Here is a 67,600-nt window from a genome sequence, read left to right on the forward strand (position 1 = left end):
TAAGTTCTCTTTCTTAACTGCAGTATTTTGCAAAAGTTTGATTTGATCTTGTTGATTTTTGGACAGTTTGTCTAATCTGTCTTGCAGAGTGCTTGCCACCTCCTTTGGCTTGGAGTTGCTCTCATCTATTTCCTCCTCTGTTTGTATGGGATCTGGAAGATTCCCACTGGAAAGACTGTAYTCTCTTTTCCCCTACTGCCATTGCCCACAAAGATTCAGTGTATCTACCTGCCTTTCCTAAACAAATCGCACTCTTTCACGTCAGTATTGCAGGCCTACTGTTTTGCCTCATCAGGTTTCCATGGTGCCTGTTATAAATAATGCATTCAAGAATTTTTAACTCTCTCTGCTTGTATTTGCCCTATTTGTAGAAGCTGCATACACATATTGCAGACTCGGGCAGGTTCCGTATTCGTTYGTGCTTGCTCTGTCTTTGGTCTCTACTATTTTGCAGGGGATGGCTGTGTTTGGGCAAGGTTCAAATGYGTAGATATATGTTATGCTATGTTCCATTTATATGCATTTATCCTACAAAATCAAAGCCATGTAATTAAGAATTTTAATGTGTGTTTCAGCCATGGGAACAAAGAAGTATTTTCTTGTCGAGGAATAAAATTGGCAGTAGACTGGTTTTTGGAAAGAGGCCACAAGGATGTTACAGTGTTTGTGCCAGCATGGAGGAAAGAACAGTCAAGACCTGATGCTCTTATCACAGGTAAGCTTGGTTTTGCTATCACTGGTTTATTTTGTTCCTTGCACAGCRTGAGTGGTACTATTCAAATGAACACATCTTTAGAAATGAAAATATTTATAATAAAAAGTATTTTTGGTGTGTTAACTTCATTGCAGTCTTCAGGAAGGAGGAAGACAAAACAGTGCCCTGCTCAAAACCTCCTTTGCTGCTTGCCTCATAAGTTTTCCCTGAACATTACTGTTTGTTTCTTGAAGAATGTAATTGTTATTTTAAAAAACTGTTATACCTATGGTGTATTGGCAGGGAGGAGGTTTTGGTTTTTGATTCACTGACTAATCTTGTGGTGAGTAAGTTCTCCCAGACTTATTTGTCTGCTGGTCACCTGCAGCGAATCACTGTGCCATATACTTGGAATTAATAGAATTATCCCCACAGAAGGTTCTCCTTTCAATCATTACTTTTAACAAGTGAGGAAGTTTTGGGAATTTTATTTTAAATAYGTTTATCCAGGAAAAAAAATAGTGAGGTATCTATTTCTTTATCAAATTTCTTATATTTTTTTATGAAGGCTAGAGGGTCATCCTCCCTCCTACCCTAAAGTTTAGGCAGAGGACAATTCTGGAATAAAAAAAAATKAATTTAGTAGGTTTTGGAGAGGGGGGTTGTTTTATTTTGTTTTTTGAGGACATGGCTGCCTTTAATTAGGGAAAAAAGRTTTATGAGAATGGTAGCTATAACTTCTAAAAGAAAATGGAAGTATGTTTTGATCTTCACATGCATTTCCAAAGACCTGGGTAAGATCTTTACAATACTTCATTTCTTTCGCTTGATTGCTACTAGAACATACCTTGTTAATGCAAGAAAATATTTGGAAAGCTGTTGTCTCCTCCAATAAATCTTTACTATAGATTATTGCAAATGTAATAAATAAAACTATAACCCAAGAAACAAGAAGCTTTAGTTTAGCATWGACAAGTTCTCTAGCAATGAAAAATGAGTTTGCCAAGTGTCATTATGGACCTTGAAAATAGAGGGAAAACCAAGCTTAGTTATTGTACCCTCTGTAAAACAGAGGTTCTTCAGTTGTCGTATCAAGGTGGAGGGAGCCTGTTTGCTGCTAGTCTTGTGAAATAAATTGTGCTGACAGTCCATTTCCAAAGAATCGCACTTGAAGTCTGAGATGACTAAAATAAGGATGGTTCTAAACTGAATATTTGCAGAAAACCTTTTAGACTAAAGCATCTTTTTTATTGTTTACTACTCATCTAAACTTGGCAGGGTATTTTGTTCTTAGTGGGGAAAAAATAYCATCATCCATCAAATTCTTATTACAAAGGGGGAAAATGAATACAAAGTGACTGGATTTCAAATCTTACATTTTTGTAGTAAGCAGATAAATGTGTATATCAAATATATTGCTCACGTGTAACATTAATGCACTTCACGTTAGAGTCTTTTTTTAGATGGAAATGATGTTCCCTGTCAAGTTTCTTGTGCTACAAAACAGTTGAGTTACTTGAGATGTAAACCATTACTAAAATCCAGGAGTTGTATTCACTGTGCAGATATCTTCTGCAGTTTCAGATATTGCCTGTTTTTTAATTTATTTTCATTTTATAACTTGCCTGCTCTGCGGACAGGGACGGCTGGCAGAATTGACAGAAGGGCATATGTGCTCCAGCCCTTGGTRTGCTGCTGCTACATCCAGTATCTTGGTTCAAATCACCCTCACTAGTAATCTAAGCTCAGCTTTCCAAGCTCCTTGGGAACTTCTGATTTCATRTAGAGAAAGAGAGAATGCTGTAGAACAAGAAGGAACTATACAAAATGTTAAATACACTTATTTAGCAGATTTAGAGAGAAAAATGTTTGGATTTGGTGTGATTTTATATACAAAATTTTATATCCTTCAAGGAAAAATACRTTCTAAACTGTTACTATCACCAAAAAACCTGTTTGCTCTTGCTGTTTCTTTCTGTATTTTGGTTACAAGATGACGTTAGAAGTCTTTCTAGAGGAGGCTGTTAAACTTTATAAAGAGCCTGAGTGTTTTTACAGGATATAGGTTTTCTAGTCCTTGTGTGCAGTAGAGATGGGGAAAATTTATGAAGCAGCTCTGTTAATATGAGCAACTGGAACTATTTCAGAAGCTGCTTCTTGGTGAGCRTCACACAGGGATGGAAGAAGTCTGTCTTTACAAGGAGTTCAGTTACAGGAAACCCTTGACTGTAATTGGAGATAGCCTCCTACTCATTGAAATGTCCAATAAGAATAGCGGGATTTTTTTTTCTTTCTCACCCAAAGGAAGTTTTCATAGTTTTATGAAAACTATGCAAGTTTTCATTTTAATAAGTAATATTTCTTTTAACCACAGCAGAGTGAACAAAGTCCTCTGTGTTGTTCTAGAAATGGTGTAGAGGGGTTATGGGCTTGCAGGGAAGGGGGTTGTTGTTTGAGCTGTGTTTGTTTGTCTGTTTGCTTTGGAAAATATTACCAGTTGACTGCTGACTGTTAACTTCAAATATTGTACATCCAATGCTTTCTGCTGGACTGTAACTATTTCAGATGCATTTAATGCTAAATACTTGGGTTTTCTTCCTCAAATGTAACATRTTTGGAGATCAAACAAACGTATTCTTCTTTCTTTTTTTTTTTTAACTTCTGCTTCTTAATCCTTGTAGACCAAGAAATCTTGCGTAAATTAGAAAAGGAGAAGATTCTTGTGTTTACGCCATCCCGTCGAGTGCAAGGAAGAAGGGTGGTATGCTATGATGACCGATTTATAGTGAAGTTGGCTTTTGAGTCAGATGGCATCATTGTTTCTAATGATAACTACAGGGATCTAGCTAATGAAAAGCCAGAATGGAAGAAGTTCATAGATGAACGCTTGCTGATGTATTCATTTGTTAATGACAAGTAAGTCATTCTGTCTTTGTACATGCCACTAAAATAACTGAGAAAGGGACAATTTGAAGACTYGTAGGAATTTGTTTGCTTCTACCCAAATCATTAGTTATATTAGGAAAATAAAAGAATTAGTCAATCATAGATTTGGTGTTCTTATTAAAAGCATTTGAATTCTTTCTTGCCAGAGCTTTTCCGTAACAATCTCTTTATTTCTTTTTATTCTAAGATTTTTTTCTCTTTTGATGTATGTCAAAGTGTATGGTATATCTGATGTATTCTAAGGTATAGGATTCCTATTCTCTTGATATACTAGGCCAATATTTTTGAGTGCCATGTGGTTAGACTCCTAAATCGTAGAATCGTAGAACAACTCAGATGAAAGGACCCTCAGGAGGCTTTTACTCCAACCATCTGCTCAGATACCATGTATGGTATCTTCATACACTTGATGTAAATATCAACTGCAGTTACTACCAGTAGCTTCTTGTAGTGGGAGTGACTTAGTACTTTGCCAGGCACTTGTAATCATGTGCCTAAATATTGATGAAAGAGCCTATGRTACAGACAAACAGCATATTTTTGTAAGCAGTTTAAGAAGTTGTGGCAGTTTAAGAAGTTGATGCCTGTCTTGCTGCACCACTACTGGTTTAGGGATGGGTTGTGTGCAGTCCTGCTGTGCTGCAGAGCAGTCCGCTGGACTAGAATATAGGTGGCTGAAGCAGGCTTAGGGTGTTCATATGGTCTTTTCCTGGGATTCACCTCTGTGGGCGGTAGCTGCAGCAGAAATGTGGTCCTGCACAGCTGCAGTACAGTAGCATCAAGAGCTGCAGCTGTTTTCAGAATAACCTTCTGATTTATACCCTAAATCTCAAATAACCCAGGTTTAAAAATGTTAGTATATGAGGTTATGGTGTGGGGACTCTGTCATGAGATTCTGATGTTTGCATGMGGATTATTAAAAAGCCTGTTTATTTCCGTAACACTTTTTTGTCTTTTTTATAGATTTATGCCTCCTGATGATCCTCTTGGCCGCCATGGCCCAAGTCTGGACAATTTTCTTAGAAAGAAGCCTATTGTACCAGAACATAAGAAGCAACCGTGTCCGTATGGTAATTTAATTTGACTAATCAGTTTTCTTTACTGCTGGGACTGGGGACCATGATCCTGCTTTATTTTAACACTATCAAAAAATACCARCTTTTAAACAGGGGTTTTACATCATTGTCTTAGCTTCTGAACGTTCAAAATGCTGAGCACTGGAGTTGGTGGAAGCTGAAAAGATTTTCTTCAYATGCTGGTTAAGGAGCATGTTTTTACCTGCCTGTTGAACTAAAGGAGAAGCTTTTATTAATGGTTAGTAGGAGGAGATCCAAAGCAGCACCTAAATTCTGCAGGATCCAGAAAGACCTTCTCTAACATTCTCAGGCCATAAAATGTCTTAAGTTCTCTTCCACAAAATGGATTGAGCTGCCTGARGTTTAGTTGCTGAGCATTCTAGCAGGCACACCATCTTGAGTGAGCTGAATATCTTATGACTCTGTGGGACTTTTGCATTAAGTTTCCCACTTGTATATCTCCCTGGCACAATACAACAAATATGTTGCTGTACAGCATTGTGTTCATCTCAAAACGTGGCTGGCAGTAGTGGTCTGTCTGCCAGAGCACTACCACCTCTTTTTCCCATACTACAAAAAGTAGATCTTAGATCTCACGCCATGAGACACACAAACATTTGCAAGATCTTTCAGATCACCAGTAAAACTTTAAATTAAGGCCATTTCCATTGTGCAATGATTACAGATTTTGATATGTTTTTATTTCATTTTGTTTGTATTAATAGGGAAGAAATGTACCTATGGACACAAGTGCAAATACTATCATCCAGAAAGAGGAAATCAACCTCAGCGATCTGTAGCTGATGAACTTCGTGCCATGTCTAGAAGCACAGCTGCCAAAACTACAAATGAAGGAGGACTGGTAAAAAGCAATAGCGTTCCCTGTAGCACTAAGAATGATGGCACTTCTGAGCTGAAGCGTGCTGCTCCAAAGAGGCAATCAGATCCTAGTATAAGGACTCAAGCCTATCAGGACTTGGAGGAAAAGCTTCCCACCAAAAACAAATTGGAAACCAGGTCTGTACCTTCTTTAGTTAGTATACAAAGTTCCTCTGCTGCAAAACCCCAAAGTACTGCACCTTTAGTCAACGGCCTTCCATCTGCAGTTCACTTCCCACCTCAGGATCAAAGACCACAGGGACAGTATCCTACAGTGATGATGGCAACCAAAAATCACGGAACACCAATGCCTTATGATCAGTATCCAAAATGTGAGTCTCCTGTGGATGCAGGGTATTACTCTATGCTGAATGCATATTCAAATCTAAGTATATCTGGTCCACGTAGTCCTGAAAGGCGCTTCTCCTTGGACACAGATTACAGGATTAGCTCTGTAGCTTCTGACTGCAGTAGTGAAGGGAGTGTGAGCTGTGGTAGTAGTGATTCCTATGTGGGCTACAGCGATCGCTCTTATGTGAGTTCGCCTGATCCACAGCTAGAAGAGAACTTGAAGTGCCAACATATGCACCCCCATGGCCGCCTTAACTCTCAGCCCTTCTTACAGAGCTACCACGAGCCTCTAACACGAGTGCAAAGTTATAGTCATGAAGAACCAAAGCATCACCACAAACCTCCAATTCCATACATGGCTGTGCATCTACAGCATCCAACAGTTGGTGCTCGTTCTAGTTGTCCAAACGACTACTCTACATCTCAGAGTCCAGCGCATTCAAAGACCATGCATCTGGGGAGAGCCCTTTTGTCCACAAGAATAGACAGCATTTCAGATTCACGTTTATATGATAGTTCTCCATTAAGACATAGAAAGCCATATTCTGGCCAGGACGGGCTTGGAAGTTGGGATAGGCCAAATTACGGAATTGATGCGTACAGCTATCGTCAGACCTACTCTTTGCCTAGTAACCCCACGCAGCCATGTTATGAGCAATTTGCATTCCAAAGCTTACCTGAACAGCAGGACCAGACTTGGCGTGTACCTTACTGTGGAATCCCTCAAGACCCTCCAAGGCATCAAGACACCAGGGAGAAGATTTACATAAACCTGTGCAACATCTTCCCCCCTGATCTTGTGAGAATTGTTATGAAGAAAAACCCTCACGTGACGGATGCTCAGCAGCTTGCTGCAGCCATTTTAGTGGAAAAATCTCAGCTAGGTTATTGAAAGATGATGCATCTTTGTGGTGTCTAGTAGTTTTCAGTTCAGCTCTAATGCTGAGGGAGGTTTGCTACAATAGCATTTGGGATCTCCTTCTCAGCAAGGAGGTTATATAGTAATCCATTTATGTGAAATACTGTATCATGGAGTCTGTATGATTAGCCCCATGCATTGAAAGTAACTGATGAATTTTATGGTCTAATTTGAAAATTTTTAAATGGCTATATTCATGGCTGGAGAATGTTCCAGTTTAGATTTTTATATATATATATATATGTATATATATATATACACACACACCACACACGCACACATATATGTATAATATTGTGTATATATATATGTATGTGTAATATTTTTATATATATATACACACACACACACACACACACACACACACATATATATATATATATATATATATATAAACAATCTGTGGTCTCTGGCTATAATCTTTGGTGCATCAGGGGTTTATATGCAGCACTTTCGATATCCTTGTTACACATTGTTGGGATTTTGGGTTGTTTTTTTTAACTTGCTGGATGTTTGTCCTTGGGCTGTGCGGCATTAAAACAACCTGCAGAAAAAGGATTTTGCTACTTCTGACAGACAATTTTCAAGCCAATTTTTTGAACTTTTTACAACAGCATAAATATGTTTTTTGTTTATTTGTTTTGTGGACTTTTTTGTGCTATAATCATCTATTTATAGAAAACAAAGATTTACTACAGCACTGACTTTATTTTTTAAACAAATTAAGTTACCAGTTAATGGTGAAATGGGTAACAATATATTAGTAATTTATAGTATGGCACTTTTCATTGCTCGTTTTGTTTTGTTTGGATAGTTACATGTTTTGTTATGCAGTTGATTAGTAAGATCAGATGCAATCAGAGGAAAAAAAAATCTTTTTTGCTAATTTATGGATAAGGTGAGAGCCTTATTGCCTGATTTTCAAAGGTGCTGAGAATTTGCAGCTCCCATTGAACCTAACAAACTGCAAGTGCTCAGAGCTTCCTAAAAAGCAGGCCACCTTGTTTCAATTCCCGTATGTTGTTATTCAGCTGCGTGTATTTCTGGTCAGTAGAAATGGGCCTGAAAGCTTAGGCTGCCATTTAGTTGTTTATGTCTTTTTCTTTGTATTGCTGCACAAGTATACTGGATAAAATATGCTTTTCATAAAATATTTACCTGTTTTTAAATAATTTAATTATCTCAATGCAAGTTTTGTATTTAAGATACTGTTCGATTTTCTTGCTATTTATCAAGGCTGRCCTGAAAAGGTTGTGTGTGTTGAGGATATGCAACATTTATTAACTGCACTATGGTAATGATATTGTAGCTGAAAATAATAACTTAAACCTTTTTTTTTCTTTCTGTTTTGGTTGGGGATGGGGGAGGAAGGGATTGGGGGGGAGATAAAATATTGTATATGTTCCTGAAGTTAGTTTTTGGCCTGTTGTATTAAGTAGGCCTAATTCTTGCCACAAATATTGTAGTTTTAGAAACAGACAAACCAGTCTGTTTTAGTACTAGTAAGGGATATTTCTGGTTTTGAGTCATGGGTTTTACTAGCACCTCGTAAGCTTTTTTTATATAATAGAAATAGATTTTGCTATTGATGACAGATGTATTTATGTGACATAGTCAGTTGCCTACAGTTTTAGGTTTCCATGCATTGTAATGTTGTTCAGTGTTAAAAATCACTAGTTTACAATGTTACTGCTGATAATTTTGGTACACTTGCTGGAATTTAAAGTAAGGCCCTGAAGAACCAGAAAGTACCTTTTACTGTTGATACAAATTGTATCTTTTAAACTGAGAACTATTTGATTTGTAGATCTAGTAGAAACACAAATGTATAACTATAATTAGTCTTTTGGGCAACATTTTATCCCTTATTTAAAAATTATAGAATTCAGACATAGAATAAGAGTTAGGCAATTAAAAGTAGTTATTTATTTAGGTGTCTGTCTCAATTTTACATGCTAAAAAGAAAAAGGAACTATTGGCATCTTCTTCCATCTAAAATCTTTGTAGTATAAACTCACTAAAATAAAGGTAAAATGCTGCCTGAAAATTATGTCCAAGCACCTTTGAATAGGAAAACATTTTCACTACTTGTGCGACACCATGTGTTGCAACGAGTAGGATTTGGGTATACAGTAAATGCTTCTAAAAAGCATTGTGCTTATAGACATATCCAATAATCTGAACCATGTTCAGCAAACTAATTCAGGAAGTAGTGTTCTATACAGCTTTTACTGTTGAGTTGATGTGGGATCTGCATTCATCTGTCCCTGTGACAATACAGGAGGTGCTGTGAATAATCTGTCTTGTGTCCTCTGGTTAGGGAGAGGACCTGTTCACTTGTGACAATAGTTTTCCCTTGATTTGGTTGGTCACTATCTGTAGAGCGTATTTTAATGTAGAGGCTGATACAGCACTGACGCTGAGGCTTTGAATGATAAATGGATCTCATCTGAGTTGTATGCGAAGACTTTTTTTGATTGAATTACACTTAAGTACTACACCATAGTGTAGATGCAGCTGTTTTGATAATGCAATTATGTTTGTGTTTTTAAAAGATGAGTTTCTACATTTATTTTTTATGTAGGAATTTACTTCTGCCAAAAGTTGAATTCCTTTAAACCTGAACAGAAATATATGTATGTAATAGAGGCATTTTATTTTTTTCCCTATCACATTAGCATCAGAATGCTTCCTACTATATACATGTAGCAGTGTGGCTTAGAGTGTTCAATCAGCAGGCCTAGCTGATGCTGTTAAAACTGTGAGAGGAGACGCGTGGGACTGCGCGCCGAAGTGCCCCGTTCTGAGTAATCGGTATTGGTTGTCTCCCTGTACGTTTCGTGCAGTATTGAATCCCTGCAAGTGTGTCGATGGCTAGAGGATTCTTAAAATACGTTTAAGTTTTGTGCTTTGTACTAGAGCACTAAAAATGCTTTAGAAGTACCAGAACAGGAGTTATTTGGTGGTTTTAAATGTTGTGCAATGATGTGTTAGTTCCCCTTAAAATATGTTAGGTTGGGTAAAGCAAATTTACTGTGGACAAAATACTGATATTTCCTTTGTTGTTGTGAGTGATAGAGAGGATGATCAGTTGTTTGTGAGCTCTTCCAGGATGAAGAGATCAGTCTATGTATTTAACAGCCTATAAAGCAGACACCAGTAATGAACACAAAAGTGATAATACTGGTCAAATGTTAATTTGTTTTATGTAATTACATTGATGCAAATAACAGAACTATAACATTTTTCCTAAACAGAAGGTAATTCATTGATCTTGCCTTCGCTTCAATCGAGTGCCAGAATTCCAGTTAAGAGTAAAGTACCTTAAAGCACTTTCCCGTCTTTGGTACTTGAGAATTGTTTTGATACTTACCAGAAACTCCATATTTTCAAATACAAACCCAAGCTATGATTAGCTACGTGAGTAATAGTATGTAGATATACAGTATTTTGAATGCACATTTGTATTAGGCATCTACTCACACTGTTCTGTATAACAGTGTGTTACCAATATTTAGAGTTATTAAATATGCCCCATGAATAGTTACTTTAATGAGCTAAATGTGCCCAGGCAACCTTTTTTCCCTAATGATTTCATTCTTTTGAACTGAATTACCCAGAACTAAACTCTTATTTTAGAGCAAAGCTGTGACAGTGTTAATCACTATAGTTTATATATATATAAAAATATGTATGTGTGTGTATGTATGTATATATACATACACACACCATGAACAAGCAACTTGCCAACTACTACTGATAGTCTAAGGTAAGATCATATCTTTTCAGATATCCTGTTTTATTTGGTATGTCTGAATTGTAGCTCAGTCCTCCACTGCCAAATAGGTTTTGGGAGAGCCAAAAGTCTGATATATTTGTGTAATACTCCCAAGAGAAGTAGTGTCAATCTGGAGAAGCCTTTGATGGGGTCTTTTGCAGCCTTTGAGCAGTGGACTGTTGTTGAGTCATTGACGCTCTTCTGCTGTGAAGGTAATAKTGAATGGTAAATACTTTTCTAAAAAAGGCAAACCTGTTAGTATAAACCAGAGTACCTCACTTGGAACGGAAAGCTGGTGGCTTTTGCCCCAGCAAGGTGACAGATGGAGGAGTAAATGTCTTGCGTGAGAGATACCACAGTATCTTGCCACAGTAAGAGACTACCAAAACATGTATCAGTTTTATCAGTTGAAGGTTTAACCAAGATATTTTTGATGTGTAAAGCTTGAAAAAATGAGACACAATGCTTTCATGTTATCATCTAGAGCATTTAGAATGATACCCAACTGACTTTGCATTGCTACTGAAAAATAAAATACTGTGCAATTAAAGAGACCATTTTAATAAATATAATTTAGAAATTATTTATTTTGACTTACAATGTGACTCTTGCTTATTTATTCCTTCCATCATTAGGGTGTGGTGGAGTGTCATTTATATTTTTATTTAGTATAGGAATGAAAACCATCGATATAAAAAAAATAGACTAAAGCTTAAAACAAAACAAAACCCTATGACCTTGTTTTGTTTTTTATATAAGGGCTATGATTTTATAAATGTCAAATCATGCATTTTATATGCTTTGTAAATTATAGATAAGTTCAGAAGCTAGAGTGTAGTTTAAGAAATTTGTTTGGATTAAAAATATATGTGCACATTGTTTAGACTAAACATGTAACTAATCCTGAAATCATCTGTGTTAAATGATTGTTCCAGCTAACCTTTGGCTAGATAACACAGGGTATATTCAGATTTCATGTTTAGATGTTCTAAAATAATTTCATATATTTCATGTACCTCTTAAGAGTTCATCAGAAACTGATGATCTAATCATCTATTCACACGTAATATGTCTGTACACATGTGAATTATACTACTGTATGTTGGGTTTTCTTTGCAGTGCATTACAAGATAATACACGGGTATATGTGAAATATATAGTAGGTATTTATAAAGGCACTATCAAATACAGTGTGTTAATAGTTGTAAGTATGCTTTAAATCATCTTCTAACTTCCATTTTCAGTTTTTAAGGGGTTGTCRTAATTTTTGTTTGAATTATTTAACCTCTCGAGTTTAAATCACTGTAATAGTCTCTTTGCCCTGTGAGTTCAACCTTGAGACATTTGGTTCCTCTCTTAGGTTTAGAGATAGCCATCTGAGGGCCCCATCGCTCAAGTGCTTATACTTATGTCTGACGTTAGCACAAGTACTTAGTTTGACTGATTTTAGTGGAATTAGAGAAAACATGAAAAAGTAGGCACATGTGTAAGTATTGGAGGAATCAGGGCCTTGAGTCTGCCTATATTTGCAGCACAACGGGGTAACAGTCTGTCTCCATAGAGGGGTAACATTTCAGTGGTRCTGACAAATCGTTTGGCACAGATTGCAATTTGTGATCGTTTGGAAACAGTTTAGAAACCGTATTTATTTAGGACTTCAAGCACATTGGTGTTCAGTGTTTCAAAGGTGCGATAATCTACACTCATCTGGTGAGACAAAAACCTCCTTTGTAAGACAATGTTCTTTTGGGTGCGTCTCAGATGAAGTCTAATTTAACAAGTTAGGTTGGTTGGTTGATTATTTTTTACTTATCTGAATGCCAATCTTAACAGAATTGATATATGAAAGATGTTTTACCAACATATTACAGAACATCACGCAAGGAAATAGAAGTGCAGATACAGTAGCAATAATTGTGTTTTGTAGTTTTTCCCTTCATTACCTCTGTACCTTGTATTAAGTAAGTGAGATTTTAATGCTGTCCTGAAGTCCACTCTGGCAAAAACAGTATTTAAAAATCATGTTTGGACTCCTTGATGAAGTAATTGTCAAACTCGCTCTTGATTCCTTCACTGGTCGTTCTGTATAATTTCTGTGATGTGACTATTCACATCTTAAAACCGCCTCTTAAACCATACAAAAAACTTGTACATGGATTCTGCTTTTAGAGAAAAAAGAAAATAAAGATTCATTTTCCTCATTGATGGGCTGGTTTTGTTTCATCAAAAAAAAAAAAAACAACCTTGAGAGCAGCACAGTAGTTAGCTGCGATTTTATAGATAGCTTTGTGTTCGTGCCTGTGCAACAAAACTCACTGAGTCAATTTTATCAGCAGTACCAGAACCAAGGGCTTCAAATGTATGAAATTATTATAAACTATCAGTTCACTTTTAAATGCAGTAATTTGGCGTTAACTTGCTGCAGGATCTTTTTGGAGACCCACAAGTCTCATGCCTTTCTCCTGGCTCTCTGAAGGGCGCGTTTAGCCTGTGCTTATACGCTGCTTGCAGAGGGGCTGCAGCCCATCCTCGCGTTCGCTGCAGAGAGGCCAGGAGCTTCATGGCAGCCGGATTTTTTTTCTTCCTGTAAGCGYAGACGTAAAAGAATTGAAGCAACTCAGAGCAGAGGCGCAGCAGGCTCAAGCTGAGAGGGCTCGAGCCTCCCCGGCAAGAACTCTGCTAAGGAAAAAAGGCTGAAATTTCCGAATGTTTCTTTCATTTCACACCAAAATAAAGGAGATCTTTTGACAGTTATGTTCTGGTRTAACTAGTACTGCAATGAAAAAGCCTGTAGCAGAATGTTTCCTCCAGAGTTTCTCTCTTCTGCGCATCCCAGGCTCACAGCCCTAGGACTAGCTGCAGTCAGGTCACCCGTCAAAGCACCCACCAGCTTGAAATCATAGCACAGACCAAGAGTTAACGCCTAGTTGAGGTGAGATAAGCCCTTGCCCTGCTGCAGAGTTGATGCTTTTTTTCACCTCTTCTCCACAGTGTTTATTCAAAAAAAGAATGAAAGTTGATAGTTTTTTTCCTGTCTGCAGTTTTAATGACGAAATTCTGTTTCGCAGAGGAGGGGAAATGACCTTTGTGGATGTCCTAGCTTGCCAGCAACCTTCCCAAGGCTTTTGGGTTTTGCCCCCACACATACAAAAAATCCCACCTTCAGCTGGAATGGGGAAATTCCTACTTGACTGAGAACAGGGCCTAGAAGAAAGTTATTCCTGTTCTTCGGTGATTTCATTTCATATATATGCACTAATAGCGTTTTTGTGGGACTGAGATGAGTCAGACTTGATTCTCACACTGCTTTTGGGATGCACTTTCTCATTCTGCAGTTTCTCTCTCATACATACATGAAATCTTTAACCATTGGGGGGTTTTCGCTTTCATTTTTCTGATCTGCTGCTGGACTCTGTGAATGCCTTTCTTTAACAGCTGTCTGAAAAGCCTGGGATATGCTTGCGCTATTGCTAGCCAGGGAATATATGTCACCTCTGAGCAAGAGTTAATCATCTACTGTTCTTTGCCAGTCACAGCTAAAATGTGAGACTTTGCACTGATTGCAGTTAATAAGTCATTTTTTCTGAAGCGCTATTTGAATTGACATAGCTACTTTTCTCTAAATTAATGCTAGCAGCTTGAGCAAAGTGTGTGTATTTGAACAGCTGGATTGGGGTTGAATGATCATGTCTGCAGTGGGAAAAGATCAATTTATGACCTGCAGTAAGGTTTGACAGTTATCTTGATTTATTTGGTCAGTTGTTTAAAGTTTTTCTCCAAAGCATTTGCCCTGTGTATCCAAGATAGATCCAGAAATTTGTTTATTTGCAGTAGATGAGATAGTATCCTCTAGACACTTTCCCTTAYGCTTTTTGAAATAGTACTTCTACTGTATTTATCAGGCTGAACAAGACTTGTCTAAAAATAGGACAAACTTCTCCAAGGCCCTCATCCTGCTCTGTTCAACCTACAGCCCAAGGTGATTGCTATTTCCAACAAAACATTGCTCAATGAAGGCATTGCTTAAGTAAGGAAAAGCACGGTTCACTGCTTTCAGATGAAGAAACAAAGCAGAAGTGGGAGATACACTGGAGCTGAGCTGCTCTGAACTYGAGAGCCATAAAACTTGAGAGAGGAGTTGCAGAGGGCAGGGGGTGGCTTCGCCCTGCGCAGCGCCCGGGCACTGCTTTGCCAGCCCTGCTGTGGTGATGAGCTAGAGGTGATGCAGGTGATGAAGCCTGGAGCATGTCCTCGGTGGTTACCAGCCTTGGGCATTAAGAACAGTGCAAGGTCTGATTAGCAGCTTTTCACCGTTACACAGGCATTTATCCCACTGAGATGATTTTCATAAAATATTTGCAACCCTTGCTGCATTGCTCTCCTCTCTGTTTGACTCTCCATGGTGTAATTTTCCAGATCTTGCTCAGGAGCTGTGAGCAATGGTACCTGTCTAGGAGGACGGGCGCTACAGGGGGCTGGTGCACAAATATCACAGCTATTCTCCTCCATGAGGTTGCCAACCACACCAAGAGGGCAGTTTCCAGCCAACTGGCACGTGCTTAGAGAGCTGCTTAATTACTGAAGATGGGCATCTTCCAGGAATTTATTATGTATGCTTATGGCTGTAATCCTGTATTTAGCACACAGCAAAGATCCATCCGGTCTGTTATATTATGCTCATCAGTGATAGCTTCCAGACACTGAGGAAATTGTAGTAGAAGTGCTGCAGCTGATCTTAACCAATGTACTGCTTTAAAAATCAATTTTCAAAGAATTAAGTAACTTTCAATAATTTCTGTTCCCAGATGTAACTCTTCTCTTCAGTGAGCCCTGACAGCCCCTACCAGAATCATGCCTCATTTTTATTTTGAGGTCACATACCTGGTTTATACTGGATAATTCAGAAGAGCTGTAAAGTCATGAGCTATCATTTGGCGTGTCATTGAACATGCTGGTTTCCTCACAGGTGCTGTACTGAGACGTGCTGGACTTCGTTGTACACGACCATGCAGAGAATGCCAAATCTAGGCTTTCTGGCTTGAGCCTGGTGCTGGTGGAGTTTGGTGTCTTAGGATGGTGGTCGCAGCCCTCCTGAGGGCTCCTCTGCCACTCTGAAACCGTCACTGTGTGATCCAGGGAAAGTGGGTTGGTTTCCAGAGCTCAGGTGGGTCTTTGTTACATTCCCCAGTGCCATCAGGATCTGCTCATCTGCATCAGTCAAGGCAAGCTTGGAAAGCCTGAGGTGGGGCTGTGTTATCGAGGCAATGTATCTGGTGGCAGCTTTAGAAAGAGCGCGCTTGAGCTGGACAGACCTCAGGGCAGCTTTGGTACAGGTTGAAGTGTYGGAGATGAAGGGGATCTGCCACTCACCCTGAAGCTGAAACCCAAACTAGGCAGCCTGAGTGACTTTGTCAGTGGAGAGGCTGCTGTGGGATGACCCAGGGATCCTCTTCATGAGGCTGTCTAAGCAAGAGAAATTGATTTTGCAGCTGTGGAGAAGAACCCCTCCAGCCTCACAGGACTTTTGAGCTCATTTACCTCTGCAGAAATCAGTGCAATCTCTGTATCGTTTGCAGTTTGCTGTTACTGCAGAGAAAGACTTACAAGCAATTGGGCATGCCAGGACCTCCCGTTAAATGCCACCATCATCCTACTTCCTAGCATAACAGCAGTGAGAGAGCCCTCTTCATGAGGCTGTGTCTAAGTACGGCTGGGGTGCCAGGCTCTGTGCCCAAAACCCAGAATTGTATACAAACCCCAGAGGCTTCTCCAAGGAGAGCTTGGGAAAATCTCCAAGCCAGCATGTGGGAAACAGACAAAGCTCGGTACAGCTCCACCCTCCACATCACGAGCCTTTCTGGAGCTCCAGAGGRCAGGACTAACAGTTTAGCTCAGGAGCAGGGAATGCCCATCGCTCACGGTGGCCAACATGGTGRTTTCATGCTAGGCAAATAAGTGTGAGCACCCAGTGACATCTGTGCAGACCATTTTCCCAGCAGCCAGCCATTTGTGTTGTGGAGGGCTTCCTGGAGAAAGGTGGGAGAGGTGGTAGCTCTATATTTAATAGCCTCCACAGACAGGTGAGTACCTTCCCCCTACCCCCCCGGATGAATTTGTCAGGAGCAGCAGGTAGCTAGGAAGGAAATTAAATGCCACTATTAATTTACATGAGCTGGGTGAAGCATAAGCAACTGGAGAGTCAGGGATAAGAAGATGGTGATAGGCATTAGCCAAACAGGTTTCTTACGACAGCCAGTTTCACATTACCAAGATCCCTCGATTGTGCTGCTGCAACCAGAACTGCTGCTGTATATTAAGTGACCTGGTAACTTGGATGTGACTCATCTGAAAAAGTTAAAAATGCACCATGTTCTTGCCAGCAATGCTCGGGTTGTAGGGAGAGGAAAGTGCTCGGCTCCATTTTTTTCTGCAGCCTGTATCAAGTTTTTAGGCATGCAAACCCTGATTTGGTTTGTATTTTGTTAACTTCAAAAGTAAAAAATGGTCTTTTTCTCAGAAAAAGAACAGAGTCAAAGCAGCAAACCTCCCCTTCCAGAGTTATGGTGTGTATTTTTATGTCTCCTAACCACGCTTCAMATGCCTTTGAAACCATTTCAGGAGCTCTTGCTGCTCTGACAGTTGTCAACCACTCTGCGAGGATCCACATGTTCCCACATGGATTGTAAGGGTTAAACGGCTAGGACTTGGCCACAGTTAAATTTGGAGGGATGGACAAAGACTACCAACAGCTGTAATCAGCCCCAGGTGTATCTCAGATTTTAGGATACCTCTTCCTGCATGTTTTTTTTTCCACCAGCACTGACAGGGGCCCGTTTACCTTCCTTCTCTTGCCACTGTCTTTKCCTTGTTGCCTGGGGAGGACCTTGGTATCACCCGACCAGGTCAGCTCCCAGCTTCTATGGATGATCTTTGCCAGTCAGTTCACTCTATTTCTCTGCAAAACACATTTTATRAAGTGTTTCTGGAGGCTGATGAAAAGCCCCAGGCAAGAGGCTGTTGTCAGTACCATACTCTGGTGATCCTGCTCGCCCTGACCAATGGCCAAGACACGTCAGCTCCTGCTGCACAAGGGCGACATGCCAGTCCCATGCCACGGTCCGCCTTGCACGGTCCTTGCACGGGAAGAACGAGTGATGCCATGACAACTTGTCCACTTCTACCTGCTTGCTTTGGCTGTGGGTTATGGCCACATGACTGCAGCAAGCTTCATTTGGGGACAGCAAACTGGAAGAGCCAGCACGTTGCTTGCGGTTTGGCCAACGTTGTGCTCGGCAGGATATGACCTGAGGAGAGGGATCACAAGACRTGGCAAAGAAAAGGCAGCCTGTGCAGCTGGACAGCCGGCACAACGTGCRTTAGTTAGTTAACCACACAGTCATGCGCTGTGTTCACACTGGCCAAGCCTCTGCGTTTSACTCTTCACGCTCATTTTGTCTCAGCAGAGCCAGGTGCTCCGGGTCATGGAGCCGTGGCTGAGGGGTTTGCTTAATGGGAGGAAATGAGTTCCCCTTGGCGCTTAGCTGTAATGACATGATTTAATTAATGCTCAAACTTTCTGTCYACAGGACTGGCCAGAGCTGCTGTTGGTTGGCATTGGCTACATTTTTAGAAATGCTTTGGAGAGAGGAAAATGTCAGCCTGGTAAAAATGGAAAGTATTAGTGAGTCACATGGTACCAGGAAATCGGATTGTTACCATATTCTAAACATGGATCAGGCTTTTAATGAAATTGGTCTTGTTCACTCCACCCTTTTCTTTTGACATTTAAAACCAGTTTGGTGGAATAACACTGCCCTGCTAGCTACTAGAAAGTGCTGTGGCAGGAATCTGGAGGGCAGGGGGGATGGATACACAACGGCTTTCATTCAGTAATTTGCCAACACAGTAAGTGTAGAAAGCAAAGCAGCACTGGAACTTCAGTTGTATCAGTCAGAGAAGCTGAAAAAAAAAAGAAAAGAAAAAAAGTGTGTAGGTTTATGCTACCATCCTTCACATTTGGTGCCATGAAGCAGTGAGGCAACTGAGCTCTGAAATAACCTGCTGCCAAGAGCAGTCACCTCATCTCTGTGCTGGTCACTGGTCACCAGCCACCAGYATGGCCCTGGCCAGTTTCAGCCTGGCTGCTTTGCAATCCAGCCCCTGCTGTGGCCACATGCAAAGGCTGCTGGTGAAACAAGTGAGAAGACCCCTGCTGAACTGCCACAAGGACCAGGAGAAGACACTGAATTTGGGAGTCTGCTCCAGGCTTGCCACCCAGTGTGGGAATAGCCTGAAGTTGAGAGATGGGGAATACAGTGAAGCTAAATACCACTTCTGATAAAAGGTTGTTTTAAACCTTGTTGATCAGGCATTGTTGTTTCATGATGGTTAAGCATGTGTGTGATTGAATTTGTGGTTTCACTGCAGGACGGCATTTTTGTTATACAACTCTCCAAAATTCCTCTACAAAGATACTTCAGCCAGACCTTTACCTATGAATAAGTCCTRATCTGCTATTTCAACAGTAATACAAACTTCACCAGAGTAAAATCCTGACCCTGCTGGAGTGACTGACAAACCCTCAMTACAGGCAGGATTTTTACCTCCATGGAAGAATATTTTTCAGCCACAAGGGTTTACAAAATCATAGAATCACAGAATGGTTGAGGTTGGAAGGGACCTCTGGAGATCATCTAGTCCAACCTCCCTGCTCAAGCAGGGTCACTTAGAGCATGGTAGACAGGGTTGCATCCAGGCAGGCCTTGAAGATCTCCACAGAAGGAGACTCCACAACCTCTCTGGGCAACCTGTGCCAGTGCTCTGTCACTCTCACAGGGAAGAAATTCTCCCTCATGCTCAGGTGGAACTTCCTGTGCTTCAATTTCTGCCCATTGCCTCTTGTCCTGTCACACGGGACAACTGAAAAGAGTTTGTCCCTGTCCCCTTGACACCCTCCCTTCAGGTACTTGTACACATTGATCAGATCCCCCCTCAGTCTTCTCTTCCCCAGGCTGAAGASGCCCAGCTCTCGCAGCCGTTCCTCATAGGGCAGATGCTCCAGCCCTCTGATCATCCTCGTAGCCCTACGCTGGACTCTCTCCAGTAGCTCCRTGTCTCTCTTGTMSTGGGGAGCCCAGAACTGGAMACAGGACTCRAGATGAGGCCTCCCCAGGGCTGAGGAGAGGGGCAGSATCACCTCCCTCCACCTGCTGGCAACACTYTTSCCAATGCACCYCAGGAGRCCATTGGCCTTCTTGGCCACAAGGGCACATTGCTGCCTCATGGTCAACTTGTCATCCACCAGCACTCCCAGGTCCTTCTCTGCAGAGCTGCTCTCCASAAGGTCAGCCCCCASCTTGTACTGGTGCCTAGGGTTATTYYTCCMTAGGTGCAGGATTCTGCACTTGCCCTTGTTGAACCTCAGGAGGTTCCTCTCCTCCCAACTCTCCAGCCTGTCCAGGTCTCTCTGAAAGGCAGCACAGCCCTCAGGTGTGTCAGCCACTCCTCCAAGCTTGGTATCGTCAGTAAACTTGCTGAGGAGGCGCCCTGTCTTCTCTTCCAGGTCATTGATGAAGAAGTTGAACAGGATGGGACCCAGCACTGAGCCCTGGGGGACGCCACTAGCCACAGGCCTCCAGCTAGACTCCACACTACTGAAGATGACCCTCTGGGCTCTGTTTTTCATCCAGTTCTCAATCCACCTCACTGTCCACTCGTCTMACCCACACTTCCTGAGCTTCTCTAGGAGGCTGTTATGGGAGACAGTGTCAAAAGCCTTGTTGACGTCAAGGTGCACAAYGTCCACTGCTCTCCCCTCATCTACCCAGCCAGTCATTCCATCCTAGGAGGCTATCAGGTTGGTTAAGCAACCAGCTACTGGCAGGAAGGAGGTGATTTTCCAGGGACAGACTCCCAACAACCTGCTGACATCTCTACRCCTTTCCAGTCTACTGGTGGCCATCAGCAGCAGATGTGAACACACTCACTCTAGCCGCTGATCTGATCCATTATAGCTACTTCCGAGCTACTGCATTTTAAACAAAGCTATGATCAGCAGTAAGAAGCTTTCATTATGTTGAAATCTCTTTTGTTCAAGTTTCTTTTTTAAATAGGGTTGTTTTAAAATGTATTGTACTTCACTTTTAGTTCAGTTCCCACCCTGCATCTCAACTACCAGAGAACCTGAAYACTGACAACAGAAGCCAAAAACCATTGGGGGCCCACATCAGCAGAGGCAACGTAACAGTAAATAAAATCCTTGGGAACATTTTACAGTTGTACTGAAGATATATTTGCATGAAAGTATCCTATCACCTTTTACTGCTTGAAGTTTGAAGTCAACAACTTCTTAGTGAAGGATACTTCAAGCCCCAGCTGTTGAAGAAATGCTGTGAACTCTGGTGAGAGATTCACAGGGAACAGAAAGCAGAGGTTCAACAAGAACCACCCACCACACCGTGCCATGCATGTGCATTACCCCCCCACACACACACACACATGTGCACCCTTCACTCCTTGCACCCTCCTGTTGCGGGGGATCACATGCAGGAAAGGCAGCAGCAGCGTCCCAGAGTTGAGAAAATCAGGTACCACAGCAAATAAAAATTCAGACGTTACTGCTGATAGCACGGACTCAGCCTACGAGTGTRAAAGGGAAGGCCTGGAGAAACGAAGCTCTTCGAGCGGCAGAGCACTATGGAGGGCTGCAGCGGAGCAGCYGGGGGTAGCAGCCCTGAGCACGCTTAGTGACACAAGAGTTGTTACACCTGGTTGCACTGTTGAGCAGTGCTCGCTCACRCAACACATTACCAGCTACGCACAAACACGCTACTGCTCTAGTACAGGTTTCACTGTCAAAGTGCCTCCCACCTTCTGGCCACCCCTTCCGACACAACCTGGGGATTGCACCTGGTCCCATGGGGGCTTTTGCCTTGGGCCCCACAAGAGTCCCTAAAACACAGGCATGGGGAAGGGGGGCTTCTCTTCAGGAAGAGAAACAAAACTCAAAACAACTTTCAGTTCTGAGCAAGGAAGGTCGCGAGCCCCTGTGCTGGCCTAACCCGAACCCCTGATTTCCCATTGCCCCAAGGTCCAGGGCCCGACCCACGTCCTCCCAGGGCTGAGCAGGGTCCTGCCGAAACGGCCCCTGGGGCCCGAGCGCGGGTGGCCGCTGCCCGGAGCGGGGCTCCCTCTGCCCTGTAACCCCCAGGAACGCCACCTCGGCGGGGCACCACTCCGGGTGTCCGTGTGTCTGTCCCCTCCGCTTCCAGCTCCATCCTTCCCTTCAAGAGCTATTTACCCTTCTCAGTTCCAGTCCCGTACTGCTTAGCTGATCACGGCGTAAGACACGGACACGGAAACACCACWTTTGTTTGGTACCACACAATGAATTGAAACTGTCAGAGAAACAGGAAAAAAAATGGTACAGTTTAATGCTTGTCATCAAATGAACAGTGATTCTTTGGATTAACATTAGAATTGATTTATTTAGGCTTTTGTGCTTGGTGCACAATTCAATGCAATTATGTATACACAGTATGCACATTCTAATAGCATACAAAAAGGCAAGTAGCAATGGTTTCTTACACTGCAAATATCTATACAGACATATTAAACTGGTGGTTTTACATAGAAAAATTATCTGATACCATTCATATATCATCAAGGCTATTAGAAATTGTATATAAAACCAATAAAACTTGGAAAGTATGTTTTCTTATTTCCTCTAACCCAGGCTGGATATAGAGCCAAGCTTCCCAAAGAACAGCAGTTGCAGATAGAGCCTCAAAGATCCCCAAATATTTTGAAGGATCATGTTCATTCTAATACATTCCATTATACATTTTAAATTAAAATTAGGAATTCCTGGTTTTGGAAGGAGAACAGCAGCTTAAATAGTTCTAAAAGCTAATTTTCTCCTGGGAAAAGACAACAAAGAAAAGCTTTAGAGAGACCACGAGAGAACCAAACATTACGGAAAAGAAATGTTCTAACAGCACTTTGGTCCAGAAAGTTCTTGATGGACCAAGAAGCCCCTAGTTTAAAGCGCTGTAAACTGTCCAGACTGACAGAAGCACAAAAGCAGGCCTTGGTAGACCTCAGGTCTTCTGCTGATCTTTACCGTGTTTCTATCCTAAGGGCTGCAAGAGATCGTATTTTTGTAACCTGCACAAAAAGACACAGAAAAACCAAGCAGATTTAGCAAAAGATACTGAACACACACAGTAATCAGAACTATGAAGCAAAGCCATACACAGAGCCGTAGTTCACTCCCTGTGGCTGTTCTGAGGCATCAAACTCCCGAACGTGTTTTTTGATTGAACTGTTTCTAAAATGCCATCAGAGTGAGGTAGAGTCAGAAAAGAGCGTTTTAAAAAACAAGTGATTCTTGGAGCCAAGGATCCGACAGACGGCGGGAACTCGCCTTCCTCGAGCTTCAGCCAGGCTCGAAAACCAGGTCTAAAGCTGTGCAACAGCTCTTCTGGGCTCGAGGCAGATCATTTTTTCCACATACCAGTAGAGTTTTGATGGCAGATTTTAGCATTGTAAAGTATCTAAAACCCACCTCGGGAATACTTTTAAAAGACCAATTTGCTAATGCAAATTCCACAAACCACGGCTGAGTGCGGCATAGATAAGATTGTGTTAAAAGTGCTTTCAAAGGTGGCTGAAATAGGACATATTGTGCATAAACACACTGAATATAGGACATATTTGAAGAACATTCAATCACAGCCAGTATTATTCCAGATGACTCTCCCTTTTAACTTAGCACGTGTGCTGTTTGCTGTACAAGCTCTTTGAAATTTTTTCATTTCATTGCCTTGCACAAGCCCTTTGGAGAAAATTTTTAGTATTATTAAGGACAGCGTAACAGAATCTCTCTCAAAGTTACTTCTCTCCAAAACTTTTAAGTTCTCTGATGGAAATCTTTACAATGAGTCAAAGTTTATTGTTTTCTGTTGCATTTTTGGAGGAAAGATATATTTGATTTAAAAATATATATCTTTAATTTTTAATTTTGTGAAAGTTCTTTGTTGAAACTGCTTTAAATTTGTTTTTTTTCTTCTTTGTCAACATTGGTTTTCTTAAATATCTTATATACTGAATATGCAAAGAATAGGAATGCTGAATTTAAAATATTGATTAGAATGCTAACTTCTCATTCTGATAGTTATTAAGAAATGGTTCATCAGTAAGTATTAATAGAGCTTTAATAGATAATAGATTAATAGATTTTTAATAGATTTAATAGATTAATTTTTATTCAAAAGGAACCAGGAATAAGGCTATTTCAATTAACAAATTCTCTTCATCATTCAATAAATGTGGAGAAAAGGTTACTATTTAAATGTATGAAACYCTCAGTAGCACTTTTTCACATTTACTAGTACAGCCATAGGTTACAGCATGTAGGAATGTTGCATCAAAGTTTATACATCAGCCTGTTTTCCACGTAAATCATTCTTTGGCATAGAAAGTAAGTGGGAACTTCCAGGACTGGAGCGTAAGGAAATAAAAAGCAACAGTGCTACTTTTATTCCAAATGATACAATGCTAATTCACACGAATTCTAAATGAAGGACTCAACACAAATCTGGTCGGGAAAAACACTGTCAAAATAAAATTCTGACTAGAAATGGAAGAAGCGTGAACTCTGTTCCCAGAATCGAGTCAGAAATGGGTGATTAAGACTTAGAAGTACTAAAACCACACCAAAAAAAAAAAAAAAAAAAAAAAAAAAAAATAAAACAAAAAAAACAACTTACAGGAATTCCTGGCAGGGAGGGGGAAGAATTTCTGGCACTATTCCTCTGGAGCCAAGCGAGTGACACTGTAGATTATTAAGGTACCACTGAAACCAGTAAAAAGTTTCCTGGCAGTAATAGATGCTCAGAAACAACTGAGTTTTGCAGAAGGGTTGGGGTGGGGAAGAGCAAAAAAATCTGAGGTAGGCACATGTCATTTTGATATCGAGAATAAAATACACACTCTGCACGCTGCARTGTTTTTTAAAATATGAGGTAAGCATAGTTAGGAATAGCTCTAAAGAGCTCGACTTCTACTGCATATAATACTAAACTTATTGAAGATCAAAATTCATATAAAAAGTAGCAACTTTTTTGTTTATCTCATCTTAATGCAGTCATTATAAGGCCTGATGCCACATACTGTATTAGAAATCTCCACTTTATCCATGCCATGTATATTTTTATATATATAAYGTGTGCATGTATATGTATATACACACACATATACATATATATACACACACATATATAAAAAATCAAGTTCAGCTAAACGTAAAGCAAATTACAATACATTCCCCTCAGAAAATACTTTCCTTTCATCCATTAGGCTCCAGACTACAAAACTAGTTTTAGTGTCATCAATAAATATAACTTTACAAAACCACTGGAGAAGGAAAAGATGTTTTTATYCTTAAATTGACTAAATAAGCCACATAACTAACGAAAGTAAGTATGATTAAATAAACAGAAAGACATGGTATTTTTTCCAATGCTCTTTAAGTAACCTAGTAAGTGACAAATAGAAAAAAAAAGAAAGAAAAAAAGACTGTTTAATTTTAATAAAGCACTTTGCTATCATAAATTTAGTTTGAGAAAACAAGGTCTGCCTTGCCATATGTAGGTGCTTGTCTCCAGTTATTTCGCATTAGCTGACAAAAACTACAACATATTTCTTCAAATCAGTCTTAAGGCTTAAACTTTTTTCTCTGCAGTTTGTTTTTAAACTAATAATTATGCAGCATCCTCCCTGTCTTAATTTCCATCCTCATACTAAAACAAAATTATTAAAGTGTATTAAAGCTACTGATGATCTAAACTGAAATTTTACTTCAGATGCAATAAATGGCATGATACACTAGCAAGAAAAAAAACGCCCATTACCAGTAGAACTAGGTGAGAAGTGGGGATCAAAGCCTAGGGGAAGGTTGTATAAAAAGGGCCACCCAAAGTCTAGAGAATTTTTTCCCTTCATATTTATTATGGTTTCTTAAAGTTAGGATGGGCTAAAGAGCCATAGGGTAACTCCTTAAAGATACCAGCACTTAAACCATAGAGGACTTTCACTTCTGCCAGGACGACCTGCAGAAGAGTTTCAAAGCCAGGCAGGAGCTTAAGCATGACTCTTACAGAAGAGTTCACATGACAAAAAACCACCATGTCTTTTAGTGTTACTACAGGCACGTAGAGCTGAAGTGCAAAGCCACTGCACCACGCAGGCCTGCCTGCCCTCCTCCCGGAGCAGGCATAACCATCCTGCCTGCACAGTCCAGCCATGCAGTTAGGCTGTACGGCGCAGTTGGGGAATTCTTCCCTCTCACGTGCTCCCTTGTAGGCATGACTAGGGTTAGGCTCAAAGTTGAATCTCATGGGTATAAACACCGTGATTCATATCTTCCCCAGTTTTCTGCATTCATTAACTGACTTGTTTTCTGAACTTGCCTGATCTCATGAATGCTACTAGTAACTATTAAATAGCCAATATAGCTACCATGTCCTCTATATGCTGGCATATACCAGTTCACCATGCACGCTTCATAGGAAAACACGTAGCCAAAATTAATCCAGAGGTTGTTACAAGTAGCAGCAGTAATAGCCCTAAATTTAAATCTGAGTTAGTCTGTTTTGTTGAAAGCAACAATATAAGATCCCAAATTGGAAGGGGGTGGGAAAGGAAGAGGAAGAGTTGTATATTTTCAAATGGTACAGAGAAGCAAAACAACTGCCCTGGGAGCAGCAAGAGATGCCTGCAAAACTGTTCASAAAAGAGCAGATCCAGTAACTCCAGATTGAAGAAAAACTATAAAGAATAGGAAACAGAGCATAAGTGCGAGTTCCTGATATAAAGAATGAATGACTTCCTACTGTTGGGGGGGTTTTTTGTTTCTTTTTTTAGTATGAACAAGCTTGCTATCCCTTCTCAAATCCCTAAACTCTGAGTCGCATTCAAACATAAATTTGTGCTCAGTAATAAACAAGAAGGCAGGATTGACTGGTCTGCATGTTCCGGTTGTCACCTACACTTCGTAAACTTATTTTGTTGAAGGCTGAAGTGCACTTCACAAAATTTTTCAGCTTCAGCTCAGATGCAAATGAGCCTTTTTCTGGGAATACGACTGCAATTACCATATTCATGGAGATCATTCATTAATCAGAAGTGTCATTTAAATACAACAAAGCTAGACTCTTTCAACTCATCAAGATAACGTATTTCAAGAAAACATCTAACATAGTAGCCAACCATTTACATACTACTGGAAGCTCAGTTTAGTAGAAAATTGTAAAAATTACAGATTAAGAAGTTAAATAATGTATCAAACAAATATAACGAAGAAGAAATCAGGCATTAAGTGTGAAAGCTGAGGCCGCAGGGAGCTGTAGACTTGATATGAGATCCTGCAGAGTCCTGCATATGTGGTCACTGAGCCTGTCATGAGATTACTGTTTCACATAGATACACAAGAGTTTCACATTGCTCAAACAAGCAATGGAATAGCTAGAAATATGCACATACATCGCTTCTATCTTGCAAATGCAGCAATGCTCTTAGGCAAAGTCAGATTTCAGAAGGTGTATTTTGCTGAAATTCAACAAGCTATAGAATAGAGGTCAGTCTAGGTGCTCGTGACCTTAACCTTCAAGATCTTTTAGCATTAGGCAGCAAGCTTCCTAAAAGCCTACATCTAAAATTCAGATTATARCAAGTTCTCTGGTGGCAATAGAAGAGCAAAAAATAAAAAATAAATAAAAATAAAATCACATGCTCTAGTTGTCCTACCTCTGAACTTGATCTCTTTTCATCTGATCAATTCATTGAGTGCAGAAAGAACACTAACTGTTTTGCACACATGCTTTAGAAACATTCACATCAACCAGGCCTCCTCTTTTGATGTAAATTTCTATTTCCCCTCATTTCTTCCATGGCCTACAACCTACTGCTGTGAGCAGAAACACTCTAATATATTATTTACAAAAGCTAATAAATATCTAAAGGAATCCCAACAATTCAAAATGCTCCATTTCCATTTGCTAACTTTGTCTTTCCTTATACCGAGAGCTATGCAGGCATAAATCTATCCCTTCCTGACTATCTAGAACATTGCTGGCACTGTCACAAACACCACAGACTCTTATTCTTATATCAAATGTAATGGTTTGAGGACTGGGGTGTGTGTGAGAGTCATCTTCACCCCCATTAAATGGTCTACATCTGGTACTTCAGCAATCTCTACTCAGGGAAGGGAGTAAAAGCAAACAAGCAGTTGCTCTAACTTCACTCCAAAGAGCAATTTATCAGCTCAGATTATGCAAATAGCAGAACAAACGCGAGTGATGGAGTCCATCAATCAAAACAAAATTCTGACAGTCGGTCCACATCCACAGATCAGGAGAAGTATTTCTGGGCTCAGCTCTATGAAATAAGAGTCCAGCTCTCTCTAATGAACCAGCTGCTGTTAAATATATAGCAAATTTGCAGCTGTTGCATGAATTCACAGAGAAGGGGTCCTCAGCGTAAGTGAACAAATGGGCCGAATAAGGAGTCTAGCTTAAAAATGGTAATTCTTTCCTAATATTCCTCTACCATTACTCTCCATGATTATGCTCTCCTTTGCACCCGCTAGTTCCTGCTGCTRACTAGTTCCCCAAATGGGGAAAGCAATCGGCCATGTCAACCTTGCACACTTGCAAGCTAGGGAAAGAAGAAGAAAAAAAAAAGATGCTTGGCCAGTGCGGGAGCAGGGCACAGCGCCTGGCAGGTGCTGAGAGCCACCAGCTGGAGACATCTCTGCTGTCTCTGTGGCGGCTGACCAGCCAGCATGGACATTTCGTCCAGAAGCAGGTACTCTCCACCTCTAAGCAGCAGAAACAGAATATGCTCTACAGGGTTAGAAGTTACCATAGTTTGCATGTTTATCCATTGAAAATTACTATGTCCAGGAAAATCTTACTACCTAGTGAGATACATTAAGCTATGGGACAATTTCTAATGACAAATAAGCTTTGTATTAGGCCYTTTTGCAAAACAAACAAACAAAAAAAGCTTTCAGTTTTCTTCTGCAGAATGTATTCTTCATGAAGACTAGCATCAACAACCTCATTTCACTCAGTTTATCATCTTTGGTAAAATCCTCTACTCTTGAAACTAATCTGATGCCTAGGGAAGAACAAGACTTTTTTAAATCTCTATACTGCCTTTATTAAAAAGAACAAAAATCGAGGCACTTTCCGTGCAGAAGTTTAAAATATTTTATTTAGAAAAGACCTATTTTTTTCTCAGAAATGCAAAAGCAAGCAACTTGAACAGCCCTAGAGAACATACTCCAAGAAAAGGGGAAAAGCATAATAATGCTTTCCAAAGTGATTGGGCTTAAATAGGCAGTTATTTAGCCCACAGTCCAACATGAGTTTTGTTCCATTTTGGATAAACTAAGCGAAAGTATGTAAGAAGTGTACTTAAATAAGATACAACCAACAGAAAACGTAGGTTCTGATGTGCAGAGGACTGCTTTCAAAAAAACTGAATCTTCCTTCACACAAAGGCATTGTATAACTCTGGCCTACAAAGTACAGTACTATTTTCTATCCTTCTCTCTCCACCTCAACAGCATCTAAAAGAAAAAAGAAAAAAAAAGCACCCTTCAAAGTACTTACCTCCCCTTTCAAACACAATATTCTGAAATCACATACACATGCAGACCCTCTCTAACAAATGAGACGCTGGAATCTAACACTTCAGCAGGAGGGGCTCCRAGAAGAGGAAAGAATAAACTAAGCACATGCATGCTAAAGATATCAAGCACACGTGTTTTAATTCATCTTAGGCAATTCTGCCATATGGAGTAACAAAAAGAATGGTTATGTGCTTGCACTGAGTGCAACACCAAACAAACGTGAGGTAGAACGGCATGTCAACTGAGAGGAGATCTAATTTACGTGAAAGCTGCTTAGCAGATTAATTTGTATATCTATTTATATGGCACTGTTCCTGCCTTCTCTGAGTGCACTAGATAGGTGGAAAAGAAAAAAACCTTGCTATTATATAAAACATATATCTGAAAGCATTATTCACTATAGTGTGTAGTATAAAAAAGTTAAAGGTTTCTTAATGTTTAAGACAAGCCAATGACCTACTGAACTAAACTTCACTTTTCCTAAGGCTATGCAATGTGTAGGCAGTGATTGAAAGTTCTTTCATTATCTATACAGCTCTTATGTAGCCAAACGACCCACTGTTCTCAAGAGAGCCAACTTGCTCTCATGATTCATATCCTGTTTTGAATCAGCAATCACCAGTGCTTCCTCCCAACTGTATGTGGCAATTTCTTAGGCAGAGTACTATTCTCTAGGTAGGGGTGTGTGTGTGTGTACACGTGTGTGTGTGTGTGTGTGTGTACACGTGTGTGTGTGTGCATATATATAATTTTTTTTAAAATTTATTTCATTTTGACCACAGTGTGAAACAAAGACTGGTGATCAAGATTTCTTCACAACTCTGGAAAAAGGCTATTAAAATGCATTTGGCAGACCTGCCAGAGAAAAAGTGCATTAAATAACAACAAGGGACCTCAGAGAAATTAACTGTATCTCTTTATTGTTAACCAATGAATGTTATCCAAAATAGTAGATGTAATTGTAGCTTAATTGTACAACACAAAACATGATGCTAAAGGAAAAAAGCATGTGGAAAATTACTTCACCAAGTAATCATTAAATGTTTTTTTAGTATTTCTGCACCAGTAATTGTTCCCAACTGCTGGTGACAGCAGCTATTACCACTTTGTTCATTGTGAAAATCCATATTACAAATGGTTGTTCCTGGTTGTTTAGAAAAAATCACACAGCTTTATAAATGGATCTAATCCATTTAGCCCTATTCTATATACTGTAGATTTATGAACAGCAAACTTTACTGGTATTTTTCCCCAACACTGAAACTGATATATCAATGTTAGTGCACACTTTCCAGGGAAAAAACTACGAACTCATTGGAAGCACAGTATTTCACCTGCTATGGCAAGCTGCTCAAATACTTCAGAAATTTGCTAATGCTTCGATGTATGAAGCCTGTGAAATAAACTGTTCTTACAATGCACTGCAAGTAGAAACACCAACTTCCACCAAGCAGCATTTTGAAGCGTGCACACCATTTGCACATCAGTCTTTAAGGTTTACCAGATATGTATAGTCCCACAGAACAAAAATATATTAATGTATCTTTATTTTCATGATGTCACCCCACACAGCCAACCTCGAACTCTGCCCCAAAAAACCCCAACACTAGTTGGACTGTTCATAAGAAATTTAAACCTGTTGTGCATGAAAAAATGCTTAATAAAATGGCAAATTTTAATAGATAAGTGTAAATTTATGAGTGCATAATATCAAACAGAAGAGAGCTGAACCATCCTCAGAGAAAGCAGGGCTCTTCCCTTACAAATATTTACCAAGGTACTACAAAAGAAGGAATAATCACAGTCCACATGAACTGCAAAGTTATTTCCCAAAACTTAATTTCTAAACTGAGTCTTAAAAAAAAATAATAATAATAATCAATATGGGAAGTACTTAATAACAATGATCTGACATCAAATACGACAAGTTACAATACTAGCCTCACTGTGAACTGAAGCTACAAATGCTTTTTCCTCCAATTACGTGAACTTTCATTTGGTATTTGGAAACCCCAAAACAAGCTAACACACACGTTCCACACCCCTCCCAGAAGATAGTATACCAGTGACAGGTTACAGCTTTAACACACACAAGATGTTTTTACAATTTAAACTCAACAAAAAGGCAGTTAAACAGTAATTAGCACTATAAACCCATCCTGAAGTAAAACAAATCCTTAGGAGTAAGGACTCCTAGCTCTCTTGTGGTATCACTATACAGTGATAACCAACTTAAATAGTTTTTTCATGGTGTTTGAAGGACCAGTCATCATGTATATAGAAGTGAGGTAGGATACTGTCCCCTCCCTGGGACTGATGTTTTCATATGCTCCCTTGCCAGAAAGATCCAGGTTTCCCTACTGCAAATAAAATAATTACAAGCAAACAGCATATAGAGCTTTGCATTTTTCTTCTTTGCTGAATTAGAACATTTTGTGCATCTAAAATAATCATCTATGAAAAGCAATATTTATTCAAGCCTATCAGCAGACATGCTGCCCACAGGTAGCGTTCCATTTAAGCAACATCTCCTGGAACTACCACCTGCCATCCAGACCTTTGTGAACAGGTAGGCAAAGAAAACCATCAATGATGACAGGACATGAAACACCAAAGAATTTCACTTGTGAGAACAGCCAACATAAAACCAACAAAAATCCCACTAAAAGTCAGTAATATCAAACTCCTAATAGTGTGGCTAATTTGAAAACTGTGAATTCATTTCAGCTCCATTACTCTATTTCTTAATGTTTATGTAGTACGTACACTTGTCAGTCATATACTTCACATCAGTTTTCAAAGAAAAAAAGAAACAATGAAAATGAAAACATAAGAGGGGAAAAAAAATTGTCAACATTCTCCACACCCTCCCCCCATAAAGTCAGGGATGACAGACTGCCTTATTGTTGAATGGCTTCCCCAAATTTTTCTTTTAATCATTGCAGTCAAACTGGTACTAAGTGCTTTGGCAAAGTGGGGTGCAATCCATCAGATCTGCAAAGGCCTGCTTTTTTCTCTGTTGGTGGTTCAGCTTTACGAGGAACATATATGCAAAATAACAGCTCTCACATTGCTTCAAACTCATCAATACGTTGTTTTGTATTGCCTTGTCGGATTTGTCGAAGAGTCTTGTACTTATCACGGCCTGCTTTAACATTCTCAGCATGAAGGACATCATTTTGTGTTTTCTTGGTTTCATCTCTGGCTTGAGCCAACTCAGAACTTAAAGCCTGTTGAATAAAATATTTGTATTTAAGTGTTTTTTACTACTCTTTCTGTGATTCTGGAATTTCTGATAACACATGTTCAGCAGCTCAAAAGACCTGGCTGTACTAAAGTTGTGAGTCTATCACAATGATCGCAGAGGGGGGGGAAGAGACTGTAGAATTCTTTCCTTCTAGAAGTACTGGCATCAACGTACCAAGAAAGGTCCCATATCACAATATCCAAGACCAGCGGGATAAAGCAGGAGAATGACCGTATTTCAATTTCTGCTCAACTAAATAAGTGTATCACACTTATCTCTCTGCTTCTGTTCAGTGACTGGCAAAGCAGAAGAGATGGATGTTACACATACACACTTACTACCAAGATATTGCTGCCAGAAAACTAAATGACATTCCATTTCTTTGATTTCTTTCCCAAATACACATTGTGTAACACATTAAAACGCTACCACTAACATTAAATTATCATGCTCGGAGTGGTAAGGTCTTGGTGGACATAATCTGTTTCATGAAAGTAAAATTTCACCCTAAATTGGTATCTATTTTTGCATTTACAAAGTTTGCAAAATAACTACAAATAAACTCTAATACTATTAAACAATCATCTGTTTATACTATACACTTCAGTATTCAAAAAGGAAAGCATTCTGTTTCAGCATTCAGTATCCTGGACATTACACAATTACTAGATACGCTAACTGGCCAATGTGACAACATACTAATGCTTTTTAATCTACAAAATATAACTTAACATCCAGTGTTTTTATTTATTTAGCTTCTAAAATACTCATTCACCAACCGATCTCATTCATGGTAATTGATCTAGTAAGTGATAAGAAAGTGATTCCTTAGCATACTATAATTTCATCAAGATTATTGAAAAATAAAGAATGAAAAACTAATGCCTTAATTATGTTGATAAAACTGTAAGTCTTTATTACCTGGAGCTGTTTCTTAACACGTTCATTTTTCTGTGTTTCTGTTACCCGTTCCTCCTCACTCCTGTGATTCATGACACCATCAGAAGACAGTTCTGCACTGGCTTCAGCATTGTTCTCATCATGTTCATCATGCTCATTCTCTGTTGGAGGAATAACTGGTGGAGGAGGAGGTGGAGGAGGAGCAGACATTACAGATTTCAATTCTTCTTTGGTCTTTTCCAAGTCCTCCTGCGCTGCAAAAGCCTAAATACAATAAACAATACTCAGCATTTTAAAAGTGATGTACCAATAATGAGGGAATTTGAAACAAATATTTGAGATGCTTTCAACGCAAGGTAACTATCCTCTCCATAAATGAATCAGGATTAGCTTAGAGGTTGAGAACTGTCAAATAGAAATACAGGGTAAAAGACCTATGAATGTAAGAACAGCCGTAGCACCTATCCATCTAATCCAGCTATTTCCAGCAGTAGCCAAGAAGAACAACAGAACACAGCAATCAATGATTGTTCTCCAACTTATCTGTCCTCCAGAGATTTGAGGCTCAGGGACTTTCTGAACCAAAAGGTGATGTCTTTGGCTTTAATGTCCAACCAGGACTTTTCACTATGAATTTGTTCCATCATTTTTTGAATCTATGGAAAGAATTAGTATTCACATCCCACAGATAACTAGTTTCTGTGAAGAAATGTCCTTTTGCTTTAAACAATCATGTCTAGTTTCATTTGATGTGCCTCAGGTCCTGTTTCTCTCTTCACCAACACTCACGATTTTATGCATCTTTATCAGATCCCTCCTGAGGCATTTATTTTCCAGCATGAAGCTCCAATCTATTTCATCACTGTACACACAGAAGCCACTTTAGATTTTTACCATACTTTTGTGATGAGAATTTTATGTCAATTTACGACTTAGAAACAGATTAGGCAGTTTGGCATTAGAAGACTGGGGGACTAAAACATCTACAGAAGGTTTCTCTGAAGCCTAAGGGAAGAAGCTTCAAAGTCATGGAATTCCAATGGGATTTCTGCACTCATCTCCCTTAGCTTCTTTGAAGTTTGGAGGACTTCACACAACATGAACTCATTACTTTGTGCTGCCATTCTGAGGCTTCCTCTTCTTTCTTTTTCTTGGCCTCCTCTAGAAGTGCAATCTTGGCAGTGAATTCAGCAAGTTCTGCTGCCTGAAACAGAAAATGAAATAGAAATCTTAATTTGATACCATTTTGGCTCTGCAGTGAAAGAGAGCAGAGCCTTTGCTGTGATCTGTCTTGGAAAAAGTCAGTTATCATCCATCATGTCTCTTCATTAAAACTAGAAGTTTAAAATAGGAAAGAGAGGGGCCGAACAGTACTCTGCCTGATACAAATAAGTCAAGAGGAGGGAAAAAAGAAAAAAAAAAAAAAAGTCTTCTGAACTTCCTGAGCTTACTGTGAAAAGACAGCTGCAGATACAATTCAGCATTTGAGTTTTTCGATTTAATATAGCTTTAATAACTCAACCAACATGCTGATGATTCTGGACCATACTCTCAGTACTTTAAGACTAAATCTCACCTTCAGCACTGACTGTCATGCTGAGGTTGTAGAAGACCAAAAGTTGTTCTGTAGCCAAGAAACTCTTAGACAGTTATGTTGCCCTTCTCAGTATGTATAAGTTTTTTACTAGAACTAATTTAACATAGAATGCAAGAAAGCACTGTATATGTAGGAAATAGGGATGGAGGAGAAAAAAAAAAATCACAGTAATAGTCACCAACTCCCCTTCACCCCTGCCTCAAGCATCTTCAAGCTTCAGAATGGAATTGCTTCAGCAGAGAATAGGCTGCCCAGCAGACTGCAGAAAGAAGCCTTTCTCATTCTCAACCGGACAAACTTGACACTATCACAAAAAGAGATTAACAGGTGTGGTCAGCCTGAAACGTGTCCTTCATCATTTGTTTCCTGAATGTCTCAAGTGGGCTTTTTTTTTTTTTTGCACATAGGGGCAAATGTAATGATTTCTAATAAAGTGCCACAACAATCTGTAACACTTATACCTGTGTTTCAGCACACTTGTTCAGAAAAAATAGATGTAACCAACCCCCAAGGCTATATTTTCAGCTGTATTTTCCAATTTGTTTCAAAACAAGATCAAGGCTTCTTACTAGTTGCTCCTGGTTCTTCATTTGATCTGCTGCCTGCTTGGCTAGAGCAGCTTTAGCTTCTTCAGCTGCTCGACGCTCCTTTTCCAAGCGCTCTGCTTCCTCCTTTGCACGCTTTCGTTCTTGATCCAGTTCTAGAGCTCTTCTRGTCTGTTCTTCTAGTTCTGCCCAAAGGAAAATTTGCAGACAAGATATTTTCTCACCAAAAAAACTAAGTACACAAATATACATATGTAGACATGCACATACACCCTCTCTTAACCATATATAAAATCTCCTTAGAAATCAGTCATGCTCTCTTACGGTAAAGAAGCCAAAAACTCTTATACTGTACTAAAGTGCCTGACAACTTAATTACAAATGACTCCTCAGACATATACCACTAGCAAAATGACCTAAGACCCACTGAAAGGTTCACAAACTCTCTCCAGAGAGCAAAGCCAACTTTAAAGGATGCAAATATGACAACCTGAAATCAAGAGAGGAATAAGAGTTGTCTAGCTGCCTGGTTAGAAAAATATTGTTTCTTCCTATTTCACTCATCTGATTTCTGTCATGTGGATTGCAATAATTCACCAGTAAGGTAAGATCTGAATACACAAAATACTTCTTCGATGTGTAAAAAGGAAGCAACTATGACAAAGTCTTTCTGTAGCTTCTTCCTGGTTCTAAYGAGAAATGTTTTTGTATGTTTTTGCTTAGGCATTAAGAGAAATATTTTTTCAGTTTTCATTTTACGGGAAGAAGGGAAACAAAGTGAATCATCATTTTAAAGTGTTCATAAAATTTGCTGGATACCTTATTCAGACGAGTAAGATGCACTATTAAACTATTAGCAATGTCTCTTATAATTGCATAGACAAGGGAACTTGCAAATATAAGAGTATTTCTGTTCACAAAATAAGTGGCTACCAGTTAGCAAAACTTACAAAGACACACCTGTGGAAGCAAAGAGTAAAAGTGTAAGTGAGAAGCAGAGTGCCTATCAGATCAAATTTGCCATTGTTCTCTGACTTAACATGTATGTGAACAGCATAGGACGGTATAACAAATAACATGATTTCTAAGTGTTAGACTCCAAGTGAAAAATTCTTAAGTTCTCTTGTTTACTAGGATTATTTCTGATAATCCAAATTTGAAGGACAAAAGCAGGGGCACATTATTACAGGTATATGGACTTACTTTTGGAAATGCAGTACTTACATAAGTAAACTAGAATGCATAAATATTTAAAAAACACTATTCAAACACTCAAAATGTATGATATATAATCACTGTTTTAATATGTGAACAATAGAAGGCTACATGGGAACATATTATTTCATATATTGTGTCCGAAATTAGACCATATTGTTTAGAAGAGCTATTGGAAGATCAAAAGTTCGTTGGGAATTAAGCCCTTTTTTCTTTCCATTTTGCTAATTTGATGGTTTTATATTTTTCTTTCCATTAGAACAGATTTCTCAGAATATATGTAGTACATCAACTTGTAAGAGTCATAATCAAGACTTCTATCACAAAGTAATTCATGCTTTAGAAAAAGACATTTCATTATGATATATGGATGTACTCAGGACAAGGTCAAAAAAGAACAAGGCACAGTTACTAGTTGTGTCAGCATACAGAACTTAAGAACACCAAACTAAAATATTTTTGAGAAATTATCAGGAATTATTTTATTTCTATAACATAGTTAACATTCATCCTGCTCCCTATCTGTAGGGATGCATCAATTGGAACCCTATCAACAAGTTAGGGTAGCTGTAGAGATGCTACTTATTTTTAAATTCCCTGACATCTCTGTATATTCAGTTGCTTATACTTTCACAAAAAGGTTTGAGACTGACTTTCTTCCCACTGAGTGTTCTGCCTTAGATTGCTTTTTTGTTCATTTATTTAAATTCTGGCCCAAACAACAGGAAATCCATTTGCCAGATTATTTAAAAAACCCAAAATACAACAACCCACAGAAGAAAAATGCTTTAATTGTTTCTAAGAAGCTCTAGCATATCATAGCTCCATGATTTTAAGCAAGGGCAGAAACCTGCAGAGAAACGTGTCAAGGAAGCATCTTTTCCACTGTTTGACAAAGTACTGCCCAAGTTGTCAAATTACAATCACATACACATCTTTCAAAGACTCATGTGAGACTGGGGGCTGAAGTAGCTCAGCTGGGAGAGTGTTAGACCGAAGACCTAGGAGTCCCTGGTTCAAGCCCGGGCTTCAGCTGGGGGAGGGGGGATCCTTGTTGCTGCAACACTGTCTACCATGCTCTACATGACCCTGCTGGAGCAGGGGGGTTGCACTAGATGATCTCCAGAGGTCCCTTCCAACCTTGCCAATTCCRTGATCTGTTAGTGATTCGCTTTTGCTTCCAGAAAATGCCTGCCCTAGCCCAAAGCTGAGGAAGCAGAGCCTTCCCTGACAGCAGCCTTAAGCAAGGAGATGCAGGAATGTGACAGTCGTAGGAACTGCTCACAGCGCTTTTGATGGCTGCTTCTGTGGTATCATGTGAAACAGTGTCAGGAGAAGCTCCCAAACACCGGAGCTCCCTGTCCATACCATTAAACCTTTAGAAGCATGATGGCACTGCTTTGGCCTGGGCCAAATAGCTACCTCTCGCATAATTCCAAGGTTTGAGAGTCAGCTGCCTGGCTGCATTCAACCTATTACAGACGGCAAGATTTTAAAAGTATGGAGGTAGAGATAAAAATCTGTCTTAGGTATATGTAATTTATTAGCGCAAATATAGTCCATGATTCTCTTTATCAAGCCCAAAGCCAAGAATTATGAGCAAAACAGGAACTGAACTTTCAAGAATGTGAACCAATACTCAAGTGAGAGAGAAAAAAAAATCCTGGACAGGAGGGACCAAATACAGCAGTAGAGGCTCAACAGGCTGGTCCGACAGAAAAACAGAACTGTATTTAGGAAACAGACAGGAGCCCATGGCCAAATTTGACAAGCAAGCAAAACGAAGGCAAAGAGACCAGGACAGGAACTTGCAACAAAAAAGCTAAATTCAGCCAAGATCCTACAGGAAGTACTTTGAATCCTTCTCTCAAACCCCAGGTTTTCAGCACTTCAAGCATTTCGTAATACTGAATTAAACAGCACACCCAATTTCCATTTTAATAAAGAAAATTAAAGCTCTTGCCATATTAGAATGTTAAAATATATATACACCATCTATTAACTCTTAAACACTACTTAAGATTATAAATACATAAATTTTTTCATTATTAGTTAAAAATCTTCCTCCTTGTCCCCCTAAAAACAAAAGAAAATTTATGAAACTGAACCAGCCATGTGAACAAACCATTGTCACCACATATAACACCAGGAACAGCAAGAACTCACCTTTCTGAGCTTTCATTGTTTGTTCTTCAATTTGTTTTAAGCGTTCCATTAATTCTTCCTTTTCACGCTCTATTCTTTCTTTTTCCTTTTCTGCTATCTCCCTTTTTTTCTTCTCATTTTCTAATTGTGCCCTAAAAATTAAAAAAAAAATGTTTTTAGTCCTCAAGTGGGTCAAATTTTGCTCTCTCAGGATTCTGATAGTGCATTTCTTAGTTTACTTACTTAGTAGAGAAGCTAAACATTTAGTTTACAACGCAAACTGAAGAATTAAGTTTCCGTGTTTCAAAGTATTGCACAAAAAAAGAATTTATGAATGGAATTGTAACAGACAAGCAGCCTTGGCTATAGTTTAACCAAGTTAAATCCACAGCTACAGCTGCATTTCAGAAAAGGCTGACGTTTTATCTAGGCTAGAAAAAGCAACTATTTTTTAACATATAAAAGATAAATTATGTTATTCTTCACTGAACTTTTTTAAACGTTTTCAGGTAGATTGTACAAGTTTTTAGGAATTGGGCAACAGAGAATTAAGACTATTTAACAAAAACATCTTAATGAGAAACAACTGTACAGGTATCATTAGTATTACTGAAAGCTCAAAAAGGATACGGCTTTCTATTAAGACAGTTTAATCTCGCCATTCTACAAACCTGCTTACGTACTACAGAAAGAAAAGCAGACTTCTCTTTTCTAGAATACTAGAACATCTAATATACTATGATTTAATTTTCTCAAAGTGTAGAAGAGTTTCATTCTGTTTCATGGGAAGTTTGTTATTTACCTTTCCAATTGTTTCTGATGTTTCTCCTCTCTAGCCTGGGCCTTCATCTGTTGCACTTCAATTGTATCAGGTTTTCTCCTCCTCATGTACAATTCATGATTTCCCATACACAGTGCCAAAATTCGCTTATTAATTCTCAGACGGGGTGCATAAAAAACAAAATCCTAGCAAAAATAATTGCAGCATATCCATTAATCTAAAAATAGTCGTGATAATACTCAGAAGTATTACTGCATGCTTGCATTTGTTAATTTTAATCTTACAAATATTTTAACCTTTTTCCTCCGACCAATCCAATACCACAAATCTGTAAATCCAGTTATTGGAAAGAACTTGCAGAACAAATTCAAAACCACATCTGGATTCCTCTGTATAGAAGTTAGCTATTTCTGCACAAAGTAATTTACTTAATCTTCCAAAAACAGTGAGACTATACTCTTATTTGAATATGTAAGCTAATTCAGTGCTTTGCCTAGAAAAACTCATGAAAGATGCTGTTGTAGTACAAGCAAAAAAAGAGAACAAAATAGAAAAATATTTAACATATTACACCATAGCTTTTCAACTCATCACAAAATATTAGCTGACTGTTTAAAATAATAAAAGAGGAAGAAAACTTAACAGTATCAGCCAGAATGAAAAGAGAAAAGTTGAACATACCATATTTGAAAATAAGTATTTCCTTTTGAATACTGGCTATTCTACCAATATGAAAAATCAGTGGCATAAAATATTTATTCGTGCCATAGCACAAGAACAAGTCCCTTCACGTTTAAAACTTCTCATACACAGGCCTACTATTCTACAGACTACTTACAGGGGCCTTTTTGTCAATTGGCTTTATAACAAATTTTTTGTCATTAAAAGAGATGTTTCTTATTTCACTCCAAGGAAAACCAATCTTGGGTGTCAACCTTCAAAGAGAAAGAGTTCTCATTAGAAGAAGCACAAGTGTGTATTTTAAGTCCAATAATCTATAAATCTATTAATTCTGTAGCATTTTCACAACTGCACATTAAAATTACATTTACTAAATGAGACAACAGTTCAAGTACATTTTAGTAGGCAACATTTACACATTATTACAGGCCCAGCAAATGAATAAACTACAGACTATGATGGCACTGCAACAGAAGGCATTTAGAAATTTCAGTTTGACTTACCTGCTCATTAAGTAATGCTAAACATTACAGTCACGTACTGATTCTATATAAGCAACTAATCATCTCAACTTTACTGAAAAGGATGGCTATTTCAATGAGTATATAATTGCAGAAAAGCCTGTCATTTGAAAGACTGAAATTAAATTAGCCTTYAGTAATGCTACAGTATGGTTTAACTTTAAGATACATATTCCTGCATTCCTAAAGTTCAAGTTAAATTTCATCCCCATTGCATTTTAAGCTAAATAAGATAATGTAAATAGAAAAAACTTGCTAGGCCTATGGAAAAAAAATACTTAAAATTATGCATTTGGTGCAAAGTACTGTAACTATTTCTGYTCTTAATTTAAGTACAAGATTAGAAAAACAGTTTAAGTACTTGATTGCTAACCATCAGAAATGAAAGAATATCCAAAAACAGCAGCTCTTTCAATTGATTCTCTGAATATTTCCTCCATCTTTCAGGAGTTACATTGCCATCTAATGGCAATTAAGGCTTATAGAATTTTGTTAGGGAGTATAAACATTAGTAGAGAGCATGAAATTTCAGTTCAGTTAGTTACAGCTATCAGGAGTTTGACTTGTGGTTAATTTCACTGTGAAAATACCGTTAACATCAAATACTAGTAGCAGAGGTGTCTGGAAAGAAACAAAACAGTGAGTCTGTTCATCTGTTTTTATGATTCTTCAAATTTTGTACATTTCAGCTTTATCACTTTTCAAGTAGGACAGACTCTTTGATCTTCTTACCAGGACTCAAGAAACATTGATTGTCTTTGATGTCTAAAAGTTTTTAGTTACCAAAGCTTTTCTTGCTCTAACAGCTATAATTCTAACTGCTGCTCTTAAAATACATTTCTTATCAAATATGTTGCCCAGCTTCTCAATGTCCTTTTCATCCTGACTGAAGCGGAGGTCTTGAGGGAGTGAAAAAGTACAAAAAGAAACCACGTAAGAAATGGTTTAGCTATCAAATATCCATATTTAGCAATGCAAATTTAAATTCATACAGAATTTGAAGAATGCTCTTCCATTCCCCTACTTTGCATCCCTATGTAATCTTTAAAATTCAAATATTCTAGTAGATAACTTCTATCATTTTGTCTTTTACATAGATTAGAAGGTCTTTGAGAACTCATTTTGCTAGATGTTATAGAAACATGCAGTAAGGTAGGTTTTATACAAATCTTGGATAGGATCTCCTAGGTCAAAATTCCAACAGAAATATTAGCCACTTACTTATCATCATGCTCATAAATATTCAGACCCAAAGCATCAACTCCTAGCCACAATTCAGTTCCTTTTTTATTCTTTATTTCAAAATAGTTGACTCCATACATCTCCAAATCTTGTGCAATCTTAAGGTATTCCATCATAGAATCTTCCCTGATGAAAGAAAATAGTACAATTAAGTTAAATCAAAAATAAATTGTATGAGTAAGGCAATCACAGAATAATTAATTGACACAATCTAGTTAGGAATGTAACTTCTTTAAAATTCATGTGCACATTGATTCAGAWACTTATATAGCTCATTACATTAATACCCAAGTACAGTTCAATCATTACATTTTCTTTTCATTCTGAGAGATAAAGAAATAGTAAATATATTTTAGAGGTTGATAGGCAAACATGAAAAAAGGTAGAGGACAAGCTTGCCTAAAAATGATACAGGTAGCCAATAACTGAACTGGAAAGCCATCAACCCTAACCTTTGGTTTCACAGAAGACTAGTAACTGTCTGCCCTGGTCTGAATAAAAGAAGAAAGTATTTCCCAAACAAAAATAACTCCTCCTCCCAAAATTCCTACTAAACCCAAAAAACTACAAAACCCAAAACACTTAAAGATCATGAAATGTTTTCTTCACAATTACCTTAACATTCCCCTATGCTCCTCATGCCAGTTCTGTATTCTTTCTTCCCACTGTTCCTTTGTCAGTTTATGCTGTTCTAACACACTGTTAACAGAATAAGTTACTATTAAATGAAAATAACCAGAAATTTAATCTCCTGAAGTTATAAAAATAAGTTTGGTATGCAGCATTGTTTTAGTGGGAGAAGTTTAAACATGACTTCCAATAAACTGCTCATCTTTTTAACTCAGACACAGTAAAAACTTTGAATTTCAACAAATGTACATTTCAGAACACCATGAAACCATTTCTTTTGTCATGGATGTGTACCTTTAGTATAGTAAAAGTCATGCCACGTCATATCTCAACTTTCAGTAAAGTCATAAAATGTAATGTTTGAAAACACCTAAAAATGGAGGCCTGTAAAGTCCTCATACAAAAGTGTTGGAAATGAATCTCTTATCTCCAGTTACTTTCAAGTTTTCTATTTGCTGTAATTTGGAAGAAAATATAACACATTAAGACAAGCTAGCAGAATATGTTTTTCCCCAAACTCCCCCTTTTTTWAAAATCAGTAATTAAGCAGTTTAAGAAAACTGATTTGGGTTTACTTAGACAGGACTGCAATGATGGACATGTTTTTGACCTCTTTAGAACTACCAATGTATTACAGAAGTTAAAGGAATCAGATGCATAAAATAAATGCATGGAAAAAAGCATAATGAAGTTTCCATTTCAAGCATTCCTAGAGAAGCCATTTTAAAGGGCAACTAATCAAAGGTAAGACTGTGAGAGGAAGTTATACTGGCTCAGATGCTATTCTTTTTTTCCTCTTTACTCAAGAAAGAGAACATTTTTCATTCAGCCTAGTGTTTTTCCTGCTTTTTATTTGCAATAATTTTCATTACGAATTTGAGGAAGTTATTATCATCTACCCAAAGCGTATGTATCAAAAACTGAAGAAAAAGAGCAAGTATTAAGGAAATTTACTGACTTAAAARATTTTAATTCAGCAGAAGCAAAACTACAGAAATATCAGATAGTTTTATGTATTTTGTAATGCAGAATCACAGAATCAGTAAGGTTGAAAGGGACCTCTGGAGATCATCTAGTCCAACCTCCCTGCTCAGCAGGGTCACCYAGAGCATGGTAGACAGGGTTGCATCCAGGTGGGCCTTGAAGATCTCCAGAGAAGGAGACTCTACCACCTCTCTGGGCAACCTGGTCCAGGGCTCTGTCACTCTCATAGGGAACAAATTCCCCCTCACGTTCAGGCGGAACTTCCTGTGCTTCAGTTTCTGCCCATTGCCTCTTGTCCTGTCACACTGGGCACCACTGAGAAGAGTCCGGCCCCATCCCCTTGACACCTTCCCTTCAGGTACTTGTACACATTGAGAAGATCCCCCCTCAGTCTTCTCTTCCCCACAGCTCTCACAACCCTTCCTCATAGGGCAGATGCTCCAGCCCTCTGATCATCCTCGTAGCCCTACGCTGGACTCTCTCCAGGAGCTCCATGTCTCTCTTGTAGTGGGGAGCCCAGAACTGGACACAGGACTCCAGATGAGGCCTCATTAGGGCTAAAGGAGAGGGGCAGGATCACCTCCCTTGACCTGCTGGCAACAGTCTTCCTAATGCACCCCAGGAGGCCATTGGCCTTCTTGGCCACAAGGGCACATTGAGGGCTCATGGTCAATTTGTCATCCACCAGCACTCCCAGCATTCTTTTGAGAAAGCTACCATTAAATGCACATTAGCACTTAATACTTTAATTACAAGAAGTGTGCTGCAATCAAGTTTATATATAGTAGATGATGCAAAAGCATGCATAGTCTCACTCACCGTTGAGGCAGAAGTCTGTCATTGGCTAGGTAGCCTAGTTTATGTATCTCTTTATTGTAATCTCCATACTTGGATTGGACAGCATAAGAAGCCAGAAGAACTGCAGTTTCTGGTGGACAATATATTTCATCATTTAGTATAGCTTCTTTTACTTGCAGGAAGAAAAGTCTCTGAGTTATTTCCTGAATTAATTCCTCCGATACATCCTCTGGAAAAAACTTGGCCCTGAACTTAAACTGCAAAGGATTTTCTTTCCTTACATCTTGCTGTGTTACCTGAGGGAGAGCAATATAGAAATAAAAATTAAAAGGAGCATTAAATAGTATATTAAATGCAGTTAGTTTAGGAGTAATAATCTCTTCAGCTGCTGTGCACTGAAATCCAAAGCTCCCCGAGAAGCCCCCTTCAAAACTGACTCATGATTCACATGGTACCGAATCAAGTACACTAATTTAGATAAATCAGACAATTTTGCAATCCTACTCAAAGACCCATTTAAGTTCCCTGTAGGCTTGTGTGAATTTGAATTTAGCACAGTAAAATCTGGAAAAAAAGTTGTGACACAAACAAAAAAAAAAGCTATAATTAATGATGAATTAGAGGAAGTAAAAAAAAATCAGAGATTTTAAAAGATTTCTTTAGCAGAACCTATTGCTTTAACATAGCTGAGAAGTRGATTCTTTTCAAAATCTTTGAACTGTTGCATTAAATACATGTGCTTTGTTCTTTTGTAAAAGTTAACTTAGTTCTAGTAATCATATTTTTCTATAATGGATAAGCATAATCATCAACATTTCTGTGTAAATTTTCTGATATAATGTGGTCATTTGGCAAGTTTTAAACAGCTGTCTACTCAGACTTTCAATAAAAGTTTATTTCACTTGGGCTCAACTTTCAGCCCTGATTATGTCTGCAAATAGAAACATTCAAAAATTAAACTAGTTTTAACATCAAATAATAGCGATTGGCAGAAGGTATATTTAGAGTAACTAACCACTCTCACAGACGACAATTCCACAAGCATTTTTGTGTACAATTTTGATTTTATGTGCATGAACAGTCTCTCTAGAATTTCAAGTGCTGCATGAGTCATGCATCTGTTTGCTTGCCTTGTAAGAAGTATCAAAAACTACAATATAGTGTAACCATTTAATCTTGTACTTAATCATGCAGCATGGTTATTATACTCAACATTTCCAGTGTGAATTTTAATATATATTTACTCACTGTCATTACTGTCCACCTGCTTCTGATCTATATATTCCATATGTCACTTTAATCTCACCACTGAGCCAGTGAAATGGTTCAGATTTTTTTTTTTTTTTGAATGATGATTTGTATTCTTGCCATAATAAAGCTGTATTTTCCATATCTATTCTATGATTTAATCAATCCTATCTGCATTTGATACAAATGTTTAAATAGTAACTTAAAAGTTAAATCCAGTTTATGTTGGTTTTTTGATTAAGAATCATTGTTACCTTAAAACCTCTTATGAAACAAATGAACAAGTGTTTTCTGGATATCAAGAACTGCCTTGATCAAAGTTAAGGAAATCAGCATATACATGCTGGTCCCTCAACTCTATAAGCAACTTAATTTGCTAAAGGCTTTATAAAGCAACTTTCATATATTTCTGCTAACTGATCTACCCAATTCTGTATTCAGAAGTCCTACAAACTACCTACTACATACATAAACAAAAGGTTAGGACCCTGTTTATAGATGCCTTGTTCAAAAATCTGTGGCTATACACAGGCAAATTTTTGAACCTCTGCATTTTTTCTTTTTTGAAACTTCTATTATATTTTACTACATGAAAATAGGATATGAATTGAAGTTTTCATAATGCACAGGTTACCACAGTATTGGAAATACAGAATCTGTATCTCTTCCTAAGTCAAATTAAACATTGATTATGCCTCTTCACAGTTAACCAAGCTGAAGAGTGTATTTTGTCATTTGAAATAGACGATAAGAAGCAACTTTTCAGCTGAATTTGAAATCAGATATAACTCGCCTCTAACATTAAAGCAACAAGCCTTATGTATTTTTAAAAGATACACTTTTACAGATGTAATGGAATCATTACCTTTTTATTTAGCTTTAGCCAAGTTGAGTAGCCTTTGCTGTCCACATACTGCAGCCCAAAAAACCAGACTTCACGAAGACCAACAGTTTTTACCACCTAAAAATAAACAATCCACAATTAAATGTAATCACTACAACAGAATCCTTTGTGATAGTTATTTTACAAAAAACATCTCCAACTGAAATAAGAATAATGTTTTAGAACAAAAAAAAATATATAAAATAGTAACAAAACATCAGGTTCAGGGGAGAATTCACCTAAAAGTTCTAAATAAACTCAAACACAACGTTACCAAACTTTCAACTTACTGCATAAAACAAACTGAGCGCCTGAAGAATACAAGGTAAGAAGCATGAAGCTGATCTTTTAAAATTAGGTCTGCGAACTGTCTGAAGACCTACAGACAAGTAAGTCCACTTTAACAAAAAACAATCAGTAAAGCTAAAATAAAGGATAATATTTGCAGACTTGTAGATAAATAGGATGTAATAAGGAAGAATCAGGTCCCTTTAAATATTTCAGACTTCTAAGAGTTGGTGATAAAAAGGATAAGGATGATCCAATTGACAAATTGTACAAAAATTTCCTACAGATTACTGGTCAGGTCTATCACCAAAGGCTTTTAATGAAACAAAATTGTCCTTGAATAGAGGAAGACTCTTTTTATGGATAAACCATTTAAAAAGCAAGAAAATAGGAACACATTTCTCACAACTAAGCTTGCAGTGTGACCACTAGAGAAGTCCCACAGGACTTCATAAATGCTCTGGAAAAAAGGATGAAATCGATCTGCTGTAGAAAACCTTTCAGCAAGATCTCTGAATGAACTATAAGAAGTAAGATGAGCTTCAATGAAAGATGAAATTTACTAAAACTAAATACTAAAAATAATAATAAAAAAAATCTTAATTATGTAAACAGGAAGATCTTTTAGTAGAGGAAAAAGATAACAATGCTGTTGTATTACTGTACAAATCTATGTATTCCCAGGCCTCTAATACTACACACAGACTGGCCATATCAGCTAAAAAGGATGCTGTAGCACTGGAAGCAGCTGAGAAATGTTGAAAAGAATGATCAGCAATATGGAACATCTTCTGAATAGATAAGACCAGAACTAACGCTACTGACAGAAATGAAGAGGGAAAAATATGATATAGATCTATAAAACCGCACATCATATTCAAGGAAAATAGAGAATGATTATTCATTATTTCTCATAATGTAAGTATTAAGAGAATCAACCGAAATCATTAGACAGCAAGTTCAAAACAAAGAAGCACTTTTACTACMCAAAGGATAATGAAACTGTGGAACTATCTCATAAGACTTTTGCATAGTAAAAGTACATGTGGATTCAATAAGCAATTAATTAGAATCCAACAAKGATTATTAAATAATTGTAAATTTTGGCTCTGAAAGATCCAGTATGGCAGTACTTACGTATGGGCTCAGGTTGAACCATGCTGGCAAGCTGGTTATTCGGCTGCATGTGAGGTAAATAAAATTTTACACATAGATCCTCCTCCACTTTAAAGTAGTACTATTGGGTTGCAAAATTAAGATTTTGAAAATTAGAAAATATCACAATTAAGGAAGCTCTGCAAACTTATTTCTGATCCCTTGCATATGTCTACTATGTCTTAATCACATAGGCATGTCTTTTTCTCCTCCTCTCCCTTTCACTTACAGCTTTAGTAGCCGATTCTGAGAATGCTCTTTACTTTGTGGCTCTACAAGTTGAGCCCTGGTACTTAATCAGCACTCTGAGCTGAAGTCAGTTAGAAATGCAGATTCTCAACTGCTCTGTACATAAGGCGTAACTTGAAATAAAGGAGACAAMCCTCACATTTTTCCTGAAGGAGAAATGCACCAAACCAGGAGTTCTGAAGCTCAGTGCTAAGAACTTGTCAAAAAACAAACAATCCCCCCCCACACACACACACCCCTCCACCACCAAATTGCGGTAAATACCCATCACAGGATTCTTTCCCTCCTAGGAAAGAGCTATAGATGAGAAACTGGTTGACTAAATGAGCACAGATCCCCACTCACACATTCTGATCAACAACAGGATGGACCAAGGAGACTAATGACAAATATGTTAAGACACTCTCTAAAATAACAGGAGTCATAAAAAAAAAAAAAAAAGTGGCTTTGTGCAATAAACAAGAACTTTACCAAGTTTCACAAAGGAAGAGAAAACTAAGCCRCAAACATCAGAAGTATGTCTTGTCTGCCAGCAGATGAAGAGGATGAAATCACACTGACCAGGAAACAAATCAACTTCAGAAAGTATCAGTTAAAAGCTGGAAACAACCATTGACTGAGAAAAGGAAGAACTGTTCACAAAGTGGTAGAAAACACCAGATAACACCTAAAATAGCAGATAGGTTATTTTCTGTAAAAAATAACTTACAAGGTTACTGTCATGTCCACCATCTCTGCACTAACCATAAAGACCAATCCAGTCAGTAACAGTGCTATTGAACTTTCTTACCATAGAGAAATAGTACAACTTTTGTCCAAAAATTTCATGCTGGTTTTGCAAAACAGTTCAGCTCTTGCTGTTATTCCATGGAACTCGCACAYAGATTTAAGGTCAGGCTGAAAATGCTTCTTCCCTCACACACAACTATGCTGACTGATTTTGTCTCACCTACTAATTTTTTAATTTAAATTTTTCAGAAGTTGATTACAAGAGCTGGTAAGATGTCAAAACCCACAGAGTGAATTCATGAACGTAGGTGAAGAGAACTGGAACATGCCAGGATAGAAAAAGAATTCAAAATGGTATCTTTATTCCCTGTTTGTGAAAGCTCCAGTATGGATGGAACCGATTACTTGGGCACAAGACATTACACTGCACAATGTCACCCCACCCAAGACTGCATGGCTGAAGATAGCAAAGATTGGCAAGAGAGAAGTAACAGCTCAAGGCTTTGGTGCCACAGAATACCATGCTTTTTACCTGATGGTACCATTGGTTAGACAAAAAGCAGGACAGTTGCCCTGTTCCCCAAAATTGTCCATGTTATTACACTTAAAAYGTCTACTTCCCTTCCATCAAGGAGTCTTTGTAGTAGGCCTGAAGGATCAATAGATCACCATGCATCCACCTGCAAGCGATAGCCATAGAGGCGGAAGACATTTTGCTACCGATTGAGGATGACAAGGGTACAAATCAGACAGTCAATTCAAAAAAAAAAAAAAAAAAGAGAGAGAGAGAGATTTCTTTCAGCTTACATACTAAAGGCATTTAAATGATCCATTAAAGTCTCTTTAAGCGTGTCATCTTCTTTAAGCATTACACATTTTGAGCATCTAATTTACAGTGGAGTGGACAGAAACAACAGTTCTACTAGAAAATTGATGATACAGTTAAACTGGTTTTGAAGAGTATTTTRGAATACTTCCACATTTTTAACTAAATACATCTCAGACTTGGATAATATTAAGTAATCATTAGTTAACTTGAGGAAAAAAAAAAGAAATGGCACATTGACAAGCCTTCACCCTTTACATTTTTTACAACATTGTACAACTTGAATCAAATAAATTATTTCAAGATTTTTATTTCTAATATCACATGGAATTAATATGAAAACAATCTTTTACAAGAAATAACATGTTCATCTTGTTTAAGTCAAGTAAGATGAAGACACTGATAAATGAGACCATGTAGCTCTGATGCRTCTGAAATCTATAAGTTAAAATTCAAAATTTTCACTTTTACCCTCTGAAATTCAACTAAAATGATCCTAGGACAACATTATTTTTCAAGTATTTAGAARCAGAAGTATTATCTGTCATTTCTATTCTTAGACAAAGATAGCAGCTCCCTTCACCGAATTTTCTGCCTTACATTTGTTATTTGACAATATTAAAGGCTACGGGAATTTCTCATCTGTGCACTTCTTACAGTTATGTTGCAGTTATAAGTACACTGTGATTAGACATTAAAAAAAAWTTTACTTTCAAAGCAGCTCCACACACGATTCAACCGAAATCTCACTGTTCATCTTTCTACAYAGGGCTGTCATCAAGTTTAATGCATTCCATTAGAATTAATGATGAAGCTCAAACAAAATGACTGCAGACTCAGATAATGTAATGGAAACAACAGAAATTAAACATGAGAACCCTTCTACTTCGTCAAACTATGCCTTAATGTTCATAATAGGTTTCTGTGTGTATATACATAAATATACACATATATAAAAACTATATTGCACACGCACACAAGTTACCTGATCAAAGAGCTGCTTGCCTGTTGTATTGGGTTGGATGGCAAATTCCAACTCTGCATCCATTGTGGTAACTCTCACATTGATCTACAGAAAATAAAGAAATATTTAGATCATACTGTGACAGTGTAATCATTTCATATACTGTGATTATCTTCTAAGAAACAATATATGATAGGTAACATCAACAACCATGATAGTCTTGTACATGTACAGAAGGCAACAAATGTAAAGAAAATGTGAATCTAAAAAAACATTTTCCTTCTGTTCAGTAATATAAAAGTATATTCAGTATAACATTTAACATTAGTTTTGAAAGTTAAGCCATGAAACAAAGCTTATAATTGATTTAATGGGATGACTAATACAACTATTGAAGACATCAAGGTGGCACTATACTACTGGGCACTATAGTTGGATGTGCTTCCCAAACCTGTGTAAAAGCAAGCTGAAGTAACAGGCATTATCATTTCAAGGTATTTACTTGGCAATAAAAAGAAAGCCAAACAGCCTGCTGCCCTGGCATTTCCAAAATTTAGAGGTCCGGCTCTCTTGAAGGAAACAAGAGAGCGCTTATAGAACTCAGGACAGACTAACAGCAGGTTTTCACCACTGATGCGCCTACAGAAGTTAGCTCCACTCACGCTGATCTCATTCAATCCATTTACTAAAAGGCTGGAATGTCACTGTCATTCAACAGACTTACCCACTCTTGTAAAACAAAGAATCATTTTCCAGATGATTCCCAACAGTCATGGTTTCTGTTTGTCCCAAAATAAGCACTCAGATGCTCCAGGTGGTATCTGGAGGTCTACCTTACTGCTCTAAAATCACTTGAATTAGCASATGCAGAAGGATGAAAGAAAAACAAGTACTACATACATAATACTGCCTTCTCACTTCTAGAATGGTYCCTCATTCCTGCTGCTGGGGTATCATACTTTATTTATCTTTAGTGAAGAAGAATATAAAGTATTAAACATCAAGATTAATTTGCTGTAAATGCAAAATTAGAAACGTGAAATTTAATCASATTTTAGACACAGGCAAATATATTGAGCCTTCTGTGTACCATAAAATATGGAACAGGAATAAATCAGGACTTAGATTAAAAGTACTTCTACCACTTCACCTGCTTCTCTATAAACCRTTTCCACTAACTATTCCCTAATTTTGCTAGTTAGTGAAACACCTTGAGAAGCAAGCCTGGAAAAGTCTCAGTGAAACAGAATACAGATCAAAAGAGTGAAAGAGAAAACTAGATGGAAGTTTGTCCCTGTATAACAGTTAAAGCTTGTTCACTCCTTTCTTTAGTGTCAAGGTAAACAGCTTTGGGCATGAGCTGGATATATAAGACAAGAGTAGCAGGAGCTGGAGGACCTCTAGGTTATAGACCTGCAAACAAGGACGATAGTGGGGGTTTAGCAAACTGTTTTTGTGTGCAAATACTGATAAAGAATAAGAGTTGAAGGCTTTGGAGGAAAAGATAGTGAACTTTTATTGAAAAAAAAAWGTAAAGGGTAGGTGTTGGGAAGAGGGAAAGGCACCGTGTTCTTTAGATTCGCCCCCTTCTCTTTCAAAGGAGAAAATTGCTTATTCTCTAATGCAACAGCTCATTTAAAATTTTACATGCAACTCATTGAGCTGGACTAGTTTAGAGCATGGTTGACCTTTAATTACATATTTTTAAGTAGTTTTTCAATATATAACTTTATTTTTTTTAAGTCTGTTTTACAACAGCTACAGATAAGTTAAAAGGAATAAGGCTAAAATGTAATTTTACTAAATGCCAAAGTACTGTTACGTAACAACAGCATTGCCAAAACACAGAAGTGCCACAGGGGCACTACAAAGTACAGCAAGTTAATCTAGTAGCAATAGACTTTAAATGTCACAGCAGAAATTTTACATAGAAAATCTAATTGCAAATRTCATCTTCTAGAAACAGACCAAGAACTAAAATACTTGAATGAATAATAAAACAACAGATGTAACTGGAGACAAAACTAAATACGGCCTGTAGATTCTGTAAGCTTCTGGATGTTACCAGTTCAAATATAGGCAGTGCTCTAACAGCTAGAACTGGGACAGATACAAACCCACATGTTAGGAGTATCTGGTCACTTACATGCATTACAGTAACTGCTAAAGACTACAGCCATTTCCTTTGCCTTTGAACTTCTSAAAATGTAAATGCTAGTTAGTAGTGGAGTATTAATCAAGTTTCCTAGGAAAGTCTCAAATAAAGGGATAACATTAAAATGTTACCCCTTGTAATATGACTTTTTTAAGAAAAGACTCAAAAAGGTAGTACTGCTCTTGATTAATGTATATCATTTTTCTCCTGAAGATGTTTGGACAGATTTAGATTCTGCCATACAAATACTGAGCTTTTATAGCTTTATAACCTATTGTTACAAAGCTCCAGTTATTCCTGGGCACGGAAAATAAGAAAGTTACTTTTGACAGAACCTGGGACTGAACCCAGAAGGTTTACTTATCTAACCCAAATCTGGCTCACAGAGCTCTCAATCAAACCTATGTTCTCAGTTACACTGTTGCAAAATAAAGCTAACAACCTGCTTTACAGAAAGTCATGGGGGGGGGATGCACAGACTTGTCTAGAAAACAGTCACACAAGGAACTCCCACACAGTAAATAAGGCAGGGAATTGAGAAAGACGGTCCACATGGGCAGCGGGCTGAAACTAGTGTAATCTGCTCCGGGGCATCCYGCTGCTTTGAACCACCCTTCTAAAACAGTACTGGTGGCAGGGAGAAGTCATCTGAACCAGAAATTAAGACGACAGACACTAACCTGGACCTGCTTGCTCTGTACTAACTTTACCACATAAATATGGAAACAGGAAGGATCTCTCTTGTAATGGTGACAAAACAAATCTATGAATGTTTCTTCCGGCAAATAGTGGAAGGCTACCACCACTCATACCACAAGACTCATTTTATGTCAACTTTTCAATCTTACTCTTTCTTCAGTCTTCAGAAGTTACCACAAAACATTAAATAAGGCTTAGTCAACTACTGCAGCTCCTGAGCCTCCTGACAAATCCAGCTCAGCTGCACACAGGCTCAGGGCAAAAGCTTCAACAAGGCTCATCTGGTACATTCATACATAACTGTGCTCAGCTAATCAACTTTCTAGGAGGTTCTACAAATTCCTGAGTATGTCTGAGAAAACACTGCTTTTTCAAAGACAAAAACTGACCATATTCAAATGCTATTTTTGGTTCCACAATCTAATAATTTGTTGTATTTATTACTGATCTAGAGATCAGTGTCATGGTGGTCGTGCCTGGGGAATATCTAGAAACACTATAGGTTTAGAAACTGGGCAACTTTGACCTTGCCAGAGGATTCACAGGGACCACATGGTGAGAAACCCCCTCCACCACCTCAGGTCAGGCAATGTCATACTTGAATTACAGCTCAGCAACAGACAGAATTGGGACTTGGCAATACAAAGCCTAGCCCTTGCATCTCGAACATAGTACCCCATAGTAACCTGGGTCCCTTTCTTAACAGGGTAAAGAAAATTCCAGTGCCGTCAAAAACCCATGCAGCTATATATAGTTTTAATGCAAGGATAAGAGAGCATCTTGGCTCTCACTTTAGACGTACAGCTAGACTGATCTTCATCGCGTACAGTCAGAGTAAGAACTGCAGTCTTGTGCTAAAGATGGGCTGGCATAAATCAAACAAACCAAACAAAAACGAAAACAAACGAAAAGCCGCCACACGCCAACCATAGGCAATATGTCAGCTTCTTTCAGGGTTTATCTCTTTTTGGCAGACTTTTATCCCAGATGTACTGCCTCTATGTAATTATATGTGAAATTATATGAACAAATCATTTAGAAAAAGCACAGGCTGTATCAAAAGGCCATAATGAAGAAGATACAAGGGCAAGTAAATGAGTCATTCTACACAACTTTAAAAAATTCTGCATTCTAACAGAAAGAAAATTCCTTACACTATATGTTTTCTTTAGTTGGCTACTTTTAAGAGTCAATTTTATAAACAAGGATATCGTAAGAACGTATAAAGTATACAACGAAGCTCAGTATAGCATAAATTCTGCTAGACATTTAGGAAAATCATACTGCAAAGCTCGGTTAGAACACTAAATCTATTTAGTTCATGGTTCTTAAAGTAGCAATGAGCTCGGCTCCTTTGCCTATCCTTGGCAACAACACTGCATTAAAAAGTGACGAGGGGCAAGAACCTCCCCCTTCAGAAGCACAAGAATTTTTGAAGAACTGCTACAGCAAGTAATTTAGCCTTACTCTGAGAAGACTGCTTTGTCCCAATTTCTTGTTTTTTTTTTTTTAAATCTATTTATTACAAACTCCTCCCAAATAACAGTGCTTTACTTTCAAATGCATTAAATCCTTGCCCAGTAGTTATATTTTGCCTCTTAAGCATCAAAAATGGTGAACTGAGTTTACCTTTGTTCTACCAAACTTGCTTGAGAAYGATTAAATATCGTGAAGTGGAAGGAGAGAACACGCATATACATTTATGTTGATTATCCTCTGTGAAGGAAGCAACCGATGTTCTGACGACAGAGGCTGATGGGATATAAGGAGGTTCACCACAGCTCACAAAACATTTAATCTGAATATCTATAAAAAGGAACCCATCTAGTAATTTATCTATAACAGAATGTATCTGTTCAGGTTGATGAACATACCTGGAAGAGTAACTTTCATATGCATATACTAAAGTGTACCTTTATAAAGCAATTATATTTTTGTTGTATATTTTCAGTACTTAGAGGTCTTTAAAAATTTCCACACTTCCTTGCGGTATCTAACTTCAACCTTGCACAATTTAATAGTACATTACACATTCATCATATTAACATTGGGGCCTCTCCTCAGTCTTAGATATGTTCCTTAGAATATGCACAAAAACACTGTTTAATTTAATAGTCTAATATTAAACATCTTCATACTATTAAAGAGAAACAGGTTACTGTAGTTTACCCACCTCATTAATTGCAATTCCTCATTAGGAAGCCCAAAACTGAGTATTTTTAGGTTTTTTAATATTTAAGAAAAAAATAAAAAAGCGTTTCAGTGGTTTTGCTTTGTTTTTATTACTCACTTCTAAAAGCCACAGGAACCAGTCCAATTCTAACTTATAATAAAACTGCATATAGCAAAAAAACTATCTTCCAAGAGCTTCTTCACACTAGTTAGCTGATTACTGCCTATATCATGCTTGCATATTAAACTATTTGTGTTAAGCAGTAGCAGTATATTGCTCTCACTGCTCTACACACTGTACAAACATGCAGAGTACACTCTGCACTAACCTCAGAGCACACATGCGAAGAGATGCAAGAAAAAAAAAGAACAAACAAGATAAGGTAAAAAGGTAAGGATCAAACAGCATTAGGAACAGGCTACAGAAGTAACAGCACTAGTAGTAAAGTCAAAAGAAAACCAGTCCAGTCCTCAAAACTGGTACCAGTTTTCCATTTATACTGTAGATATAAATCATATATTCAAACTGCAACTGAAACACTGTACTGTATCTCTCAAAGATCTTCCTGTAGAACAGTCACATTCCAGTGAATTTACAGTATATACAATTTTACTTTTACTGCTTTACAAAAGTTAATTTTGTAAATAATTTTGATGTCCATATTGTTCTAAAACTACTCCTTCCGGATACACAGTATCCTAAAAAATGCTGAGGACAACAAAAAAGATTTTTTTTTTTTTTTGATCTCAGTTACTTTGACATTTAGCCCTGTTGCTACCTACCATAAAGGTTTCTCCTTCATGCTTTTAAGCATGGTATGAAAACACTGCAAAATATCAGCAAAAATAGCTGATAGTTTTAACTCCTGTTACGCCCCGTAAATGCAACTAATATTTCAGTCAATTAAACCTAATCTTCTTAGCTTATGAAATGATTAACAGTTATGTAACTAATGATGTCTAATTTTAGCTTCCATGTTTCTATTTTTAGTGATGATCTGAGAGAACAGTATACATTCGAGAAGCATTTTGTACCAATTCATTTAGGAAAAAAGCCCTGAAAATAAGATTCACCAAACATTCTGTTCTTCAATGAGCAGAGAACTAAACACTTCCAAAAAAATCCTACATATTAGCACCGACAGCTTTGATTACAGCAATAAAGACCTAATGAAAGACTTTAATTTTTTTAAAAAGAAGGCTCAACAGAAGCTAAAATGAAACTTAATTTTGTACTGCCAGGCAGAACAGAGAATTATAAAATCCCAGGACTATTTTCTAAAAGTATGAAAAATCGAGTAAATTGGTCAAGAATGGAAAGTCAGWTTGTTCTTAATACAGCGAAAACAGACTTCTCTATTGAAGCAATCAAACTAGAAGACACTTCAATAACAGATTTTTTTCTGACATGTTTATTATTACATTAATGACTCAAGACAATATATTAAAGTCACTTTGACCCTTTTGAAAACAGCCTTTTCACTCAAGCTATGTAACCTAATAGCCTGTAAGAGACAAAATCCTGAACATAAATCCTTATTTCAGGAGATTTATCTTCTGAGAAATACCATACTGAGTTTGGTATTTTGTAAGATCCTTCACCAGTCGCTATTTATTTAGTTTTTACCTGGAATACTACACAAAGTTTCAAAGTAAAAATAGTCAAACTAAAATCTATCCAACTGGTTTAAACTGACACTAAGTCACAGGAAAAAAAAATCAATCTGATTTCATTATTTGCTATGCATATTAAAATAAAGTTTTATTCTAAAACGTGGARAGATTACTTACAGCTACATGGCTCAGGTTCACATATTTAGAAGAACAACAGAATTTCAAGAAAACATCAATAGGATCATTTCAACAGGATTTGGAAAAAAWACTTAAAGAGGTCACAGTAATACAAGGGAAGAGAGTGATAAAGTAAGTGCCAAAATTCTGAATTACGTTAATTTTCTCATTTATGTATGATACAACTGCATATCCATGATTCTGTAGTTACTTTTTAGGTTAAAAGAAGATCTCTAGAACTACAGAACACAAGCAGTTTTATTGCGCAGCTGTCAGAAAAAAGGGGGGGGGAGGGTTGAAATGCAAAGTTTCTAGAGCTGAAATACATTTGGCTGTTATAGATTGCCTTTAAGGACAATTAGCAAGAGCTGAAATGACTGCCAGATTAAGAGACCTTCTGTGGCTCAGTACTATCAAACTCTAGCAGAACAGGAAGGCCTGAAGAACAGTATCAGATTCATTAAACATAACCAATGACTAGGCTCTTACTGTCATCAAGAAAATGAGAAAAGCTTCAAGACAATCTACCATTTAAAGAGCAACCACAGCAAAATCTGACTTTTGATTTCATAAGTAAGGTTAATGAATCATTTGGCCTGCATGCTACTACTTCATTCACCAATTGCAACAACTTGGAGTTTACAGGAAAAAATGCATGACATTTTCCAAAAAAAAAAAAAAAAATAAGCCCCACAATTTAATTCCATTTCTTAATGGCTTTCACCTAGTTTTCTTCCGAATCTCACACATCACTAGATCACCAGAAATAAAAGCTCAATGCTTACATAAAGCCCCTCATAAAAGAAACAACGTTCTCTCACCTTTGGCATGCAGCTGCCTTCTTTCCTGAGGTCTGGTAGCCAATTTCCATTCTTAGGGTAGACTGAGACCACCTCCAACACTTTCTGCAATCTCAATTCTGGGGATACTGCTTCTCTTCTGAGCCATTCTAGAACTACATTTTCTATGATTCTCTCAGGTGCCTAAAGTAGAGGGAACCCTGCCTGCCTAAAATTTCACAAGCTTTTGACCCCACAGTCTAAGAAGAGGGAGCTAGCCTACGGCTCCCTTTTCTTCTAGTGATCAATTCTGTGATTTCATCAGTCTGCATATGCAGGGGTGGTTTCAGGGATCTCAGAACTACATGGCCTCCTAGTGACTTTCTTCCCTTATTCTTAAAATACGGTTTTCTTGTTGGGAAGCTCTACTAAAATCAATTAACACAGCCAGGACTCAAAAAGGTCAGAAAATAGTAGGCTGCTAATCCATTTCTGTACCTTTAAGAGTCCAGCTTTCTTTAGGAAGTAGGTAGGATATGAATAACTAGTTCTAATTTCATGAAATGCTATTATATTGCCCCCATTCGGAAGGAAAAAAATTAAATCACAGAAAAAGCAATATGATATAGTCAGTGTCAGCCAAACAGACCAAAAGAACTTAGTCCTCGCACAGTCCAAAACCCACAYTATTCATTAAGCTGCACCATTTCCAAATATGGCCCATTTACACTGGTAATTTTTGATAAATAGCAGAAATCTTTCATATGTCTGTGTCCATACTGTTATGTGTACACAAAAACACACACATTTATGATTAGGAACAACACAGATCTATTACTAAGTCACAAACTCAGTGAAACACCAGTAAATAACAAAAGCTTGACGGCTACTCCATAAATTGAACTGTATAGAAATCACCTCCACTGACGATTCAGTTCCCCCCTTTCACATCCTTCAATCACTGGAATTAGGGGGAAGAGACACCAAAAGTCATTTAACACATGCCCGATGAAATCCTAAGTTTCCTATATTATACCAACAGCAAAAGAATCAAGCAACAGAATAATAATCTCCTTAAAGAATTCTATAACAAGAAGTCACAGAATTAATTATCTTTTGGGACAGAAAGTGGATAAACCCTTATCTCAGCTGACAGGTGAATAAGAGATGATAAAAATTGCTTGTTCCCTCCCTTCTGCACCTACCCTCTACGTTATACCTTCCAACATAGTTAAACTACCACCTAAATTGGCCCTGTTACTATCATTAGCTCATTACACATGTGCTGCCTTTCCCTGCCAAATCCTACAACAAATCCTTCCATTGACTCTACCAGACCTTGAGTTAGGATCAAAGTATGCCTCCGTTACCCACTGTATGTCATTGCATCTCAAAGTCAACAGCTCCTGAAAAGCCGTTCTTCCTGCCAAACAGTGACCACCATGGTCAGTAAGCACTGCTCACATCTCCAAGTGCGCTGCACACAATTCACTGCAGTACCAATAATTTTTGATCTTTTCTTCCCATGTTGGTATTAAACTACTTGAACTCCAGATATATGCACTTAGCCTATCTTATGAAATCTACTCATGACAGACTGAAAATTATTAGAGCTCATCACCTCTAAAGGGTGGAAATCCTGCTAAATTCTAGATAAGTAAGAAGACAGCTACTTACTGGTTTCGGCATTTTTTGTTTTCTTTACAGTCTCTCGTCCAATTAAGCCTTCTACAAACTCCTGGTCCCCTTCTGTCAAAAAAACATAAAAGGTTTGTTTTTAAATCAACCGTAACAGAGCTTGTGTACATCACAGCAAACAGTACAAATTCCAAAGCAGATAAACAAGTGCTCTACATGTAAAAAATACACTCCTCAGCAGATAACATCAATAAAAAACTGAGTAATCCAGTACCAGAAGCTACAGGTGTCTATAAAGTACCAACCTTTCTAGTATTCCTATAATATACTAATCCACTAATGTTAGAATAAAGAGACAAGTTCCCAAAATGCTACACATTCCTTTAAAAACTTTCATATCAGACATCTTAAAATAATAAAAAGTACTACCATCACTTGAAAGAAAGTAAAATTTGCACAAAGAACTACAAAGGTGCAATTTAATGCTAACTCTGCTCAAACCTGAAACACCATGAAAATGAAGAAATAACCTAACATGATCTTTAAAACCTAAACTGTATTTCATGCCTATTAAAAGCATCCATTGTACTCAGTGAATGAACAACATGCTAATTTTTCCCAAAGAGAAGAGAAATGCAGGTGCACCATTATATATTTTTTTTTCTTAATATATGCACAAAAGGCTACAACTTCTGGCTGCATGGTAACATAAGTATGTACTGATGTATTCTTGAAGTTCAAAGTAGTTTTTATACCTTCAAAAAAGAAATGTTTGCATTTTTGTTGGTAGACAGCATCCTCCCTCTGTGCAATTCACTCTGAGAAAGAATAAGCAGCTAATCACCTTCTTAGGCACTTTTAAAGTAATGATTTTTATGATTCAGACTTGCTGCTGGTCTGCAAAGAGTACCAGAGGTGGCACTATCTACAAAAATAATATTGACCAGAAAGGGTTACACTAGCAAAAATGAGAAAAAGTCATCATAATTTGAGAGTCCAACATTCTCTCTCCGAGATGGAATTATAAAGTTTTCTGAAATGTTGAAGGAAAGCTTAAGGAATCAAAAAAAAAAAAAACCCCCACTGGAGTAATTCATACAAAAAATTGATTTTTGATAAGTGCATGATTTTTTCACTCTTAAAGAAAGAAGTACATTGTTAGATTTGAAAAAAAAATCTCTTTACTTCTAGGCAATAAAAAAATATGCTAAATATCAGAAAGATCTGCACAGCAGCCTACAGTGTAATAGCAAGGGTTTTTATTTTTTTCTCATCTGTAGCATTACATTTGAAAAGAGGGACTGGAGAAAATAGCTGAGAAGGGAATTTTAAAAAATATCAATGTTGCTGGCTGGTAAAGAAAAAATGAATGTTAAGACACTAAAAAAAACATATAAAGAAAGATCTAATGTTGTAATGCAGACATAGAACAAATTATTTAAGGAAAAAACAGCCTGAAAATTAACACAGTGTCCATAAGGTATATTAATTATGACAAAATTAACATAGTACATTTATAAAGGTATAATTCTAAGGTTAGCTAGTGTAAGGACAATTACATTCCTGTACATTTTGAAACAATTTTTAGTTACAAAAAGATATTCTGAAGTATTGGGAAGTATCAGCAAGACTTCACTATTTAAAGACACAGTTCAATATATATCCTTGAAAATTACAAAACTTCTTTGACACTTTTCTGTAACTTATTTTCAAAACATTTCTATTTTACTAACACACGTTTCAGGAGAAAAAAAGGTCCGAAAAACATTTTTCTATAACGTCTTCTGGATCCTTATAAAACCATCCTTTGCAAAAATTCAACAGTATATTTTCACTTCACAGAATAGACTCCTCCTTGCTTTTCTCTCCACTTTCTCTATCGCACTCCTCAGAAAATTTCTAGAGACTAATAAAACGCAAAACAACCTTGGCTCTAACTTTTACTAGCGGTAAGTAGGATTCTGATCTGTAGTAATCCCCGTGTTCAGCTTTTTGCCAAGAGTCTCACTGCTAGTAAAACTAAAGGAAGATTGAAGCCCTAGAGTTAAACTCAGTTAATTAACAACGCAAAACCTAAAATAGATTCTCATTCACCATTTTATAAGTGTGCCAACTGTACAGCACTAAAAGGAATAAAAAGTAACATAACTATTTTCAATGCAAATATTAACTACAGACACACAAAATGGAAGAGATACAGTAAGGTAAATCCTTCCCTTTAAATGCAAGGTTAATATTTCTCACTAGAAATTCTCTGAAACCTTTAGTAAGACCATCACCTATTCTTTAATACAGTAGCAAAAGAGATTAAACAGTCTCTCCAACAGTAAGTATCTTTTCATGCTATCGCTCCAACTTTATATTTTCTCAATTTAATGAAATGATCCCAAGTAACTTGACATACAAATCAGTTAACTTATTATACCGTATTATAATCACACACAAACATAATACAATGGAGGAGACTTCAGTGGGATCCATGCAAAACAAAGACAAAAAGAAAGTTAAGACTTCTAGTATTAGGCTAATTAACTAACTGTTTTTTCCAGGAAACAAATAGTAGTATAAAGCACAAAGATGAGATCTGTGTTACCAACCACTTGCTTTCTGAAGTCTTTAAAGAGAACATGTCTATCAGTTTCTGAAATTACTGTCAGCCCCTCATACATTTTTATCAATGTAGGTTCTTCTACAAACACGTCCCAATTTTTTGCTTTTGGTTTTACCCAAATGTTTTGYTAGACTACCAGCCAATTCTAAATTACTTTTTTGAAAATGTATTTTAAAGCTTCAATGCAATATTGTTTTAATCAGAAATGTGACTACAAAATTTTATAGGATAATTCTAAGTCATCAAATCATAATTAGTAGACATATAATTTAAAAAAGTTTACAGAATTAATATTTATCATTTATATGCAGCAAAACAAAGCACTAGCTAAAATAAGAATCTTCTGTGCAAAACCCAATACAAATAAATAACATCACTGCCAGCCCCACGATCTTATGAGTCTGGTTAATTGTAACAGTAAACAAGCAACAGAAGAAATCTATCAATCAAATTATAGTTCAGACACTTTTCTTTGAAGTGTTTGCTGTAATATCTTTCAAAAAAGGGTAAAAAAAACAACTGTCATTTAATTTCTTTTAAAAAATAAAATTCTTAAGTTTAATCAACTATGCTGCAACTCATTTCTTTTTCAGATCATAAAGACCTTGTGCTATATTATGAGAAGAATCAAACTAAACATAATTCAGATGCTAGTATAAATCATTAAATGAAAATTTACCCATCATTAGGTGGAAATAATGGTCTGGACATAGCACAACAGCCTGAGTCTACATGTTTTCAAATGTTATGCAATTTCAAAACAGTATATTYGCATAAAGACACTGCAACTAAGTATTACCTCCACATAAAATTAAGAATTTTGCAGACCTTAAGACTGTGCAAAAATTGAAATCAAATAAGCAGTGAATAGAAAAACAATACCTATCTTTCTCAATTATCGGCACCAGTTAACATTCAAATAAAATAAATACTGGGAAAATATTTGGCCAAGAGAAACTAAAAATCATTGCCAGGCAAAACACTTTGCATCTCCGCTGTTATTACTGGAGTGGGAGTTCACTTCTGCCATCTATGTGTTTCAACTGAATTTAAATTTAGTGGATCCAAGCAATTCAATTTTACCAACCGTTAAGCTCTGAAACGATTACTTACATATACTTCCTTTTATCTTAATACCAATGTCAAACTGCACTGCAAATAGAAGAAAAAAATGGCCAGCCAGGATTGGGAACTATCTCCATATCACTTCCCACATTCTGAAAATAGCTCATGACCTACTGTACACAAAGGCTCATCACTTTGGCATTTCTGCTCCTAAAGGTGCCTCTTCCAAGTCAGCATTTAGCAGAGTTCTGACTGCAGAGGTCCTACTGCTACGGCACTCCAGTCCTCGCAACCTTTGTAGGATATGCTAGTGATTCAGACTCTAAGCCAAACTGCCAAAATATGACCTGGCTCCACATGACATGCCAAGGGAAAAGAAAAAAAAACTTTTAAAACKCAGAATTGTGATTTTAATTGATTTCATAAGTTGATTATATTTTCAAATCATTATCATTCATGTTTCTAGTTATGTCACAGAAACCAACAAATACAGCGATTGTTGAAAGATGACAAAGAAAGCTTTCTTGATGGTGCATAATATGCTTGATGCCAAAATTCTGTCAAATAGTTTGTACAGCAGCTGTTTTCAAAAGAAACATTCATACACAGACACGGGTCTGAGGTCAGGTGAGAAAGGGATAGGAGGCAGAAGGCTCGAGTTAGATGTCTGCCTGGCAGAGAATGAATCCCCAAAAGCAGGATCTCCATCTGACAGTTTAGGAGCTCCTCCAAGAAGCAGTCTCCTCAGTACTGCTATAGAAAGGAAGTTCATCGTCTGTTTTTCTACACACAGATAGTGGGAATAACAGGGCTTTGGGTGTAGCAATATAACCCTCTCATCCATTTATTTACAGGAACTTATTTAAAATAAATATACTTATTCTCCCCTCAGATTCYTATGCCATTCCAATTTCTGTGATACCTAAAAGTTTTAGATTTTGGGGGCAGGCAGCAACAGAAAACTTGCAGGTTCACTGTACCTGACAGACTGGTCTCAGCTTTCTGCAAAAAAAGCCTCTACTCCAAAGTAGCCTTTGAGTACCTGCAGGGCAATTATCTTTTCCGCTACTCTTAACAGCTCCCTAGTGACAAAATTTCTGAAGTCCAAAAGAGAAGTTCATGTGCCACAGACTTTAGGTCTGCATACATCTCTCAGACAGATGAGGGAAGGTGGTTTACACAAATGTCTGAAACAGAAATGAACCATGGAAGAAAACAAAATAAGTTATCTCATTAAAAAGGGGGAAAAAGCTGAGTTCTATAACTAACCAATAATAACTAAGATGTGACTGGTGCTGGATATCTTTTTTACAGCGTTTTACATACCCATCTTTTTTGAGTTCTGTATCTTTGCCTTCTTAAAACCACTATTTCCCCCAATTATCCCCCCTCAGAAATACCTGAGAGGATTGCCATCTCTGAAAAATAATTACAGTATAACTAGTACAATTATTATGTATGAAACGTATTTCAGTAGCTATGTAACTAAATATATGGTGAAGTATATGAAGAGTGATGCAAGTACTCTGTTTCAATGAAAAACATTGAACCTCAAAAAAAACTCAAAAAAACATTTGGAAAAAAATGATGACATAACCAAAATCCTGGATATATCTCATTTGAGAACCAAGCATTTTATTTTATGAATGATCTGTTTAAGTCTTAGAGTTAAATTCACAACATAAATATATGAATGCAAACTTGCCACTCATATTAGTCTCCAAACACATTAGTTAAGAGTTCTTAAATCAAAATATTCTATTGTGAAGATTACGAACTCTTTTGGGGCAAATGAAATACTTTTGTTCCTTATATCATATGACTTGACGGTTTGACTTCATAGAGATTAATAAATGCCTAAAGATGAAAGGAAAAAAAGCTTCTGAATTTGAAGCATGATTACGAATTAGCCTCCTGGTAAAGTTACCTTGAGGATGCAGCCTTTCGCTGTTGAAAAAGTTTACCTAGGTCTTTCTGGTCTAACACTCTATTCTAGACTAAACTCGCTAAGCATGCAAGATATATTAAAACAGCACTGAATGCATCAAAATCTTTGAACAATCAGAACTTTCTTCATAAGTTTGCATAAAGCTTTGTTTACATTTATAGACTTGAAAATCCTCCCTTTCCTGTATTCCCACACAGTTCTAGTGCAATACAAAGTGATATTACAGCTTTGATGTATTTAACACATCCAATACAAAGTGATGCCTCAAACAACTCCCCTTTCAACCTCTGCCAACAGAAGTTCCCCTTTCTTAAAAACCTGTGCAACAGTTAAAGACTGTAGAAGAAAAAAAATCCATATATCTATTTGGACCATGGTTTAAGTAACTTGCTTGCTTTATTTACCAGGAACTGTCTTTTGTTGTCATAACCAGCYAGATTTCTCACCCCACTGACCCCGCATCTTATAGATGGACCCATACTCTCACTCTTTATGGCTTTACCTAATTTCTTGTGAATCAATTTTATTCAGACAGCTCTGAACACTACCAAGCTCTGCAGTTTTCTCTACTGAATGTCAGAAGTAGTCACTGACCAAAACTCTGTGCYCTCCCTACAGTCACTTTTACAACATTTCTCACAGTCAGCACTCAGAGAAAACTCTCTGGACAGCTCCTGCCATGTCACTCCGTTTCCATGTTTGTGTTTTTAAACTGTTTATTGTACTTTTGCTCTCCAGGTTCCCAACCTGACAGAAGAGCTGTTTCATTTTGGCACAAAACCTGGAAACATGCCACTGACTTGCAACTGCCATTTACTGGGGGGGGGTGCTTAGCCGGGAATATTACATTGTCTTACAGTTTACTTTTCTCATGGCGTCTCTTATGCTAAACCAATAAACTCATAAAGTCTTAAAACCCAATAAAATGTTACTAGTTTTCTCTCATCCTTAAGAATGGCAAAATCACCTCACCATTGCAGCTCTAGTACTACTGCATATCAAAGCCACGTCTTCCCTTTCAGTGCACATTGCCCAGCAACACTGTGCCAACGCACTACATAAGAACTGATGGCAACAATGATATTTCTAGGGTCTTCTCTATATGTGAAGTGCTGCGCCAGCAGATGCATCCCCAAAACATTTKTGACAAACAGGATGACAAATACCTCTGATGAGAACTTGATGCAGTAAGATGTAGAGACTTGTCTGAGGCCTGACACAAACCACTCCCAAAGAATTAAAACTCTGAACTGCAACTCCCATAATTTAATCAAATAAATGCTTTTTAAAAGCACCAGAATTAGGAACGCGAGATACTTCTCTGGGTCATCACACAGACTGGGAAAGACAGCTTCATGGCACCGCACGACTGATAAAATCAGTTGCCTTGGCACAGAGTCCAAAGCGAAATTTTTCCGTGCTCAAATTAAAAAAAAAAAAAAGAAAAAAGACTATCAAAATCAAATGCCTTCTACAAAGTTTAATAAACTCAGGCTCCTTATCTTCGCTAGTCTTTAAGCGGCAAGGTTAATTACGAGTGCCCACGACTTGCGCAAAACATTAGTCCATTCAAGCACAACGCACAATGGCTCATTCAGGGCCGCTGCGCCCCGCGCCTCGGCCAGCGCTTCAGGACTCTAAAACGTGCATTTGCGGAAAACAATAGACGGCAACAGATGCTCCGCAGCGCTTGTTTACGGAGCGATTCCTCGCTGCTCCGCCGCCGCGCCCCGCCCCGGTGCGCGGCCGCGCCGGCTGCCACATGTCCGCG

General features: G+C 37.8%; 2 protein-coding genes across 3 annotated transcripts in view; one reads left to right on the top strand and one right to left on the bottom strand.

The window, feature by feature from the left end:
- ZC3H12C (zinc finger CCCH-type containing 12C) overlaps nt 1–7,135 on the top strand; it is a 37,301-nt gene extending 30,166 nt beyond the window's left edge. For both annotated transcript variants that reach the window (XM_085309066.1, XM_085309067.1), the window contains exons 3-6: nt 576–715; nt 3,376–3,610; nt 4,604–4,710; nt 5,442–7,135. In XM_085309066.1, the coding sequence (XP_085165192.1) occupies nt 576–715; nt 3,376–3,610; nt 4,604–4,710; nt 5,442–6,838 (1,879 nt within the window). In that variant the 3' untranslated portion in view covers nt 6,839–7,135. The remainder of the gene's footprint in view (nt 1–575; nt 716–3,375; nt 3,611–4,603; nt 4,711–5,441) is intronic.
- A 23,111-nt stretch (nt 7,136–30,246) lies between these two features.
- RDX (radixin) lies at nt 30,247–60,323 on the bottom strand. The gene is made up of 13 exons (XM_085309068.1): nt 60,245–60,323; nt 50,993–51,076; nt 46,743–46,838; nt 44,651–44,925; nt 42,833–42,916; nt 42,197–42,343; nt 40,612–40,708; nt 39,795–39,958; nt 39,014–39,144; nt 35,657–35,817; nt 34,602–34,694; nt 33,512–33,754; nt 30,247–32,573 (listed from the first exon to the last, which is right to left on the bottom strand). The coding sequence occupies exons 1-13, from the start codon at nt 60,254–60,256 to the stop codon at nt 32,409–32,411; spliced, it is 1,752 nt and encodes a 583-aa protein (XP_085165194.1). The 5' UTR covers nt 60,257–60,323; the 3' UTR covers nt 30,247–32,408.
- Nucleotides 60,324–67,600: the final 7,277 nt, after the last annotated feature.

The sequence above is a fragment of the Rhea americana genome, unplaced genomic scaffold, assembly GCF_003343005.1.
Source record: "Rhea americana isolate MKP2758 unplaced genomic scaffold, rheAme1 scaffold_29, whole genome shotgun sequence".
Lineage (NCBI taxonomy): Eukaryota > Metazoa > Chordata > Aves > Rheiformes > Rheidae > Rhea > Rhea americana.